The sequence below is a fragment of the Nanorana parkeri genome, unplaced genomic scaffold (assembly GCF_000935625.1).
Source record: "Nanorana parkeri isolate BGI_ZX_2015 unplaced genomic scaffold, ASM93562v1 scaffold513, whole genome shotgun sequence".
In the NCBI taxonomy this organism is placed as follows: domain Eukaryota; kingdom Metazoa; phylum Chordata; class Amphibia; order Anura; family Dicroglossidae; genus Nanorana; species Nanorana parkeri.
In genome coordinates this window covers 497,452-569,540 of record NW_017306781.1, presented here as the reverse complement: position 1 = coordinate 569,540, position 72,089 = coordinate 497,452, and the positions used below count along the sequence as shown (strand labels likewise).

Below are 72,089 nucleotides of genomic sequence, written 5' to 3'. Positions count from 1 at the left end.
TTTTATCTATAGAGAAAGGAAGGGAAGCACTGCATGTGCCAGTCTGTCAGAGAATAAAATAATTCTAACTGGCTAGAAAAACCTATTGAGACTTTGCCATCAGGGACTGAGAAAGGCAGACATACAATTGCCTCCAAATCAAACAGTTAAGAGAAGCTGCCATTGCTGAGGCAGATAAAGGGTCAGACAATACCTGATGCCTGACAGTTGCTGGCCTTTCAACTTCCTATCCTATCTTCTGCGTGTGCAGTATGGGAAGTCAAGTAGTTGGCAGGCAGTAGGGGTTCATGTCTTTGAGCATTTTTCCCCCACATTTGACATGCGTTTGGAACACATGTCACATGTAGGTCAGAAAAATCCCATTGACTTTAATGGAGCAGTGCACATAACATTTTCGATCCTGTGTATGCCCTGCTTTGCGTTGCGCTGCATTTCAATGGATGCAACATGTCCAATAAAGTACATCTGAACTGTAGATAGTGTAAGTCAAACACAGTCTGTTCTTGTTACTGCATTTTTCATTCAATCGCAGCTGCGTGTCTTTGAATGGAAAATGCAGTGTTTGACAAGACCACGCATTGACATGAACCCTAACGCTGCTGATGACCTCTGACCTTTGACACTCCAGCTAAAGTGTAAAACTCAGACAACAGACTTAAATGACAAAGCTAACACACCCGGGAAAAGGATCTTAACTTTAGCACAAGCGCCTGTAATTTAAAAACAAAATAATAGTTATTTACTATAATAAGGATCCTTATTCTGGTGTGTAAGCTTTGTGAAGTGAACCAAACATAGGTAAAGCTAAGGGATGGGAGTTATAAATCTTTCATTAGTAAGCCTGCATAATAAGAACCTGTGTTGACAGGTTTCGGGCTTGTGTTGATGGCATCACTCTTCTGAGATTATTCAGAATTCCTGTGACCTGAAGTTGATGACGTGCTTCGAGCAGGTTTTGCATTATACATGTATGGGAATACAAAACCCACTCGAATCGAACAAAAGCCTGTTGGCACGGGCCCGTACAATAATTAAAGCGGAACTACAACCTCCTCTACTTTACAGCCAATACAGATGCCATCTTAGCCTCTATCTGGATTGCAGTTGCCATGGTACTGCACATATGATCATCTATGACACCAGCTGTTTGAGGGCTTGAAAATTTGGTTGAAATCTGAAATAAGCGAACTGGCAGCATTGACATTTGGTGTGCCTTGCAACTAACTGTTTTGGGAGACAGTTATAGCAGAGCTAGGCCCACCAATTTGATGGCTCCCAAGCAGTTACTCTCAAAGTATGCCAAAGGTTGCCATTGTGATTACTTCAGCTCTAAACCAAACTTCAAACCCTCAAATGGCTGGTGTCATACAGTAGCTGATCACACGTGTAGCACCATGGCAACTGCTAAGATAGCACCTTCCTTGGATGTAAAGGATAGGAGGGTGTAGTTCTCCTTTAAGTTGGTGGGTTGAGTTCCACTTGAAAGCCTAGCTCTACTTATAATAACTCTGTCACTAGGATCAATAAGCAGAGATATGCACATACCTGACTGCTAAGCATAACCAGCACCAAACAGCATAACCTGTAATGAAATCCATAGCTGTAGAATGCAGGGGCCAGGTGCTCTGTACTCAGTGTTTTCATGTATGGAGGGGTACGCTGCTGTGACAGCCCTTAGTCAGAGCCTAGCAGAGGAAGAGAGCACTGGAAGTATTCCTCTGCTGACTCCTTGTTTATGGTAAATACATTGGGGGGAATTTATCAAAACTGGAGCAGTTGCTCATGGCAACCAATCAGCACGTCTCTTCAGTTTGCTCAGGTAAGATTTGAAAATGAGAGAAGCTGATTGGTTGCAGCGCAAATCTGCTCCAGATTTTGTCTGCTCCAGGTTTGATAAATTCCCCCATTGCATATATATTGAAGCTGGTAAAAGGCCAATAATGGCACATTAAGGGCCGGTATTTTTCAAAGACATTCAGGAAGTTTTCCCTCTTGTAATGCAGCCACAATAACCAGTTAGCTGCCGTCCGCTGACAGAGCTATCGGAAACTTCTTGTGTATAGTTACCAATTGATTTCATATCAGTACAAATAGTTGCGTCATATTGGGTTATGTATTGATCATCAGCAGAGGGGGTGTTACAAATGTTATCTGCCTATAAGCCCTAGTAATTGAAAGCCAGCCCTGAGTATTCATTTACCACGTGTATACACCCCATAGTCTACCTGTCAGTGTAGGCGACACAATTAATATATTATCAGCCTGCCAGTTTGCTAGGAATCTGTAATATTATGGCTTGGGGTATTGTATGCTATTTATATGTAACAATACAATGCTTTTAAAGGAAACCTGTCATGAGATAAACCCTTTGCTAAGCTCTCTCTAAGATCATTGTATAAGGCTTTTCTTCTTTCTTCATATCTCTATAGGTTGAACTTGATGGACATGTGTCTTTTCTTTAACCTGACTAAATATGTAACTATGTCTGCAATCATCTGAACAGCTAGGCAGCCAACATTTCCAGGAGGATGTCTGCAATGGCCCCACCTTTCTCCCATGACAGGTATATTGTAACACTGTAACTTGTCACTGGTTATGACTGTCACACAGAGACAAATGTGACAAAGATTTGATACTTGTGGGTCACCTCCAAATCCCAGTATAACATTGCAGTATACTGTAGATGGGTGCAGTTTTAGCACCTCACTTCTGTGCACATGATTACCACCCACCACCCCAAATAAAGAGCCATAGACATTCCTGTGTATCTGGAGTGATGTTAAAGGCCAGCACTGTCCTGTTAGGAACACTTGCTGGGACTTGTAGTTCATAGCAGTGCTCAGGTCTCCCATCATCACAATATACACACCTTCCTTCATGCAGCCATTACACATGCAGCTCCCTGGGGCACACAGAACACAGAACTCACAAGACAATGCCACAGCCTGCCCAGTCACATGCTGATTGTGTTTACTCCATCATCCCAGCAACGGTTGCCTAGCAACCTTTTATGATGTGTCTCGCCCAGAGTTCTCCGTCCAGCATAATGGAGGGTGTAGAGAGACTGATGGTTATCCCAGCACACACTTGTGATCTGGGAAAGCAGCACAATAAATACATATGCAAAACATCTCTACAATATATGGACATTTCCCCATGTTTTAGCCCCATGGCAGCGACATGATACATTACTAATGAGACCCTGGGCTGGACCCCAATATAATGATGTATATTAACAGTGTAAAATTAAATATAAAATTTCATCCCAGAGACGGATAATGTTTAAAAGTGAAAGCGACACTACACACACACGGGAAGAAACGGTGTAGGTTTCACCTTAATATTTCAGCCCTTTATCCATAGGGGGGGGGCATATCCTGGAATCCCCTTTTATGATAATGGGGGACCCAGATATCCACATACGCCCAGGAGAATAGGGGTACATTAATATAATATTCCTTACCCATTCCCACAGAGGTAAACACACACACACACACACCTTGAAAAAGTCCTTTACTTTAATAAAACACATAAAAAACACAATTTATTAATGTCACAAAGTCCAGTAATGTAATTCTCATAAATCACGATGACCCGTCCCCCGCCAACATTTACACACCACTACCCTGTCACTAAATGACAGATGCGGTAATGTTAATTGACAGGCGAGAATCCCAGGTAACGTCATTGACCAGAGTGGCCAGGAAAGAAGCTGTGCCTCATTAGCTTCACCAGAGCACAGAGATGAGATTCGGGGTCTAATAGACCTCTAAGGTCTCCTTAAAGCTGAACTTTACACAAAATCATCAATTTTTAATATACTCCTCAGTCACCACAAAGGATATAACCCCCTTTATGAGCACCAAATGCCTTTGTAAATCCATATATTACCTTGTAAAGGGGGCAGTGACATCACACTGTGTGTTGCACAGTGCAAAAAACAGAGCTGTAGAAAGGACCCAGCAGACCCCACCAACTAGAGTTTGCCTGCAAAAAACTGCAGAAGGGGTCGGATACAAGACCAGTCACCCTGCACAAGGAGAGGGAGAAGCAGTGACTGGTCTTCATTAGAGGAAGCTCCTACACGAAGCCAGAATTTGCACACTGGATTACTGCACAGGTGTGGAAGAGATACACTAGGTATACCAAGATTCGTCTAAAAATGCACATGCCTCTTGTATTTAGACAATATTTAGTTGGCCTCAGATTCAAAGAGAACCTGTCAATAACACTTTACTGTCATAAGGGGTAGCTGACGCTCTCCTCTCCACAGCATCCTCCCATAAAATGCAGGGATGCAACCGGTCAGGCAGGGGGGAAAAAAGAGGCATCAGTAGACCTGTCGCACCATGCGGGGAAACAAGGAATGAGGTAAGTATATCACCTTATTCATCATTCCCTAAACAAAACAACCAGGTTATCCTTGTAGTAGTGAGGTGGATACACTGAAAGGGTAAATCTTTTATTGCCCTGGACTGAAGATTATATTCTGTGGCCACTGAAGAAATGTTTGCCAAGTCAAGCATTAATGAACATTAAAAAAAACTACAAATTAAAAAAAGTGTGACCTGCCCTAGACATCCACTGGCGCTAGTCCCCAAATTTGCAACAAAGGAAATACAGGGCTGTTGTCAGCAGCAATGATTCCCTAATCTGCAACAGAAAATGAAGACAAAATAGAATGTGATGTGTAAGACATTTTTTTTTCTTTACTCCATTTTTTTGCTGGACCATCTGAAACCAGATGAAAAAAACAATCCAAACTTTTATAGCTGGGCAGGCAATGAAACATTGAGAGTATCAGGAGTTCCTGCAAAACATAGGAGATTCTCAGATGAGGACACAACCAGTATATGAAAGGGGTCCAGGAGGTGGCAGTACACACAGAGAAAAGACAAGAATTTTCACTGTGTAGCTGTTGGCTAAGTTGAAGAGAAAATTGTGGTGAATCCTGGAGGGAAAGTCAGTCATGTGTTCAAGGATATGCATGTGTAAAACCTTCTGATGTTCTCAGTGAGACATCTGCCTACGGCCACCTCTAAAAGACTTAAGTCTGTAATTCAACCTTGTAAGAAACCATGCAAAACTGAAGTTTGGGTGGAGCTGGCCTTTAATCCTTTACTTGCATATGATTTTTTTTCTAGATACAGAAGCCTGGTTTGCAGAAGGGCCAGAAGTGGGGTGAGCAGTCCCTCTATGATAAAATAAACACAATATTCAGCTTTACAAAATACGAGCTTGGGACAGCACTGGGAGTCTCTGGTTCGAATCCCAGACAGCTCACTATCTGCAAAGAGTTTGCATGTTCTCCCTGTGCTTGCGTGGGTTTCCTCCGGGTACTCCAGTTTCCTCCCACACTCCAAAGACATGCTGGAAGGTTAACTGGCTCCTGTCTAAATTGGCCTTAGATTGTAAGCTCCTTGAGGACAGGGACTGATGTGAATGTGCACTATGTGAAGCCCTGCTTAAATTGTCAGTGCTATATAAATGCATGTAATAAATAAATACTTAAAGGGTTGCCACCACTCTCTGCAGACCAGCATAGCCACATCAGTATAGGCCTACTGTTAACACCTTCCACCGGAGACAAAGTCCTTCTCTAACACACACACACACACACACTATTGCCAAAAGTATTGGGACACCCCTCCAAATCATTGGATTCAGGCGTTCCATTAAATTTCCTTGCTACTAAATATTCCACTGTCACCTATTAGTGGTATTATAATAAAGTGAAAGCAACTGGGAACAACAGCAACTCAGCCAGGAAGTGGTAGGCAAAATTAAAGAGTGGGGTCAGCACATGCTGAAGCGAACAGTGCGCAGAAGTCACCACCTGTCTGCAGAGTCAATAGCTACAGACCTCCAAACGTTGTGTGGCCTTTAGATTGGCACAACAACAGTGCGTAGAGAGCTTCATGAAATGGGTTTCCATGGCCGAGCAGCTGCATCCAAGCCTTACATCACCAAGCGCAATGCAAAGCGTCGGATGCAGTGGTGTAAAGCACGCCGCCACTTGTGCCAAGTGTAAAGTTTGGTGGAGGGGGATTATGGTTTGGGGTTGTTTTTCAGTGGTTGGGCTTGGCCCCTTAGTTCCAGTGAAGGGAACTCTTAAGGCATCAGCATACCAAGACATTTTGAACAATTTCATTCTCCCAACTTTGTGGGAACAGTTTGGGGATGGCTTATATATATATATATATACACACACACACACACACATATACACACATACACATACTGCTGATTTATTTATTGTCATCATGAAAACAGAGGTGGAGTTTTGCAGTGACCACCAATGTAAGAGGACCCTTCTTCACTGACCCGTTATGTAAGAGGACCATTTTCCACTGACCACCAGTGTAGGGGGACCCTTCTGCAGTGAACACCAGTGTAAGGCAACTCTTCTCCACTAACCACCAATGTAAGGGGACCCTTACATTACCACCAATGTAAGGGGGCCCTTCTTCACTGACCACCAATGTAAGGGGACCCTTCTACACTGACCACCAATGTAAGGGGACCCTTCTACACTGACCACCAATGTAAGGGGACCCTTCTACACTGACCACCAATGTAAGGGGACCCTTCTACACTGACCACCAATGTAAGGCCCTTCTACACTGACCACCAATGTAAGGGGACCCTTCTACATTATCCACCATTGTAATGGGGCCATTTTCCACTGGTTACCAATTTAAGACGATCCCTCTCCACTGACCACCAATGTAACGGGAACCCTTCTCCACTAACACCTACTGTAAAAGGGACCATTTTCCACTGACCACCAATATAAAAGGACCCTTCTTCACTGACCACCAGTGCATGGAGGCATTTCTCCTTGCCGACCACTGATATTAAGGGGCATTTCACTATACAAATACAGATGAAGCCTTTCCTCTCATCTGCGGAAAAATATACTATGGACTTTAAAATGTTTTTACTGGGAGCTCTGCTTTACTGGCTTCAATTAAGTTTGATATATGACCTTTCTGCAGGATGGAAGAGAATGATTTTGCTTACAAAATATTGGTACAATAATTTCTTTTTAATTCCCTCACATTATATGAAAGCCATGTGTATGTTATAAATAACAGGCAAAATGTTTGTGGTCTGTCTTCCAGTAATGGCAGCAGAATGAATTGTAAAAAAAAAAAAGTCATGCAGTTATAAACCATGGTACAGATTATTTGGTACAGTGAATGGTTAAAATAATGTAAACATTTAACTCCAAAAGCTGCTTTTAAATACTGTGGGGAGGCAGATCATGGCAATCAGGATGTATTTTATGAAGAAATAATTAATCTCTACTGAGGGTCAGGTATACATCACATCGTTTTACTTGTGTTGAGCACACTGTTGGTGCATGGATATGTCCTGAAGTTAAATGGTAGAATCAGTAAGAACCATAAAAGGCAAATGGTCTTCATAGACATTGTTAATACTATTGCACAAGAAAACTCATTCTTTTTTTATTCTTTAAATAAAGCCTATGGTAAAAGGATCTATAGTGCCTGAACTTAGTTTTGTAATAAGGATGAGTAGGGAACGGTTTAGTGCAACCAATAAACTGACCAACATTCTAATTGAGGCAGGGTGACCACTAGAAATGTTTATGTCATTGTAACTCTGAAGTCACATATACCTTTATACAGAAGATCACCTGATCGCCATCTATTTAAAATTGAATTTTCAGTTTTGGGTAGAATTTTCCTTTAAAAGAATTGCATCTTTACAATAGCACATGCAGCTTCCATAAACAGATCATATAGCTACAGGCCGCTGTGGTAAACACAGGTTATAGTAGGCATCTGCCGTCCAGAAATCGATTCCTTTCCAGCCGCACCATCCCTGCAGAAACAAACACAATTCATCAACATTTACATTATTCACAGCCAATAAATGTAGCAGAATCAGGTGGGGAAGTTCATCCATGGCTGACTGACTGCCTTGTAGTAGCGTGCATGCATGGTTTCTATGACTGCTTTAGAAGGTAACCCCCTGTAAAAAGGGGGGGGGGGGTGCGAGACCTCTATCAAAGTAGACTATTTAGCCAAGTATTCTACGAAGGTCCTCTAATTGGTGTCAGATCCCTACTCTTGCAGGCTTCCTCTTCTTCGCAAGACTGGTACCCTGAAGCAGATCTTTTTCGCTATGCCAACAGTCCCTGACCTCTGATGACATCACATATGAACCAGTGGCCCTGCATTGTACATGAGGATGCAGTGAGCCTGCCCAGATACCAGGAGCATCCGAGAGCGCCAGCTGCCAGAGCAGTGAGAAATAAGGTAAGTTTTGTGTTTATTCCTATCCAGCTAAGAAAGCTAGCATTTAACCCTTGCAGAGCAGGAAGGGATTATAAGGATTCATTTTCTGTACCCTGGAGATCAACCCAAGCATGTATCTAGTAAAGTGTTGGGAAACTCAACAAGCATACAAAAAAGTCAGTGAAATCGTACTTTTCCATGTGGACCATTCAATATCCAAGCAAGAGTTAATCAAGCATGGAAGCTGGCCTCCCACACTCACATGCTGATTAACTGCCTCCTGGCCGGCCGTAGTAGAAAAACGGCCGGCCCGGAGCTCTCTAGATCTGAGCGGGCGTCAGCAAACGCCCCCTCGGCGCGCGCGAGCGGATCCCAGTGGTGATTAAATACCACCAAAAGAAAGCTCTATCTGTCCCTAAAAAATGGTATAAAATTAATTTCAGTACAGCGTTGCATGACGGAATAAACGTCAGTCAAAGTACTGCAGCGCTGAACACTGAAAAATGGCCTGGCCAGGAAGGGGGTCTAAACACCTGGTCTTCAAGTGGTTAAAGCAGGCTGCTTGAGACCTAGTTATTTACTGTATGTGCACTTTTATCACAGGATAATTTATAAGAACCATAACAACATAAAACGCAAATTGAAAGGCTAAGGAGTGTCCACCATTGCAACTTTTTATCAGTAAGCTGATCATACCTGATTAGATTTCTCTCATTCACCCGAGGGCCAAAGGAGAGAAAATCAGTTGATTAGCCTTAATAGCATGAATGGAAGAATCTTCACTGCTGTCTAGTGTATTCAGTAGCCACAACACCCACAGCTGACGCAATACCTAAACAGTGATGTCATCCGATAAGATGTAGTCGCTGTGCACCCAATCATTTTCCACGTGGCTCAGTCAATTTTTAAATCTACTTGTGTGAAGCTCAGTGGTGCTGTCAGTGCCACCCACAGCTTGAGTTTTAGCCAATTCAGAAGCAGTTCTCTGGTATTTAAGCCATTTATGGCCAGTTTAAGTATTTGAAATGGGAGGTGCTTGATAACCTTGTTTGGTCTTTAAGGGGAATAGCCAGTGAACACTGTAGCATGTCTTTTAGCTTTATACTGGTCTAGAAGATGTGGCCACAAAACGGTATGGCTGAACTGAGAGGTGGGAGGAAGCATAGATAAGGAGAAAACTTTTTTAAATGCATAACGGTACCTTTTCCAGGATTGTCTGGAGATCTTCAGCTCCTTTGTAATGTGGATCGAGAATGAGGAATTTAATTTCGCCAGTGGACTCACTCCAGTTCACTCCAAGGATTGTATGAGCCAGAACACCTCCCCCTAATTGAAGCAAATAACTTTAAAAAGCAGCTACAGTGTTAAGAGTTCAAATAGATGCCTAAAGAATGAACATGAACCTAAACGTATAAAATATGATTATCTCTCAGCAAAACTGCACACATAGTATGTCCGTCTATAATCTAGTGTAGTCTTTAGTCTCAGTAATGGTTTACATTATAATTGAAATTGTAATCAAGTATTATAATTCACTTGTTTTTCTGAGCTGCTGCAATGTTCATGTATCACGCACTCACCAATCATTATTGGTGTTCCTTCAGTCTTGAAATGATTAACAAGTTCTCTCCCTTTAGATGCCAGCTCTGTGCCCTGGCTGCAGAAATAAAATAAAAGTTAGTGGTGCCATTACAGCAGCAATCATGGAACATATGGAATGGAGTTTGCACAGATATCATTTTCCATAAAGCAGCATGGGAAAATCAATCAGTTAACAAAAAGGTGTGATTTAATAAGACAGGCCTGCAAAATGCAGGAACCCATAACAACCAAGCAGAATTCATCTCTAAGACAAAGGTGGTTGACTCCATTTCTCCATGGCCTCCCATGGTGAATCTTTACAAATTGCGTTAGGTGCAGTCACTCACTGGCCTGGGGGCCAGGTAGAGATTTACTAATGATCTACCTTGTAGACCCAGCCTCCCTGCTACAACAGTGTGTACCCACTTCTGCTACCAAGCAGGACATTAAGAGCAGAGATTTATAAAACAGAACCACATGTGCGAAAGCAAACTGCATTTGCCCAACTACACAAAACCATGGGAGTAGCACAGAGTAAGGAGTAACAATCAGGGGTAATCATAGCAATCCAAACCTGAAGAAGCAAAATTCACCATGAAATGCGTTAACAAGTGTACACTGTTTATGGCATATTCTGTATTGATGGTGGTTACAATACGTACATGGACTTTGTATATGTACCTTATAAAGGGTTTTTTTAATGGATAATTTGTGCCAATTTAATATGGTTTGGTAATAACACTTTTAAAATGTTATATCGTTATTCATGTCTCCTCAGTAACACTGAGTCCATCTTTTCCCTTCTACAAAATTTTGCTTTATGTATGGGATGACAGCACTTGAGAGTGTGATATATCAGACGATCACTCCGGTGTTTGCTCTGCACAGAGGGATCGTTAAATATCATTGATATTGGTATTATTGATAATAGCGGTCATCAGCGGCTTGTGAGCCGCTGATGACAGCTATTAATTTAAAGGGGACAGTCTGCTGAACAGTTATACTATAAGCTGACCATCAGCTTATAGTAGAACTGTAAATGCCAGGTCCGTATGGCATACTGACCTGGCCAGCTGGAAGCACTTTTGTAGGTCCGTATGCCATACGTCCTTGGCAGCGAAAGGGTTAAAGGTATAGCATTCCACTGGCCTTGTAGCACTACTGTCCTAGGCTCAATTCCAAAAAGAAATCTACCAGTAGTGAGTAATCATGTTTGTGTTTAGAAATGATACATGCAGGTGCATGAAATTGCATGTACGCATTAAAAACAAACAAACATACTGGTACGCTGACTGGTTTCTGCCTAAATTCTTGGATAGCCACCATTTAAGATGAACACTCATGTAATTAAAGCTTGAGTAGAGACTGCTTATCTACTCCAACTAGAAAACTACTGAAAAGATATAGACAGATAATTAGGTTTTACTTTAAAACATGGATGAGTGAATTTACTGGTGTCAACTCGAAGATGTCTGGCTTGAACTGGGTGTGAAGAGGGTGCATTGTATCACACAGAGTCTTTCTTTTAAAGTGATGCTCGTGATAATATGTGCAATTGTGACAATGTGAGAGCTATTACTGCTGGGGACTGATGAGACTGGTTTACATTCTCTTCTAAGCGCAGAAGAATCTCTTTGTATATTGTAAATGACTAAAATAAATACATTCACCCTCATCTGGCAAGTTGTCTGGATTGCTTATAGTGCCAATTTATTTCCTTTTGTTTTTAGTCTGCCCTAGAAAAATGACAGCCGGGATATAACTACTTCACAGGACTACACAAACACGTCCCATTCTCCCATACTAGCTCATTAAAAGGTGGTTTCTACTGCTCACCTAACAAACATAATTTTTGATGTAATGCCAAACAGCTGGTTGAGTACGAGCTGAACCTCTATGGAGCCAATCCACTGCCTAGATCCAGCAAACGCTGCAGCTTTATCTCCAACATCCACCAGAGCCTTCAAAAGTATGAAAGTATAGGTCAGGGCAAAAACAATAAAACAAAACAAAAACACATGACGTACATATCTGCAATACATACATATACTATTTACTAATTTCTTGTTGTTTGGGTGACAACACACATATTTCTGTAGACTAAATGGTGTCCACAACATATTGTTCTGTAGTCCAAGATGAGAACTGGGAGGGCAAATCAGACTCCCTGCGATTACAAAGTTGGCATACCCAGCACTTCACTTCTGGATTTATGACATAATTAATGGTTTTTTTTGCATTATTGAACAGATATAGCAAAATACTTTCAATTTCAATTTAACAGACTAAAAGGGAGCAAGTAAGAGCAGATCAAATTTAGGGTTTACATACATTTGAATGACTAAAGCAAACACTACACATGCACATATGTCTGTTTTTACACAGCAGAAAGTCTGCTCATATTGCCCCCCTCCTTCTGATATACGCTATAGAGACAGTTATTAAAGTGTATTGAAGTGAACCAGTGTTTGTTTTATACATCCAGTCATATGCCTGAAAAATGCCCAATCTCCACAAGTTATGAATGGACAGGAGCACTTTTCTCTTCCAGTTTCAGATGGTGGCCTCTTCTTCTTGAGTAGTAAACAGTTTATTACCGATTATACCATCACCATCAAACAATTTGTACATTAAGATCATGTCCCCTCTCAGTCTCCTCTTTTCAAGAGCGAACAAGTTTATTGCATGCAGTCTTTCCTCATAGTTTAGGTCCTCTAAGCACTTTATTAGCTTTGTTGGACTTCCCTGGACAATCTCCAGCTCATGGAACCGCATATTCAAGATGTGGCCCAACCAATGTTTTGTACAGGGGGAGAATTATGGATTTCTATTTAAAAGACATTCCCTTTTTTATGCATGATAGAACCCTGCTCACCTTATGTGCTGCTGGCCGGCATTGCATGCTGCTACTAAGGCGGCTGACTACTAGGACTCCCAAATATTTTTCCACCTCTGATTCCCCCAGTGGAACGCCCATTATTGAGTAGCTTGCATGTGTATTTTTAATTCCAAAATGTGAAACCTTACACTTCTCAATATTAAACCTGCCAGATATATCTTCAATTCCTGAGTTTTCTGGATAGCAGGAGGGGAAGGCCCAAGACCAATCCTTACAGAAATAAAGGTTGAATATCATTGCCTAGAACTCTAGATCTAGTGATTGTTTCCATGTGAGATGAAGAGGTGTAAATTGGTCTGTTTGGTGTGTGAATAAGTAACTTGCCAGTTTTCTTAGTTTTTCTGTAAAATACACCCAACAACATCAGCTGGATTTCAGTGATCAATACATGCATATGCTTAACTCCTACTTATAGAAATGTTTAATGCAACAACTACCACATCTGCAACATTAAGTCAGAATAACCCTAATGTGTAATATCAACTTCCAACTTTAGATGATGCTCTGTAGTCATATAAATGCTAACCTGCTGAATCTCCCTGTGTGTCGGAATAGGCTTGTCTGTGTAACCTTGGTAAATAAACCAGGAGCAGATGGTCTGTAGAGAGCGGTAGGCACAGCCCCAACCACTGTCATCCATGTGATCTTGCATGTAGTGATGGTAACTGTATATTCCTTGAACCAAGGAGACCTACAAAGAAAACAGCATTAATAGGTTTTACTGCTGCATGTAAAGTGTGCTGTACATGAGATTTCAAAGAAAAAATATGCAACAGTATAGGGTTTGTTACTTTAGGTCTTTAATTGATTACTGCATTACACGGACTAATAGTCAATAGTAAATTAGTTGAGCACAATCAAGGACAGCATTCTTATGACAACATGTATTTAAGTGTCATTACTAATTAAACAAAGAAAAAAGAAATGATTTATGAAGGATGATGAAGGAAGCCACACAGTTTTGTGGTTTACAGCACTTAGACAAGCTGATGCTGACCATACCCTTTGGCATTTGTAGGCTATTTCAACCAATTTCAATAGCAGAAGCAACCAAAAGGATCAAAACGGCCTACCACCATCAGTTTCTATTCAAACTGTGAAATTGGCAAAAGCGTTGGCGATAAGTCTCTTGATTTGTTTAGACATTATTGCTATTGAAAGTTGGTTGACACTGGCTGGAAATTGGGCAGCACAAGGGCTCAATGCAATATGCTGCATTGTGCAACACCAAGCTGCTTTAATAATTAATTCTTGTTCCAGTAATGTGTTTGATAATGTCCTGCATGCTGCAGTTTAAGAACAGCTGCATGAAGTACCAGTCAAGTCAATTTCCACCTTAGCCCCCCCTCCCACGGACAAACTCTTAACAAGCAACAACTTACTTTACTGGAAATCTTTCATTTTCATGGAATAACTTGAATCTATAAAAATGCCCCTTGTTTTATTGATTCATAAGTATTGCTACAGATGGACAAGACAAAAACTATATAAACAGTTAAATAAAAAAACAAAACAATAAAGTACACACAAAAGGTGTATACACTTACTGTGCCTCCCTCTATAGAAGGATGATTAAGATATAAATGTGGATTCCGGAGATACCCATCCTTGTACACGTCATCGGGGAAATGATAGGCATTGGCTTTTCTAAAGTATGGTCTATCCAATGGAAGTTTGTATTCTGTGTGCAACATCTGGTAAAAGATATAAACGAAACATTGCAAAGACTGTATGCTGGTCATCAGGCTTTATTTCTACTTTCACATTTACTTATGAGGTATACTACTCCATTGTTGTAGTATCCTGCAAAGTATATGGACTGATCATCAAAGACCTTGTTGTCTCAAACAAGCTTTGTGACACCCTTCTGGATTTTGGCCAATCAACCAGTGCTTATGTTTAGGATAGTTATGATACAGCTCAGATTAAAAAAAAGTATACTTGGGCATTGAATGTAATGGGTACAGAGTGTTTGTAGTCACTGGGTGCCTTGTTTTACCATTGGAGAACATAATTGATGCAACACTGTTGCTAATATAAAGTCTCCCCCATACAAAGAAAACATTGAATACTCAATTCTCCTTCTTCCCATGCTGTCTGCAGCAGGGAAAAGATACTTAGGCCTTAAAGGAGAACTATGGGGTCAGTGTTTTTCCCCATAGTTCTCCTTAGGGTAACGGGAGGACACAAACTAGCGTCCTCCCGTTACCCTAAGCTCAGTATACCGCGAGCTACAGCTCGCGGTATACTGAGACGCCGCACCTGGAGCGGATCCCGACTTAGATGACTGGATCCGCCCAGCTGCGTGAGTGACAGCTGGCTCTGCCTATCTAGAGGCAGAGCCAGCTGTACCCGCCCCCTCCCCCGTCCGTTCCGCCAGTCAGCGCTGGCAGATCGGAGCGGGGAGAGGGGAATCCAGCCCCTCCCCCTGTCACGGCAGAGAGGCGTGACAGGATCGAGAGGTGATGGAACCCGGTATGTGTTCGCTCACCTCCCGATCTACTGAGCCGACCTGTGACAGTCTCATTGTCACAGGTCGGCTTAGAACTATGAGGTGAGTGGAAATCACTCATCTCATAGTTCTCCTTTAAGATCCTGCAGAATCCGACACTTCCTGGAGTGTCAATTTCATGGTCCTAGTGCACTGTGGTTCCTTTTGCTGACCCTTACATCACTAGAGGACACAATATTTGACATGGGCGGCCGCCTGGCCAAACCAATGAACACAGTGGAGGACCAGTGACCCCTGGAAGTTGAAGAATCTGCAGATATTCACACATTAGTACAGTACATTAGTATCTTAGTGGTGTGGCCAGAAGAAGAGTAGAGTGTTTAGTTTTTGAGTTGCTTTAAATCCTAACTGCACCCTTTTTTAAGAGATTGTTCTGTCACTTTGTCTCCTATTCTGCTGGACAACTGTCACCTGGTACACATAATACCTTTCTGTTGTCCTCCAGTTGGGACTCTGCTACTCCTGCTGGATAAACCACCGTCAGAAGGCAATTACTTTCTGGTAACATGAAGTGGAATGGTTCTGCCAAACAAATTGAAGTTCCTTTCATATATTTCAGCATGCACCTCTGCATGTCAGACAGCTGTTGTTTGAGCGCTTTCACTAGAATCCCACGAACACTGTTCAAAAGGAAAATAACATTGAAAAAGCAGTTGTAAGGACACATAGGGGGGAATTTATCAAAAGTGGAGCAGACAAAATCTGGAGCAGTTGCCCATGGCAACCAATCAGCTTCTCTCTTCAGTCAAGCTTTGAAAATGAAAGGTGAATGCTGATTGGTTGCAGTGCACAGCTGCTCCAGATTTTGCCTGCTCCAGGTTTTGATAAATTCCCTTCATAGTATATTGCATAATGACCAAACATCAGAAAAAGGCACTGTCACACAAACCGACCTACTATAATGTAGCAGCTATCAAAAAAGGAATATCAAAACAACTACAGTAGATCACACCTAGTGCAAGTCATATGCAACCAGACACAGCTGTTGGACCGGGTCATTGGGTCTTCCTCAGCTTTCTGTGTACAAATGCATCACATTGCCTGTATAAAATTATTATGTTATAGGACGCCATCTTACAGCTGAGCTCGGCCTTGGACAAACTTATTTGCCTTCATACTTACACAGAAAGTGAGCATCCTAGGTATATGAAAGCAGCCAACAATCAGACTCAGTCCTGAGGGCTGTGGATCATTCTTGTATGAACAAACACACCATCCCTCCCTCACCTAACATGGTATCTACCGCTCAGTTCATGTGGGATGACCCTCTTATCAGTTGTAAATCTTGCCATCAGCTTTTCTCTATGAAGAGACACAACTGTCCAAACTATGATAACAATTCATTCATTGTAATAGCAAAAAAAGAGAAAGAATCTGTTGAACACAGACCTCCCCCATTTGTCTTCTGCAGAAACAGATCTAGCTGTGTCAATGGGCAATGTCAAGCTCACACGATGATGACTCTGCTTGTTGTACGTTATTAGTGGAGTTTCAGCTTTAGAGGAGGTAGACAGCTCAAACATGATGTGGAGATTCACAACCTCCTGCTGTAAACAAATAGGAAAAAAAAAACAGCATTAATACATATACAGTACATTGGAATATTCATATTTATAAGTATCGGTCCACTCAAAGTGCTGTTTCAGTTAAACATTGGTTTAAACATGGCTTTCATATTTCTTTGCCACTCCAGTGGTGAGATGGACTTGCCACAATAGGTGGCTGTGTGCTCACTCAACGTAGAGCTTTAGGTCTGTGATAAATAAAGGAGAAGTACTGCACGGAGCTGGCAAAGGCGGGATAGTTGGAATGGGGATTTCTGCAATGAAAGGACGTATGTGTATTATATGTCTGGCTTCATCATGGGTGTCTACTCCGGGGCTGACTATTTAAATAAAAGCACAATCATTTTAACGAAGGTTCAGTATTAATGCTAATCTTGTCAAAATGCCCTGTTTTTTCCGCCCTCACCCTGCAGCGCCGTAAGGCGCCTGCCCTACTTGCCTTGCGCTAGTGCCGGGCCTGATGCTAAACCCTTTACAGGTTTTTGTCTCAATATCTATGACGCCTTCTTGAAGAACTGTCTGCATTGTCCCAAAACAACCAATCCAATTTAAGCTTTCATCCTTACGCTGTTTTCCAAGGCAGGTTTGGAGCCTTTTCGTTTCTGTGAGGCTAAAACAGACATTTTTTAAAGCTGAATTCCAGGCAGAGCTTAATACAAAGTGAAATGCATATATAGGAGTGATTTTACCTGCTAGCCGATTTGTATTTGTCAATCCTATTCTGAGATTTACACAGCTTTGCCACTCAGTGCGACCCTGCCTGGCAGGGCAGGAGACCTAATTTTACTTTGCTGCAGTTAGACAAGCTGTACAGCTGGATAGTGAAAGGAGACGTGGCAGACTGATGAGCTTATCTCTTTGGCACTCTGCTGTCTCCTTCTATGAGCATGCCCACAGTAAAGGTGCCCATACACTGGCCACATTTCGGCTGGTTTTTAATATACGGGCCGAAATTCGGCCAGTGTATGGGGCTGTCGGCTCCCTTTCAGCTGATCGAAGGAGCCAGCTGGAAAATGTTCTTATGATCAGAGCCGGCAGCAAATGAGCTGCCCGCTCTGATCGGGTATTCTGACAGGTGCCGGCGGCCCCGCAGCCCTAGAACAGGACTACAAAACACCTCCACCTTTCCTCTTCTCCCCAACATACTAGATGTTCTTTAATCATGTCATAGGGTGGCAACATTGCTTCTTCATAAATACAGTACTTCCTGATTATGTTGTTTGAGCAAAGAATGCAGAATGCACAGGACACGTCACATCACTGGATTTCTGGCAGGATTAACAGGTGTTTGTTTAAACTTAATGAACAAATATAAACAAACTCTTTCAATTATATATTTAACAGAACAAAAAGGGGAGGAAATAGGAAAATAAGATGATGATTTGGCTTGGCATGTACGTTAAGGTCTAAAAGGTACCTTTAAGGCATACCCAAAGTTAAGCTGGGCACACAACTATTGATTATCTGCAGATTTTCTGTGGTCAGATGGAAAAAGTGCAACAGATTCCTCCATCTACACTAAACTGTGTGGATGGAGGAATCTCCCACTGGGCCAAGCTTCAGTATCTCGCTAGCCGGCCCCACTGGCTCTCACAATAACTGAACAATGCCTGCATCCAATCAGAGTGTTCAGGTATTTTGACAGCCAGCAGGGCCTATCATCTTCTTTCCAGTAGTTTTGGTGCCCATCTTTGATCCAGCGCTGACTCCTCTCTCTTCCTGTCCCACGAAGTATGTGCGGGGGCAGACTGCCTGCATTGACTTACCCTGTGTCTCCCCTCCTCTCCCGGCTGAACATCCCTACTGCGCATGCGCCCGCCCAAAACTCTTCAGATCTTCGGACGGGAGCGTGCGGCGGAGACACAGGTAAGTTTTAACCTTTTAGTTAACTTTTTTAAAAATGTTTCTGCATATTTCGACTGCTTGCTAGCAATAGATACAGTATATGCAAAAAAACCAAAACAAGAGGGTTTAATTGTCCTTTAAGTTTGCTCTAAATTTATTAATTGCTATATAGATGTCCCAGTTAAGGGATGTCCATGTATTATTGTATTGCTTACAGACACTCCTTAACAGCTACGTGACGTGACGGTGTGGTTTCACACACATATGCAAATGTATGTATTCTGCTTTCCATCAAAATAAAAGTGGAGCAGAAAAAAAAACATGGCGTCTGCCATTGTTGACTTCCTCTACAAAATACTAGTTGTCTGGCTGTCATGCTGATCAATTAGCTTTAGCACCTGATGAGTCGATGACCCAGAAAAAGTATGCAGGTCAGGAGTTCTGACTTTGTCCTGAGTTCACTTGTTGCATGTTTGTTCTGGGTCAATGACTAGTAATGTTATAAAGACATCAATAACGGTAGCCTACATATTTATCTCGCTACAGGTTCCCTTTAAAATGATAGTCACAGTTTAGTCTGATTCATTTGCAGGCAGCAGGATTAAGTGCTATGAAAAATAATAATTTTATCATTCCCATATGTGTGAGTAACAAACTTATGGAGCAGCTCCCACATTCTGCTTCGGCAGTAAATTAACTAAACGGCATACCATTTTTTGTTGCTTTTTCTCCTTCCTTTTAGAGTTTTTGTGCCTAGTATCATCATCATCAGACCTGAGAAGAGTAGAGAAGAAGAGAATACATTTAGAATGATAAAACAGTATACATCCTCCAAAAAAAAAGTTATTCTCCATTTCTTACTGGATAAAATTCAAGATGTCTTTGCAGGGGGACTCGTCTGTCAGAGCGGAGGGTGACGTGCTGCCCCCAGCGTTGGGCCATATATACAATGAACTGTGTCTGACACTAAGCACCAGGGACTCCGACTGAAGTTTTTCAGAAAGACTGTTCAATTCTTGCACAAGTGCCTTCTTGCAGGATGAATCTATATTAACACAAGATAACAAATGAACACAATAATTAACTTACAGATGAGAAAATCTAATAAAACAGCATGCTTCTCCATAGAGTGAATGATAGAAAGAAGTATGTGTATACTTCTAAAGGGATGAGAAAGAATGAGGGAAAGTTCGATTGAATGAATATGTTTCTGCCACAAGAGATACTTGGGGTGCACTTTGTGATGCTCTCAGTATAATGCTAAAGGGAGGTCACTAGCCTCCGATAGAATATTTCTTAGATTGATTCCTTTATTGTTTGTAAGGATGACAAGCTGTAGGTACTTTTACCAAAAATTGTATATAGAAAAGCCACTAAATAAGATTGTTTATCCTGCACATATAGAAAAAGTTCTTAGATTGGGTCTCAGAAGCTAGAATACTAACACAGTCATCTTGCTGGTCTTATCTGCTCCGTACTTGCTCCTGGTGGGATCACAGAAATGTGGACAGCAAAACTACGTGGTTGACCGAGCAGCCTGTAGACATGAGATGACAGTCAACTGATCTGACCATTTTCAGCCAGTGTTGGTGATTATCTCATATCTATACTACAGACGACTGATCTAGGAGGAACATTGATTATGCAGATTACAAAATTGACCCAACCTCTAGTCTTCTCTGACAAGACCAGCAGAACCAGCAACTTCTACTTGGACCCTCATCTCCTTTTCCTCCCTCCTCCACTGACCAAAATCTGCGAGGTCACTTGAGCCAAGCTTGCAACTTTATGAATCGTTCTGCGACACTTAGAAAAATAGCTGCCCTGTGGTTAATCAGAGTATGTCTGCATATCCACCCGCCTGCCAAGGTTTATGGGAATAATCCTGATCTGGACTATTATAGTCAGATTGAGCAACATACCAATGACATCATACTTCACCAGACACCACTATCGAAAGATGTTGTGGGGAAAAATCAGATCAGCAGTGCTGGATATTTTTGTCACACTGACATTGCTTATCCCATGATAAGTTCCTGCCCTCACCTCACTAACATAAACACTCAACCTGCACGTAGACTTTAGTCCCGGCCAATCTGACTACCCTCAAGGCATGCACAGTACTCTGCTGACCTGTAAACTCATCTTAGATAAAAATCCTCTTCTATGGAGGGGAGAAGTTGGATCTAGCTATAGTTTATTACAGCGGGAACAATAACAAACAATCTGGGAAGCGTTTCTAACCCACATTCAGTCAATACTCAAATGCTTTTTGCTCAGTGTTCTCAAGGCATCCAGTAGGAGAGACCACTTGGATGAATTCATGAGCATACTGCTGCTCCTTCATTGTCCAATCACAGGAATCAGAACTAAAGCAGGAAGCAGAGCATCCTATATTTTTTCCTCTAGTAATCCATCAGGTGAGTGATTATTATTACAGCAATTTCCGATGGAGGAAGGTTATCATGCTGTACAGATGGAGGATGGCTGCCGCTAAAAAAAAACAAGGTAGGATATACACGTGATGCACAAAGTGGAAACCCTCAAATTAGTGTTTTCAACTGAAGTTTTAGGTTATACATACCATCAGCTGCTGGCGAGTCAAATGATACACTGAGACCACCTCTCGTTCTAAAAATGATTTCTGGAGCTTCAGAAACAACCTGAATAATTACAGAAGAAAGTTCTTTATTGCTTCAACGCTTAAACATGAGGCAACAAGAAAGGCCACTTTCACTCAGCTATACAGTAGTAATGTTATGGAACCGGGAAGAATGAACAAGAACATAGTCAGACTCAGTTGTGTAGTAACAAAAGTAAGGTTAGAATGACAGAAGGGAATTTTGACCACCGGTGTATGATCATGTGTAATTTTATGTTCAGGCGATCAGTCAAATCAATCTAAAAGAATGTAGAGTTTAAAAGATTCTCCTGCTGAAAATGTTAGTAGAGATGTAAACCCAGGTCAAACTTTTATAGAGTAATAAAGGTGAAAAGTGGGTGTGGTTAATTCAATTAAGAGGTGTGGCAAGAGTATGTAATGTGCAGCGTTTAGGCATACCGTCAACTGTTGGTGTCAGAGGTATGCAGTTTACCCCCGCATTGCTATCACTAGAATGAAAAGCGCCCCCTCACTTAGAGTCATTGGAATCTAAGAGCACCCCCCCCTCCCCAGTTGGTGCCAATAGAATAAAGAGTGCCCTACCTTGTTGGTGTCAGTGGAATGAAAGGTACCCCCTGGTTAGTGTCAGTCAGATGAAGAGTGCTGCCCATCGTTGGTGTCAGTACATTGAAGAATTCCCCCACCACTGGTGTCAGTGGGATGAAGAGTGCCCCCTGTTGTTGATGTCAGTTGGATCAAGAGTGTCCCCCCAACGATGTCAGTGGAGTACCTCCGTCATTGGTATCATTGGGGCGAAAAGTGCTCATTTGGTGCTAGTGATATGAACTGGCACCCCCTTGTTGGTGCCAGTGAAAATAAAGTGGCATTAAAGGCTCGTTTTTTTTTACAAATATCTACTGTTAGCAAGCAGCAGAGCATGCCTCAACATTTAAAATGCCTTTAATGTCACTGTAGGGATGCCCCATCTCCATGGTGTCAATGGGATGAATGTTATTGTTGGTGGGATTAAGAATGCCCCCTCTCACTGCTAGTGGAAGGAAGAGTGCCCCCCTGGTTAGTGCCTGTGGAATGCAGAGTGAACTCCCCCACTCCCCACTTGTTGGGGTTAAAGCTGAACCCTATATATATTTTAGGAATACCACGAGTACTGGTGGGATGAAAATAACCCCCCTCATTAGTATGACTGGAGCCCCCCAAATCAGCAGTTCTTTCTGCCCGCTGGTTATTGACTCCGGACCATTGAAGCCAGTGGGTCGGTGTGACAGCCAGGCAGCTATCCTGTGCAGAATGAGAAGGGAGTAATGCCGATCTCCAGGTTTTTTTTCAGTGGCGATATAACTCACCATGTTTGTCACTGTTCTCCGCTATACAAACCAGCAGCTGTTCTGCACACACCGCTTCCTCCTTCTTCCTCCAATCAGATAAACTCCACACATAGCACGTGTCACCTACCCGGCCCAGAGGTGACTATCGATCGTTTGATTGGTTGAACTTTCCCTAGCTCCTCCCAACTACTGACAACTTTACCACAAGAGAGCGTGAAACTACAAATCCCGGCATGCACTGCTCTCGTAGAAGCCAACCACAGAGGGACGCCACCAAGTTCGACCAACAAGGGGGTTATACATTCTCGTTTGCCATTTTATCACTGGAGTCGCTTAGGATACATTACAGATCTACAGAGACAGTTTCAATAAATCGTACTGTGATTGTTCCAAGTCTTGTTTAGAATAAGAAACGTTCGGTTAGTTTTGACATTCCGATTATGTGTAAGAAGCTCTCACTATAAAATTAGCGGTTCCGTTTACATGGCAACCACAGCTAACAGCAAAGAGCGGAGAGAGCACACCTGAAGAGGGAGCCAGAGGCAGCAGGTAGTGTCAGTGTTGGGGGGCAGGGATATATTGGGTGGGGAATCACATACAGAGGGCACAGCCTGACCCCCTCTGTCATTGAGACAAAGCTGACTACAGCAGTATTCAGGGATTACTATAGCAGTTGGACTCTCTGGACTTTTAATGATCTGCCTTCTTCTTCAGGCCAAGCAGCATTGTGAGAAAAGTCCAAATAAAAAGAAGAAATCACTGAACACTGCACCATCACATATATTGTCTCACATCAGGGCTGATACAATTTATCATTCTTATAATGGTTATAGTGATTCCTAATAGATCACTACAGCAGTAACCTGCCATGCCAGCTTGGGACAGCCTTTGTTAGCCACATTTCAAACAAACCTGAGCTTTGCCCATGCAGGAAGATGTATCAGGTTCACTTTAAAGTCTATGCAAAGCCTTCTTCTAAATTCTGGATAGAGTAGGGAAGGTGTCTCCATTGGGGAGATTCATCCCTTTGTCCTGCTGACTGTTGTCACTGAGAAAGAAAGTGAGTGGAAATCCAAAATGTTAGTGTTGTCCCAGGAACAAGCGGTAAGGGGAAATCTTCCAATGGGGACACCCGATCAAGGGGCGGCTGTCTACAAAGGGAATTCCCCTCACTTCTTTAAAAGCACTGCAAGGGTTAAGTGTTCGTTTTTGCCTAGGATAAAAGAAAAAGGTATGCTCGCCTAAACATTTGAGCTGGCCGGCTCTTAGACCGGTCCCTAGTGCCTCTCTCCCCCTCCACTGCAGCAGTCTAAGGATCCTCGAGTCAGCACATCCAACACACTGTATTGGATGTGAGGACGCCGAGAGACATACCATCTCTGGGGTGGAGGAGGAGACAGGCTGGAGGGAGCGCTGTGATAGCCGGTCGGCTCGGAGGTTCAGGTGTGTATATCTTTGTTATTTTTTACTCTGGGCAAAAACGAGCAGATAACCCTTGCTTGTGGTAGTCCCACTGCAAGGGTTCATATGTTTTCACTGGAGTTGCTCTTTAACTTCCTTTTGCATCTCAGGGACAGGAAGTGGAGGGATCTTTTCCCCATGGTATGTAACAGAGCGCAGAAGGAAATGAATATCATATGCATACAATAAAACGTACAGTGTATAAACCCTGTAAAGTGAATCTCCAGCTCAGACTTTTCTTTAGATTTTGATAGTTGGGAAGGGATAGAACCCCTGCTGGGATTTTATGGCTACCTGGGACTCTGTTAGAGCGTTAACCTTTCCCTACTCTATCCAAATATAAACAAGAACATTTCAGCTATATATACACTTGTATGTATGTTTGCGTTACCTTCACTCCCCCACTGCTCCATTCAGCCACTGGGAATAAGGAAACTGAGTTCTGTGTAAGCTCCGAGTCTCTCTAGTTAGAGCTTACACAGGGCTGAGGACTCTCTCACCGCCCCCAGGTGACAAAGCTAGGCCAATCACAAACCATCAGCACTGTCACTTGAGAGGAAGTAGAGTGAGTCACATGTTCCTCTATACCTGGAAGTACCTGGTATTTTCTTCACTTCTGCCAGCTGAACGGTGAAGTAGTGAAGGGATAGGTGGGTCTGTACTGCTGGCGAGGGGAAGAAGATGGCAGACCTGCATTGGTGATTACTTATCCGAAAGTCCGAAATTGCTATTTAGTCACGACCCAAGGCATTGCAGTAATACGCGTTCCAGTGCCGGCGATCAAACTGTGGGGTGGAGGTGCGTTTGGGGTGCCATTCAAATGAATGGCAATGCAACACTCCTCTCACACCAGAATATGTGGTAGGTGCGATTGCGTGGTATAGTGCATTAATCGCACAGAACTATGTGATAACACACTGTACTAGTGGGAATGTGTCCTCAAAAACACTGACAGACACACAACCACAGACACAATCTCACACACTCAGACATTCTCTCACATACACACTCCAAAAACATTTTAATTTGTTTTTTCCTTTTTTTTTTTAAGATGCACCTAGTCTGCCTACCTTACGAGAACTAGAGTCGATCCTCATCCTGGGGTCCAATGTGGGCTGCTGTGCTGTGACGGAGCTCCATCCATATGTGCATTGCTTGTACAGCTCCCTTGCACCCATGTAGATGTGCCAGCTGCCAGCATGAGACGTCACTCCGGTCCAGGCACCATACAGGACACACGAGGGAGCTGCAAGCAATGCATGTATGGATGGAGTTCCCTCGCGACCATACCACCAGCCTACTCCACCTCAAGCTGACACTCGGCACCAGGCAGCATATTTTGAGAGGCTGCTTGGCGTGAGAACTGACAGTACTGGGCTAGGGGTAGGCTGAGGAGCCTCTTCCCCTATTGCAGTGGAAGGCATGCGGCGACCCACTGAACATAGGGTTATGACCCACTTTTGGTTTGCAAATCACCGGTTGAGAACCATGGCTCTAGAGGGACCCTGGTTGAGAAAGAAGAAAAAAAGGTAATGGAGAAGTATTGGCAGAGTAAAATATATTCTCCCTGATGCTTAGAGCCAGCGTGAGAAGTACAAGTCCCGCTGTCACAGTGCCAGACAAAATTGAATAGATCCGCATAGGCATGCCACACACCCATGATTCAGGTAAGTGGGGGGGACTGCAGAATGGCAACCTCATCCATGGTACATCCTAAGGGCTCATTCAGAAAAATGTAAAATGACCTGATCCTGGAAGGGACAGGTGCTGCATGTAATTGCACGCAGCAGCCTGTTCTTCCCTATGATAGGACGCAGATGCACGCAATTACACATGGTCACACTCACATCTGTGCGGGTCTGGTTGACCGAACTTGGACACAAACAGTGTGCATCCAAGTGTGGGCACCCGGACCCTCATGGATGTGCGTGTGATGTGACCATGTCGTGTAATTGCAGCACTTCTAGGATCGGGTCATTTTGCGGACACGCATCCTGTATACACATGTACACCCATCTGAATAAGCCCTAATATGGGTGGAACATGGAACATGGTGTTTAGGTGGAATTAGCCTTTTAGCATAAATAACAGCACTGTGCAATGCAATAGACTGGGTCAGATTGTTGACCTTCCTTCCCTTAGTCTGAGTGCTTCTTTAGAGACTGGTAATATGAACTAATTTAGGTTCTTATACTAGCTGTAGTCATGATTTTTGTAATGAATACATAACTGGATTTAATGGTATTTTCTAACATTTGCCTGGAATTCTGCTATAAGTTGGCAACTCTCAGCAGTTTATCATTGGACATAAAACTTAAACTGACATTATGTAGATACCTCGGCATGCTCTCGTTACGCGATGACACCTACACTGGTTAGTTAGTGTCAATAATGCATAATCCTCTAGTGCCTAATAAATAATTCCTGTGTTTACACACATAGTACTTTCACTGATTTCTCGCGTGGTGGTGACAACATATAATTGAATGGTTTCTTCCAGGTTTTTTAAAAATGTATTTTTTCCACTTTAGTTCACAGCAAAGTGTGTCATATCTACATTGTGCAACAATGACGTCAGAGGGAAAATCCGATATGGATCGAATTGGTCTATTCCGTGAGATGGGCTACATCAGTATTGGGGACAAATATATCACTCCCGGCTCTAGTAAGTATTTTGCAGCAATGATTCCTCATCAGATCAAAGATAAGTAGAAAGCAGTTTAATGATGGATTCTTGAAGAAGGAAATGAATATCATATGCATACAATAAAATGTACAGTGTATAAACCCTGTAAAGTGAATCTCCAGCTCAGACTTTTCTTTAGGTTTTGATAGTTGGGAAGGGATAGAACCCCTGCTGGGATTTTATGGCTACCTGGGACTCTGTTAGAGCGTTTTCCCCTTATTGTCACGGAGGAAGTAAAGAGAAAATCTACAGTTGGGAAACCGTCAGCAATAAAAATCTGACAGGGGTTCAAGCTTTCCCTACTCTGTGGATGAAAAAGCATTTTTATTTGTTATTGCGCTCACAGACAAGATCTACACATCCCTTTTACCCTCTGACCAGCAATGTAAGGTCGTGCTGTGTTATAAGTATTCATGTGCAGAACCAATGCATGTTGTGTGTGTGTTATTCCAGAGCCATTTAATGAAGCAGCAAGTAAAAACAGGCAAATGTTTCCTGGTGGCTCCAAGACGATGGCTAATACCTTAGGAGGATACTTTGATGCTCAGTTCAAACGGACATTTGAAGGTGAAGCCTATTCAGATCCACTGAAACAAAGAAGGCAGTATCGTATTCAGCAGGCCAAGAAGAACTTGGGAAAATCATTCCTCCCATCGAATGGGGAAAAAAAGCCGTAAGTCCAACACTGTAGATCAGCCTTTGTCAACCAGGATGCCTCGAAATTTTCACACAACATGTGACCTTTCCATGATGTGGGTAGGCCGCGTGCTAGCACCGGAGAAGCGAATGCTGCTAATCCAGGGAGGGTGGGATACATTCAGAAAAGGATGAACATTTGCCTTCCACCCTCTGCCATGCTGCCTCAACTATGGCTCCTGATGTGAGGGTAGGACAGTGGGTTAAGGTGGCTCCTGATGTGAAAGAGGAACTGCGATGTGAAAAAGGGTGCTTCTGATGATGAGGGGGCTTCTGATGTAATGAGATCTCCTAATGTGAAGAGGGTGGCTTGTGATGTGAAAGGGGGACTCGCATGTGAAAGGAGGGGGCTCTGATCTGAACGGGAGCGCCTAGTGTGTGACCCTGAGGTGAAAGGAGGGGGCTCCTAATGCAAAGGGGCTTTTCCTGATGTAAAGGAGTACATGAAAGAGAGGATTCTGCTGTGAAAAAGGGCTCCTGATTTGAAGGTGGGATTTCAATGTGAAGGGGGAACCCCACTTTTTGTGTTTTTTGCATGGGGTCCCTTTTAAAATCCATTACATTTTAGACTGGGGGTGGCTCAAGATTTTACATATTTGTAAAAGGTGCTGTGACTGAAAGAATTTTGGCAAAATCTGTGCATTTGAATTATCAGGTCCATCCAGTCAAATTCTTCCATCGGTTTTATCCAATGTGGATTAGACACATTGAAAGCAGAATCTTCTACAGGTTGTATTTTTTTTTTCAAAAGACGCCCTATTAAAAGTTTGGATGATATGTGAAAGATGGGCACAATTTGTAACGCTAGCGGCAGAAATTCATACATGATGCAAAGTTAGGGAAAAGAAGGAATGTTAACAGACCAAATAAAATAAGTAGATATATCAAAGAAACTCAAACGAAATAAATAAGACAAATAAAAACCATTTATGTAGAACACAACTTGATGTGATTGTGTTCTGTAGCCAACAGAACATTGTTTTGCTGTGTCTCTGTGTCTGTATCATAGTTTTCCTAGTAAGCGTGCATGTAAATAATCTAATAATCGCACAATGTTTTGTTTTGGTTCTTTTTAGATCCGGCGTGGGTAGCTTTTATGGAACATTAAGTGGTCCAGTTCAAGCTTTTAGTGCAGAATTAAAACCCAGGAAGGCATATACTGCGCCAGGGAAGAACATCTATACCAACCCTTCCAAGCACGGCACAGGATATGGGTAAGGTAATACACACAGTGGTGCCAATTAACAAAGACAGGATAAAAGACAACTGGAGCAGTTTCCTATAGCAATTGAATTTAATCTCTAAGATAAAGCAGGGAATCTCATGTGGCTATCGGACACATAACTACTCTATTTGATCTTGTTGTAATCAGGCCCTGCATGTTTTACTGCCGGTTTCAATTTGTACTGTGCATTTTCATTAGTAATTGACTCTCCACAGATATGCAAACCTCACCATAGGTAAACCGTTCCTGTATGCTTCTGATGAATTTGACAGATCAAGAGACCTGATGAAGGTTAGTTTAATCCTGACATACAAATTTAACTATGTTCATTCCTTTACCTGTTACCTTCCTCCTGTTCTTTTGTCTTTTCTATTTGGAGCATTGCATCTTTGTCAAATAAAAGCTATTCCATCAAGTCATAGCTGAGCTGACAAAGCTGAGTAGTACCAGACAATCCTGGCCTCTAGAGCAGCACCCCAATAGCAGAATGCTATTGCTTCAAGGGGGTTGGTATGAGACTCCCCGATCTGCACATCAGTGGTGAAGAAGGTACATATTTTCCAAAGAAATTGTATACTCCCTGGAGTTCTTTGTATATGTTTTACCGACCAAAGGGTGCACTACACAGCCAGATATATAGCTCCTGTTCAAGAAATACATTCTACTTGTCATATCCACACCTTCAGCCTCCTCATTGCACAACCAGCATTATCACCTTTAGACCAGGTTCACAGCATTTTGCGGACCAGAACTGGAACGCAGTGCATTGCGTTTTTGCCACTATTTTACCTAGTTCCGGAACAGTTTGGGTTTTTTTTGCTTAAAATTTCAGATGCGTTCCAGTGCATTTGCATGTGTTTTTGATGCGTTCCAGACCAGAGAAATTGAGATGAGCAGTATTTTCTTTTTTTGTCTGGTCTGGAACAGACTGCGCTGGTGTGAACAAAGCCCAGAGATACCATAGGGATACATTGGGATGCTTTTTTGGTCCGGGAACAAACTGTTCTGGTCCGGACATGATGTGAACAAGCCCTCATTTAGAGAAAAGGGAGCAGAAGTTGTTTATGCTAAACTAGGACGCAACCAAGTGATCTTACTGACTATCGGAATCCATGTGTATCCTAAGAATGGTTAGCCAAACCTACAAACCCTTTGGCAGCCAAAACAGTAAACTTATAGGACAGGTTTTAAATTATGAACACCCTTAAAGCAGAGCTCCCAGCAAAAGGCTGTCCATTCACTAAAACAATTCCTATAAGAGACATATGCATACTTTTAAAAGGGATCTAGACTTCATGCTGCTGCAGAATCTAAAATTGTGTACATGGATATCACTATAGTCTATAGGAGCTGTGAGCTATACAATATCAGCCTATTAGCTTTCTTTTCTAGATTCCAACTCTAGCAGTGATGGTAGTTTTTGCTTTGTAGAAATGGTTTGATGCACTTTTTTTTTTTATACATTTCTAGATATAATCTGTGACTTTTGCACTTAAAGAGGAACTGAACTCTGGAAGCTGTTGCCAAAAAAAGGCAGTCACAGTGCAAAGTACTAGTCACCAGTATTGCCTGTGGTCTCGCTGCAACTGATTTTTTTCCTCATTACTGACTTACCTTGTTTTGTGTCTCTGTGTGGAGGTGGCCATCTTGGTAGAAGCAGGGGTTTGCTTCCTCATGTTGGAGACGCCAAACAAAAAACAGTGATCAAAACAGCAGTGGCATTTCCAAATCTCACTTCAAATCTCGGTCAGAGGCAGCATACCTTAAACTCATACTGCAGATATGTAGCTTTTAGGCCGTAGGCATAGTAATAGCTCAGCACCCTCGCATACCATGAAGAGCAATGCTATTTTTTAGGAGGAATTCCAGACAAAAGGTACATTTTAATGGCACTGCTTAGGCACTATTACCGTTTCTAAATTTTCTCCATAACATGACAACATTTCCCTTTCTCTGTCATTCATTGAGGGACACAGCTATGAAGAATTCTGAGAAGTAGGGTTATGCTGCTGCCTCCAGGAAAAATGGGACACCAGGAAAAATAAAATGAAAAGCTTTCCACTTTAAGGACATAACCCCGCCCACATCACATCTACCAGTTTTCAATTTGCAATAGCCAATAGTAAACTAGCATTGTACCCGCCCTCTGCTGCAGTTCCCCATCAGGGAGCTCGGCGGCATTCGGCTATTCACTCACTGCTGTTCTCCATCTGCACTTCGGGTCGGCCGAACATGCTGAGCATGTTCGGCCGACCCGAAGCCACACGAAGCAAGCCGATGTACGGCTGATTTCAGCCGATGTACGGCTGAAATTAGCCGTACCAGTCTGAAGTAAATAGCCGAACAGTGTTCGGCTCACTTCACTTCAGATCGGTCATTCACTCGGCTGCCCTCGGCAGCTTCGTGAATAGACCCCTTAGTGTCCTCAGGAGAATGGATGTGTCTTCTGCTTTATTATTTTAGTTAATATTGTTTCTTCATTGTATATTCTACTACCAAGAGCTGCTAGTTGATTCATACTGGATATTATTAAATCCTGGGAGTCTTTCTAGCTAGCCAAAAAAGGGAGAGATTCATGCCGGGTAAGTTAAATCCTGGAAGTTTCTCTAGTTGTCATAAAGCAGATAATTTCTGGTCTCAGTACTTATGCTTTGTCCTGCAGTGGATCTGTATGTGGGAGTATGTGCAGTCCATTTTCTGGTTTCCTCAGAGCAGTGTAGTGCGTTCCTATCAGCGGTGAAGGTGGACAGAATGGTGTCGACTCTGCTTCCTTATTTTCCTATTTGCCTTCAATTTCATATCACTCATTGGGGCGAACAGAGATATCCCATTTTTCACTATTACACAGCCATTCTTCAAATATTCTACTGTCTTCAGCAGGTGGTTGCTGTACCTTATATTTTTGTATGTGCATTTTACAGCCCCTGGGCCACATCTAGCACTTTGGCTGTCCCTGCCCACCCTGTGGTGCAGATGGAACTGGCTGACAGTGGATGCGCTGACCGGTGCATTCACTGCCAGCCATAGCTCAGCGCAGGCCCCCCTCCCATCCTAGCAACCAATGACATCACATGTCCATCTCTTCTGCGGTCACTGGTTGTTAGAATAGCCAGCGGTCCTAGCAACCAGTGACGTCAAATGTGTTCCCTGCCCCAGCATTACAGGTGGACGGAAGAGTATCATCTGTTTTCTCTAGAGGTGCACCAAAATGAAATTTTGAAACAGGAGAAATTTTTTTTCCTGATCGTTCCCTTTTACAATAAAAAAAGGAGTCTTTTGCTGCAGCCCCCGTTATGCGTGAACAGGAATCTTCTATACTGAGTGATCCTGTTCATTCATAACCTGTGGAGATAGTATGTTTACCATGTCCACAATCATGAATGGACAGGAGGTGATGTAGAGCACCTCCTGTTCATTCATAATTGGGTGACACAGTAAACATACTATAACCTCAATATATTTACACTCAGCGATCACTGATTGATGACAGCTTGTAACCGCTCTCCATCCTGACTTGCTGTTACAGGAGGCATAGCCGGCGGTGCAGGGCGGAGAGCTCGGTCGCATTTGACAGCTGCGTCCTCCCTTGCACCACCGGCGTGGCCTCCTGTGACAGCTTTTAGCTGTTTCCGCCCCCACACTGCTCTCCATCCTGATCTGTCACAGGCGGCTGATTGTTGCGGTGCAGGATGAGAGAGCTTGGTCTCCTTTGACAGCTGACTCCTCCCCCACACTGCTGGCTCAGGCATCTGGGACAGCTCACAGCTGTCTCCGCCCCCACACTACTCTCCATCCTGATGTGCCTGTCACGGGAGGCCGAGCGGGGCGGTGCGGGAGGAGAGCTCGGCCTCCTGTGACACACTCTCAGCATTCTCCTCCCTGCCCCTTTTGGCTTCCTGACAGTTTCTCTCCTCCTCACTGAGCACTGCGTCAGAGGGGACATATAGCGGGGAGGAAAAAAACGAGAGATGCACCACAATTTTGGCCACAAAATGGTACGTTCGGTATTTTGCTCAAAGTGCCATTTTCAGCTATGTTTCGGCAGCCGAACTTTAGGTGCATCCCTAGTTTTCTCCTACTACTAAAGTAGTAATCTAAGGTATGTTGGAACAATAATATAAAGTGGTACTCAAAAGGGGGCAAACCATATAAAGGGGCACTCTAATGAACACATTATCAAAACCATATAATTTACTGGAAACATTTGTGAAAAGGACACCGCTCACATCCATATGCCCAAACTCATCAGTCCCATCCAAAACGCCAGGTGCAGGCATTTTGCAGAGGCATGCCACAGCCGTCACCAGTAATCCAATGTATGAAAAGCAGCACTCAACAGCCAGGACCTCGATGTAAAAAAGTTTATTCCCAGGAATCTACAATGTTACAAGCATAAGAAGGTCCACAGGCTCTGACATGTTTCGCCAAAAAGGCTTAAACATAGAGACTGCAAAAAATCCAAAAAAGAACACATACAAAGGTTAACCAGTTTCCAAAACGTGTGGGCAATCAATACCCTCCCCGCAGAAAGCCTATTAACTCTTGCTATTCAAATTCCTCATGGATCTAATTATAACAAAATAGTAAAGTGCAACCTATGGGCCTGTGGATCTTGTCATGCTTGTAACATTGTAGATTCCTGGGATTAAACTTTTTTACATGGAGGTCCTCGCTGTTGAGTGTGGCTTTACATACTTTGGATTACATATAATTTACTGCTTTTTAGAAAGCGATAAAATTAAAGTGACATTAAACCCTCAGATTTTTTAACATAAAACAATACTGTAATGTGTACGTTACTGTAATCCATGGTAGTTTCCCTTCTATTTGCTGTTCTTCCTTTTAAATCTGTATCTGTTCTCATGCTGGGCAGAACTTCTGTTTTGCAGCTGGTGGGTGAAAGTAATCAAGCTGGCTACGCGTTTCGAAGAGCGTGTCTTCTTTTTCAAGCCACAGAGTGAAGGGGACGGATGGCGGGAGAAAGACCGGTTTTTGAACGTGAGGAGGTGGGAGGAGTTGTGAGAGGGGCGGGGAAATGGGGCGGAGATGGGGTGACGTGGAGGACGGCAAGTGTGAAGAGGTATACCTGCCGTCTTGATGCAGAACGAATGCTTTCAGGGAGGGGGGAAAAAATTACATACTGGCAGAATGTAACCATCACAATAAGGTGTGATGGTTCAATGGACCGTGTGAATTGGGAGCCGAGTGTGTGAACCTTAATAATGTCTGTCAGCACAGTGGAGATGGAGGGTTCCCTCCATCTCCATGGTTCCCTCCATCTCCACTGTGCTGACAGATCCCCTTGGACATCACACTCTCCCAGCACCAACTATTGCAACATCACCCTGCCCACCACCACCAGCAACCCTGGACCCCCAATTTATCCACACTTCGTCGCTGATAACGCGCTAGTACCCACAACCTGGTAAGTCTTTTTTCCATTATTCCTTTACCTTTCCTTGCTCAGTCACCACTTGGTAGTGCGCTTCTGTATTTTTTTGTCTTTTCTATCAGTAAAACGTTGGACACTCCAGTCCGCTGATTACAGTAAGGCACACATTACAGTATTGGTTTATGTTAAAAAATCTGAGGGTTTAATGTCACTTTAATATTGAGCAGAATTAAGTTCAGCCCTCCACAACAGTCCCAGTTTCTCTTGTGGCCCCATGAGAAAATTAATTGCCCACCCCAATGATAGGGACATGTCACTAAAACCTTATGGGAAGTTCTAACCATCCCTTACTACACCCAAAAGCAAAAATATTAAAAGAATGGCTGGAGATGGGCTTTAATTAATATGTTTCTTTGTGTAGGCTTCTGAGCTGTGATGTATACATAACTGTTCTCTTTGCTTTTTATTTCAGAGAGAGTTCGAGAGCCACAAATCAAAGCTAAAAGATGGTGCGTTCAGGTTAAACCTTTACCCAAATGATTATTTCGATGTAAATCCTTATCGGTCTGATAAACCTCTGCCACCACTGAAGAAAAAGACAGAGAAAAAGGAAGTTGTGAAAGTATTTAAGCCAAGTTCACCTGCTAAAGAAGTAGGTAAAATAAAGATGTCGTCCTGCAATGTTTATTTTTGATGTCAGAGTGAGATGCATTTACAAAATGTACAAGAAAGATTTTACACATAGGCATGCTTAAGTTGGCCAAGGACAGGCCCAAGTTTGGGATAAGGAAGATTTGACAAATATTCTTTATTGAAATGATTATAAGTAATCAACCAAATGCAGCATAGTTTGTTTTATATGATTGGTGATCTCAGGGTAATTGGTCATTCTTTAAGTTGCCCACACACCTTGCGATAATCGTATGATAATCGCGGGAAATCCCGCGATCGTACGATTATCGTAAGGTGTGTGGAAGCCGTGCGACCTCTACTACTGTAAGGTCGCACAACTTTTTTCTTAGGAACATGTTCGAAAACCCGCCGAGCATCGTACGATGTTCGGCAGGTGTATAGCATGTTCGTAAGATTAAAAGCCGGACGGGCCGGTGTGCACAAGTGCACACTGCCCGTTCGGCATTGCGGTCATCGGAAGCCCGCCCCTCATCGAGGCGCGGCTTGCTTTCATCGCAAGTACGATCTGCCTGCCCAAGATAGGCAGATCGTACGTTTTTTCAATTACCTTACAACCACCGCAAGACAAAAGTCTTGCGATGGTTGTAAGGTGTGTGCCCAGCTTTACAATTGATTTTGGTTTGAACAGTAGCATATGTTTTAGACTATGATTGCTCTGTATGCTAAACGATTGTTTATAATTATAACACCTGAAAAATAACTTTGATATCTTCCATTCTGTGAGCAATCGGTGATCATTTTGTACCCGAATTGTAGCCACATTATTTGTTCAAAATTCAAATAATAGTTTTTGATGCTTCTCAAATTTGGCCTACATCCCTTCTCAGGGCAGGTTCACACCGTTTTCCGGACCATGGTGTGAACCTGCCTGCAGTTCCAGTGCATTTCAGACCAGACAAAATGAGACGTGCAGTATTTTTCTGGTCTGGAATGGACTGCGCTGGTGTGAACAGAGGCCAGAAATAGCATAGGGATACATTAAGATGTATTTTGGGTCCAGAAAAAATCTGGTCTGGCCTGAAGATGATCAGGATGTGGTGTGAATGGGCCCCCACAAAATGCTGGTAAGACCAATTTCAAAATGTTGATTTGTTCTGAATTACTTGTGGAATTAGTTACATTTTCTGACAGATTATCTAGTAAACTTTGATAGGCAACATGCAGTCAGTGGTGGCTGTTAATAAATGACCTAGGATATATACAGTATAGTAGATTAGCTGCTTCAAGTGTTATTCTCACAAAGTCAAAACAGGGAAGTATAGCAGAATTACTGGTCCAATCTGTAAGCAAAATCGCACCTGGATCAGCCAGATCTATATCTCCAACACATGGACAGAGAGCAAAAGATTTTTGAAACAAAAACTAGCAATGTTCATCTGTGAAGATGAGTAAAGTCATTGCTTGAGAACAACTACAAAAACCAAATATACTACATAACACAAGATGTATTTACGCAAAAGCCATCCCTGTGCCATTCTAAACCAATAATGGGAAGCCTAGTAACAGCTGCACAGAAATTATGAGGGAACAGACTGACATCACTGCAGAGTTCATAAGCGCCAAAATACAGAATTCAAAGCTTTGGAAAAACCCAAAATAAACCTACTACCGCTAAGAGGGACAAACTAAGGCTTAATGATGGAAAAACCCAAGCATTCTTCCAAGCCACATCTGGTCTAACTTGGTCTAGTATATATGTCATGTATTACATTTTTATTTTCTATGTCATTGGCAGCCAGGTGGCATGAAAGCAGGAACTTTTGATCCTTACCCAACTCATTCCAATGATACTTATGGGAAAAGACTTCCCAAAAGTGCAACCGTGGTCAGAGGGGGAAAGACATTCCAGCCTCCAGCAGGACCCAAATCTTTCCCCGTGAAAAGTATAGTAGCATCACATGTTGACAGGTAAGTGCTATAGGAATGAAACACTAATTCAATGTATTCTGTGATTCTTCCAATTTTGAGAAAATAATGAGCAGCCTAATAACATTCAGCAATGACTGAGATACTTCTACCACCTGTCTCCTGCTCTTATTATCTCCTGGGATAATCCCCCCCCCCCTCGTAATCCTAAACTAACCGGTCAGATATCGCTGACTAGATCAGCTGGCCACTTGTCAAGAATCTTCCTGGTCGGTCTGCGCATACGCCCTACATTCCCATTCATTTCTTTGCATTTCTAAGTGTATTAAAGGAGAACTATAGGGTTAAGGCTTTTCCCCATAGTTCTCCTTAGGGTAACGGGAGGACACAAACTAGCATCCTCCCGTCACCCTAAGCTCAGTATACCTCGAGCTACAGCTCGCGGTATACTGAGACGCCACAGTATACCGCAAGCTACTGCTCGCGGTATACTGAGACGCCGCAGCTGAAGCGCATCCCGACAATTATGTCTGGATCCGCCCAGCTGCGTGAGTGGCAGCTGGCTCTGCCTATCAAGAGGCAGAGCCAGCTGTACCTGCCTCCTCCCCCGTCCGTACCACCAGTCAGCGTTGGAGGATTGGAGCGGGGAGGGGGGGAATCCAGCCCCTCCCCGTCACAGCAGGGAGCTGTGACAGGATGGAGAGGTGAGCGAACGCCGTTATGTGTTCGCTCACTTCTCGATCTACTGAGCCGGCCTGTGACGGTCTCATTGTCATAGGTCGGATAGAACTATGAGGTGAGTGAAAAGCACTCACCTCATAGTTCTCCTTTTAAGTTACACTTTAACATACCACATACAATTGTGTACTGGACTTCTCTGCAGAATACAATTCCATTAAAAAAGTCAGGCCATTGTTTTTGGTTTTGGATAAGGAATGGTTTTCTTTCAAGAGACTTACTGGTGCCACCCATAATACAACATGGGTACAGATCTATGCAGTACACATACAGACAGTGTTAAAACCCCGATAGAGGTTTCAACCTGTTTCTTTTCTATCCAAAACTATGTTTTGGCTAGATTTTTACTTTTAAACAATATAATCTAGTCTGGAACCTGTCCCAGTGAGAGCATACAGTGCCCCTGTGCAAGGGATTATAGGAGGCTGATATGAAGGTAGATTCAGGTATGCATGGTAGTTTAGTGTAAAAATATTTTAAAGATTTTTTTTTTTCATGAATACATAACTAGATAAAATTATGTTTTATACATGCTTCAGCTTTAAAGTGTTTGCTTCTATTCTATACCGATTATTTATATACATATATATTTTATAGTTGGGCAAGAGCAAATATAAAACATTGCATCTGAATATTCAGACAGCACTTGGAACTTCGGGCTTTTATTTACATGCTTTCCAGGTGTTCCTTAGCTCCTTTGTTAAAATATATATGTTTCACAGAGCTCAGTAGCTCAAGCTGCCATTTAAACACACAAGACAGTGAAGCAGAGCAGTGATATATGTCCCTCACTCTTTCTCTCTACAGACAGCTCCCTATATGAAGGTTTAATTAGAGACAGATTATCGAAAATGCGAGAACTTCTGTATCATGTATGCAGACTGTATTTTATATAAACAGGAAAACTATTCTCCTCTTTTATAAGTTTAGACAAACTTCAGGAAAATTGTTTTTTTTCTTTTAAATGTGTTGGGTAACAAGTGGGTTCTGCAACAGTAGAATTGCAGCTCTCCTACACTCAGGCCCAAATTGGAGGGGGTAGAGGGGGCCAGATTGGAGGGGGTAATTCCAATTTCTTAAATCCCTTTAAAAAAAATCCTGGAGGTCTGCTTTAACGAATAAAAGTGACCCCAAACGATGTATTTTATGTTCATTACAGAATATACACAAGTGTTCATATCAGTCTCTGACCCCCAAAGATGTTCCTATTACAGTCAAGCACACAATAATCACAACCTATTTTGTTCAAAAGCTAATTATACAGTCAGTATGTTTTTTGTGATAAAACCACACTGGCCACTGAGGCTCTCTTATTGGTCAGGGCATGGCAGCTGGACTGCTATACTCAGTTCTGCCTATAAAAGTCTAACTATGCCCTCGATTACCATTCATTAAAAAAATATGCATACAATTTAAGTATGCAATAGAATAAACATGTATGCTGCCTGAAGTTGCTGAAGACTTATTACATGTTATTTTTAATGTGGTTGATGTGTTTCCTGTTGCAGGCAGGCGGAGCCTATATCTCGATGGCTGTCCTGGAAGATTCCTGGAAACAGAGTTATCAGGTAATCAACTCATGTTTTTAGTACTTTCATATATGTTTACCTGTTTGGATTAATTATATATTTCTTTAAGGTCAATAAATACAATGAATTACAAGACTGTGAATCTAACATCATACTAAAAGCTGACAAGCTGGAACAGTGGAATTGAAAGCCAATATTCACTTGAGAATACCAAGACAATCATAATAGTCTCTTGTACAGTTTTTATTTTTCTAAATAAACCTTGCTAGTGGTAACAAATGTGCAAACCTTCTCCTTTATCTGATATAGTGTGTGTGTGTATGTGTGTGTGTGTGTATGTATGTGTAATATATATATATATATATAAACACACACACACACACACACACACAGTATCTCACAGAAGTGAGTACACCCCTCACATTTTTGTAAATATTTTATTATATCATTTCATGTGACGACACAGAACAAATGACACTTTGCTGCAATGTAAAGTAGTGAGTGTATAGCTTGTATATCAGTGTACATTTGCTGTCCCCTCCAAATAACTCAAGACACAGCCATTAATGTCTAAACTGCTGACAATAAAAGTGAGTACACCCCTAAGTGAAAATGTCCAAATTGTGTCCAAAGTATCAATATTTTGTGTGGCCACCATTATTTTCCAGCACTGCCTTAACCCTCTTGGGCATGGAGTTCACCAGAGCTTCACAGGTTGTCACTGGAGTCCTCTTTCACTCCTCCATGATGACATCACGGAGCTGGTGGATGTTAGAGACCTTGCGCTACCCCGCCTTCCATTTGAGGATGCCCCACAGATGCTCAATAGGGTTTAGGTCTGGAGACATGCTTGGCCAGTCCATCTACTGGCCAAGCATGGTACTGCACAGTATCATGGTTTAGATGGGTCTCCTAAAGATCATATACACCTAGATGATACCTTGCTTGTCAGGTCAAAACATGTAGATGTTTTAGATCAGTGGTTCTCAACCTGTGTAACCTCAGGACCCACATTTGTCCTTGGTCATCTAGTCGCGACCCAAGTTGCACTGCAATGGAATGCACGGCATTGCAGTACCGTCTATTGGACTGTGGGCAAGAGATGCCTTTGGGGGTGTCATTCAAGTTAATGGCAAAGCAAAACACCTTCCACACCAGAAAGTGCAGTAGGTGCAATTGCGTGGTACAGGGCATTAATCGCATGGGACTGTATGATTATCGCACTGTACTAGCGTAAACGGACCCTCGGGTAGCATATTTTGAATGGCTGTTGGGCGTGAAAACTGACAGTGATGTGCTAGGGGAAGGCTGAGGAGTTTTCCGACTGAATCCTGATCGGATGACCCTGTAGTTGGGGGTGTACATCAATGCAGGGAAACAAAACTGCTTGTTGTTCCAGAATGTTGATCGGTAGATGGAATCTCTCCATTGTTCATGTAGCCTGCACCAACAACATCTATGTACTTTATCAGTGTGCATTTTTCTGTCCCAAAGTTTGTGGAAATTGCCGAAGCTACAGTGGGGAAATCCCATGTTTTGATAAAGGACTGCTCAAACATATATTGCTCTGAAAAACTTATGGAAGAGAAAACATTTCATCAGGATTTTTGCAATCTCCACATTGAACATCCTTGAGTAAAGAATTTACTGGAAAATTTTAAGTTTCCAAACTTTGGAATGATCCCAGACTAGTTACAGAAGCTTTTGAGGCAACAGGTTGTTCCATCTGTAAGGTATCTTGCACCACATCAAGAAGAACTCGTATGGTATTTTTTAAATTGGGGGTAATAGCTGACTGATGTTACTCAGAAGCAGGCTCATCTATTAAGGATTTATAAGACTCCTCACCAGAGAGGACATCCGCAGCAAAGTGCTCAGAGGCTACAAGTGTACTAATGTCAGGTAAAGAATCTGGTGGGGAAGGTGGAGGTGTGTTTACAGCCTTTACATTCAGAGCCAGCAATCCTAGTGGTAACTTTTTCCATAAACTCCTGCAGTTCTAGAAAGCTTCACCCTGGCTAAGACAGAGACATACTTCAAGGAGCCTCATGGCTTACAACATTCTTTATTTATTAAAGAAAAGGTAAAAGATTAAAAAACGCAACAAGACATGCCAGAGCTTGGGAGACTGTCGGTTCCTGGCAGAGCGGAAGGCTACAGGCAAACTGCAGTAAAAGTCAAAAGTGTCAAAGACTGCACACACTAAGGGTTACTGCTCTGTGGCTGCATGTACAGTACCATAACAGGGAGATTAAAAAGTACTGTAGGCACATATTAAACATCCTGACCTTTTGCATAGGCATGTTCACAAAGAGTCATCAGAGACAGGACACAGTAGTGGCAAAGCCCTGGACCTGAAAAGCATTATGCGGCTAACATGGGAAAGTGCCACAAAAATAATCCAGTGCCTTAGGGGTTAGTTCACACCAGAAACTGCATCACAACTGCGTGCGTCTGCGCAGTTGCATTGCGATCCGTTTTTTTCCCCTGCATGTCCCTGGATGATGCCGCAATCAATTGTTTTTTTTTTATGCATTCCGCTGCGTTTTGTGCAGGTAAAATAGGACAAGCAGTACTTTTTCTGACTGCATCTGAACGGACTGCAATGGTGTGAATTAAGCACAAGAAAGCCCATAGGAAAGCATTGTGATGTATTTTGGCTGCAGCAGTCAAAATAAACGGACTGCATATGGTGTAAACTGGCCCTAAAGGTCACATTCCAGACAGGCTCCACATCTTTGGTTCAGCAGGGTCTGGGTACGGCAAAGATTAGCCAATCTGGACAGCTGCAGAAAGAGCCTCCACTTAGTCGCCAGTGGAGAAATCTTGAATAAAGCAAAAAAACATTCTAAAAAAAAAGAAAACCACTGAGCAAAATAATTTCTTAGCATTTACTTCAATGTGATCTCTTTTACATACGTATCTATATTTAAAAAAAAATTAAAAGTCTATACTTAGAATGACTGCATCAGTGAGCAAATGGGAAAAACAGTAGATGTAGTGACCTAATCACCATGCTAAAGTGATAGCAGCCGAATTAGGCTTCCAGTCATGGCAAGATGCAAGAGGGTGACAATAGGGTGACTGAGGTTAAGAAGGCATCAAATAAAGCAATTTCTGGAGCAGGGATATCATTAGTTGAGGGGCTTGCTGTGGTTGAGGGAGTTAAAAATACAGAGGTTGCAATTAAGGTCATCTCCATAGGAAGGAGATGTGGCAGTAAAGCTGGAGTCATTATCCATGGTGCCAATGTAGTTCTGTGGCTCATCAATTAACGTGGCAAATAAACATGGCAAATCACAACTTTTCTTTTAACTGAAGGAATACAATTTCATACTGTTGCTAAAAAAAGAAAAAGCTGTACGTTCACCTTTTCCTCAGCCCCACTTAGCTCCTAGACCGGTCCCTGCATTCTCTTCTCTCCCAGGCTCTGACAGTCTAAGAACTCATGACATCATCACATCTAATGCAACTGCCAAGGAACATTCTCCCACCAGAAAGGAGGGGGAGAGAGGTGAGTGGTCAGCGGCACAGGACTGACAATCAGGTGAGTATATGTTCTTTATTTTAGCCCCACTGCAAGGGTTAATTTGTTGATTTGCTGGAGTTCTTCTTTAATTGTTACTATGACTTTTTAAAACATTTTGAAAATTATAATATTTTTGCGATTAATAAATGCAGACTGCTACATTCTGTAGTAGATTTATGAAAAAAAAAAACCACATAAAAGACTTCGAGTTGTAAAGGGATTAAGTAAGTGAACATACTGTGCCATCAGACTTTGTCCTCCATATCCCAAGGACTTTTTTATTTCATTTGGGGTTAGTTATATTTGTTCCCTATCTTTTCACAATTGTATCACTATTCTATTTAATTTATGTTCTTAATATGAGAAACAACTGTTTATCAAACGTTTGATGTTCAAATGACAAGATAGTAAAGGTATTTTTAATTTTCTTTACACACGTATTACTTTAATGTAAGCATTTTTATTTAGCAGTATCTCTCTTGTCATAGGTCTTTCAAAATGTCTTATTCAGACAATGCAAACAAAATATTTAGTGTTTATTCAGTAGCTCCATCAGTCAAATGTTTTCCATACTCTGTGGCCCCCTTTGGTTTACAGGTGCTCTTATGTTCTCTGAAAATAAACAACCATGTAAGACAATAAGTATTCTGCAAAAAGAAATGTATAACACAAATTGTTTTTGAGTTACTGTAAATTGCCAATTTAAATTTTTTTTTTGCAATATTCAGAAAAATTGTGTCTTTGTTTTTACTGTAAAATACATTTCTTGTAGTTCACTAAGGGTCACACAAATTCAGAAACTGCCCAGTTATACTGCCATCTACAGGATGATTTGGACACTTGCAAACAAATTGTGGTCAGCTCAGTATGAGCGCTCCTAATCCAAGCATGCCTTAGTTTGGTGGAAAAGCAGTAGCAAGAGCAAGATTATAGACAGAGAAGTGGGATTAGTGTCCCTCAAAGAACTCCAAAAATGGATTTTACGGTGAGTACAAAAATCTAATATTCTTTCTTATTCATTGAGATAGAGTTAGTATTTGTGATAGAAGTAGTGGCTGCAAGGTAATCCCGCACAGCACAGACTACATCCAGGAAAAATCTTATTCTGATGAACTGGAGCTGAACAGAGGGGTGGCAGAACTATGTCCTGGTTGAGGCGAAAGGCCAAAACTACTTAAGGAAGGAAGAAAGTTTTTACCTCAACACCACCTTCTACCTGTATATAACCAAGAAGGATGAGGCTGCCAGCTCAGATACTCACCTAGCAGGGGTGATGACAACAAGAAACGCAACTTTATGAGTGAGAGTGGAAAGGGAAATATCCCTGATTGGTTCAAAGAGCAGTTTCTGAAGTGCAGAAAGAACCAGATTCAGATCCCACAGAGTCACAGGGAAGGACATAGGGGAATTCACATAGGAAAAACTCTGTACAAAAGTTTTGTTCCAAGAATGGGAAGCCAGAAATCTCTGCAACAAGATTGCAAGCACAGAGACCTGACCCTTAATGGTGCTAAGAGTCGACTGCTGGTCCAGGCCTGTCTGCCATTAATCTCACTGAGAATTTTCTGAGATGCAAGGTTCTTGCATCGCACCAAACGAAGTAAGACTTCCGTGTGAGATGGTAGACCTTGATGGAAGTAGAATTCCTAGCGTTTAGCATCGTGAGACTCACCTATTTAGAGATAACTCTATCTCTCAGAATTTAGGCTTCAACATAAAGTTCTGCCCAGGACAGGATCCGTGCTTCCTCTCTAGCTTCAGCAAGACTTTTGGTTCTTCGCTGATGGTTGGCACTGTCGTGGTCTTGTCCGACTGAACCGGATGACCCTCCAGTCAGGATGTCCATTGTTGTGGAGACAATCAAATTGATAGAAGTTCAAGGACATGAATAAGGAGACCAGATTCATTTGCAAGGTCTGGACAGTCAGGGCTACATTGTCCTCCAGCTTTTGTGCCAACTGTTCCCTAAGCAGGAGTTTGTGTGTGTAACCCACAATGAGAATGCCCTGGGTGCGCAGCAAGGTTAGCCTAGAAGCGAGCACTATGGTGAATACCTGAGAGTAGATAGGCTAAACGGCAGGCCCACAGCAACACGAAGGAATTGCTGATGCGCTAAAAAAATGACATGGAGGTATGGATTCTTAATGTCCAGAGGCCAGAAAGTTTCTCTGATAATAGAAGGCTATAACAGATCTAGTGGACTCCTTGTAGAATTTCTGGGCCCAAATAAAGACATTTAGGGTCTTGAGATCCATGATGGAGTGAATATCTAATTTTAGGTTTTGGGACTGTGAACAGGTTGAAGTAAAATCCATGGAACCGTTCTGCTACAAGAACTGGGGCAACGATATCCTGGAGATTTGCTAACGTGTGTGGTGACGCAGGCAGGTTTGGAGTAAGCAACTGATGAGAGAGGCTGGGCCCCTTTAAACTACTTCCTGCACCCAAGCAGGATGCAAGATGTTGGTTGCCCAATTGCCTGTATAGGCTAACAGATGTTTCGTCATTTTGGAAAGTGGGGAGGTAATGTTATTGCTATCACATAGGTGACTAACAAGTTCCCTATATGATCACACATTATATGTGATAGGTTTTCCTTAAGAAGAAATTCAGGGTTTGTAGACGTGATCAAGCAGCTGTAAATCACTTCTACCAAAAAGCAGACAGTTTGTTATTTGAAAATGCTATAGCAGGAGGGAGTGTGTTTAAAAGCTTGTGCTACTGCCAATGTAAGCCTTACGTTGGTGGCAGCGAAAGATTTAAAGGAAAAGGCATTTGCTTTATAATAAACCATGCACATTTTCTTATAGAATTCCCAAACAGTGTGTTATATTTTTGTTAAAAAAGAGAGATAATAGTAAACTCCCTGTAATTAAGTATTTGAAATGGAATTGGAAATTTAGTAGCTTCATTGTATCCACAGAAGACTCTATTACTGTTTGTATACACGTGTCAAGTGACACTTTTTCATGGTTAGATTTCTACTACTGCACTCCAATTCATCTGGTAACTGATTGAAAATTGATTTTTTTTCCTAGACATCTTTCCACCTACCTTCAGGAACTGGGTTCTACTTTCATCTGCCTTGCTCCTGAGGTGGTGATTTTCCCTTAATGTCTCGTTCCACTTGCAGTGTATCTCTTCTTTTTCTCTGGCGTAAGATAATGCCATTTTCTTTGAGGAATCTAACTTTTTTATGAGCTCTTCTTTTTCAGTAATAGCGGCTGATAAGTCTTTAAGAAGTGTCTTACTTTCCTCTTTCAATAGCTCTATTTCTTTAATCAGTAACTGCTTCTCAAAACTCAGATGGCTATTTTCATTCCGAATTTGTTTTCTTTGTTTAAGAAGTTCTTCACATTTGTCAGTCATGGCTTTTGCATGTTGATGATATGCCTCTGCATCTTTCTCTGCTTTAGATAGCTGTATATGAAGTAAGGTTCTGTCTGTTCTAAGCCTGTTGATTTGATTTCTGCACTGGAGATTTTCAGACCTTAAGAACTGGGTATTAATATGCAGTTGTCTTAAAGCTTTCTGAAGTGGTTTACTTTCAAGTTGGTCTGGGATTTTTACCTGATCTGACTCACTTAAACTTTTTAGGTCGATGTTAACTGTTTTGGACCCTGCTATGTCTTCATTCATGCTTTTAAACAACTTGTCAACATATTTCTTATTAGATGTGTTTTTATTATGTACTGTTTCTTCTAGTGTTGCTTCACGTTTCTTACATTTAGGACTAAAGTAAGTATGATCACAGCGTTGAATAAGGTCCGTAATGCATAGTGTGTCATCCTGTACAATGTCCTCAAATTCAAAAATTTTCATTGTGCTACTTAGCGGAACATTTTCATTAAAGGTGCTATTAGATATGCCTGAACTTCCAAAGTCTGCTTCTTCAGTCCTGTTCTTATGTTGACTATATGAATCTCGTTTCCTAAAGTCCCGAAGGTTGACTCTTCCACTTTGAAATGAAACATTTGATTCTTCCGGTTTGCAGTTGTTTGTTTTAGTGTATTGCACATTAAAGTTCTGTTGTGTGTCAGAATTCTGATCACTGTCCGAGGATAGTCCAAATGAATCCAGTGTACCTAAAAGCTGTGATGAAAGTTCAATTGACTTATGCAATAGAACATGTTTGCCTACACAAACTTCCTCTTCAATATTGTCAGTACGTTGCTTTTTGTCTCCTGTATGGATGATGTCATTAATCTGAAATTACATAAAATACATTGGAACAAAGTCATACAAGTGATGTCACATTTTCACTGCCAGCAATGGGGTTGATTTACTAAAGACAAATAGGCTGTTAACCTTGCAAGGGAACTTTCACTTAGCTTAGTGAATGTGGTTAGAATTTGCTTTGCGCAAAATACCCAATTACATGCAAGTATAATAATAAAAAAATAATCTTTTTCCTTACACATGATTGGATGATGGAAGTCAGCAGAGCTTCACCACATAAACTAAAGGACAAATTACCTTGCAATTACGTTTTAGTAAAGTAACCTTAATGCATTCAAATTTCTTTTAAGTTTCTCACAACATGGGGAAAACAAACTGTACACTTGGTAAACAATTACATTTAAATACTTTTGCCAAATAAATGTACTACAAAAGGACAAAATTAATGGAGAAATTCAATATATAAGAAAAAAACATTGTTATACTAATAAGAAACATTCAATCTCATGTTTTGCATCTTAATATCCAAGATATAAATTCCTTATTTAAATGCAATATTTAGCTAGCTAGATAAGAAATCATTAGAATCTACATTTCCTTTATTTTAACTTAGATTTTTTTTGTTTTGAGGAATGTGCACTTCCAAGCGCTGTTTCCCATTTGTGAACCTGCGTCTTAGCCATGGGAGGAGCAGATGTCTTTAGAGTCATGTGGCCAACGCAGCTCAGGAATTCTATACAGTGCAAATGTGCAGCAGGGCTGTGTAATGTCTGCTGGTGTAATGACGCTAGCACTGGACGGTACTGAGGCTGTAACTTTGTTAGGTGGGCAGGTCTCACTGAAAGAAAGTAGGCTGAACTTGTGTTGGGGAATTCTGAACATTATGTCTGTCAGGCTAAAAGCCAGGTGGTCATGGTCTTGTTTCCCTCCAATCTTGTATAGATTTTCTAAAACAGAATGTGTAGACATAAAAAAGGTATAGTTTATTATGTGTAAACAAGCGAGAGAGACTCTGGGTTATCTTGCTTGTTATGGCTAAATAACGAGGGTGTCTTCAGCAAATTCAAGGGCGTTTGGTAGTCTATGGCAACGCAACACACCTCCCACACCAGAATGCGCAGTAGGTGCGATTGCGTGCTACAGTGCGCTAGTCGCACGGTACTATGTGATTAACGCACTGTAGCAGTGTGAATGGGCCCTCAAAAACATTGACATACTGTACACACACAACCACAATCTCACACACACATACACACTCAAATTTTTTTTTATTTTTTTAAGGTCCACCCAGTTTATATATCTTACGAGAACTGAAGTGGATCCTCAGCCTGGGGTCCAGTGTGGGCTGCTGTGCTGTGACAGAGCTCCATCCATACGTGCATTGCTTGTACTGCTCCCTTGCGTGCCATGTAGAGGTGCCGGGAGCCAGAATGTGTCGTCACTCCGGTCCAGGCACCTCTACAGGACACGTAAGGGAGCTGTAAGCAATGCATGTATGGATGGAGCTCCCTCACGGCCATACCCCCATTCCACCTCACCTCAAGCTGACACTCGGTGCTGGGCGGCATATTTTGAATGGCTGCTTGCCGTGAGAACGAACATTGCTGCGCTGGGGGGAGGCAGAGGAGCCGCTCACCTAGGAAAGTGGAAGGCATGCGGTGGCCCACTGAACATGGGGTCGCGACCCACTTTTGGGTCACGACCCACCAGTTGAGAACCAAGGGTCTAGAGGGTTACATAGGGGAGATTAGTTGGTGCAAATGAGGTGTATGTAAAATGCTCATTACCATCTCTGCATACATGATTAAAATGGTAAAATATATCCTTGAAATGTTTACAATCTAACATTCTTTTTCCTGTTAAAGTGCCATGTATATACTTTCAATAGAAGATTATATTTCACTGCACAAAACAGTCGTCTAGGTTCTTCCACAACATCTGCTAACACACTGCGCATCGGCACATCAGCTTGGAGGCTAAATCAGGAGCCTCCATCCCAGGGTGATAAAGCTGCCCCTGCATAGGCAAACACTGAGATAGCATTGTCAACTTAGGAGTGGAAATTCAAGGGAAGAGTCCTACTGTTTAGTACAAATACTAAAGGTACACATACTGTAAAACAATGACTGGAGAGGAATAGCAACAGGCTAAGAACATGTAAAGCAGGGTAAGCTACCATACATTCAATTTTTTAATGTATGTTAGTATTTATATAAAAGGTGTATGCCTACTAAATAATAAATATGCCACTGTATAAGCTCTTCACTTTGCCAAAGGCTTAACTGTATGCAATCTGGTTACTTTATAACCTAAGTTATAACAAAGTTGTTCTTTTTCAATTGGGTTCCTAAAATAAACCTGGACAAAACATATTGAGTATATGATAAAATGTACTGCCAGGGTAATAACATGATCAGTAGATCCTGAAATAAAGGCAAACTTACATTTTGTAAAATTCACGATAAGACCCACCCCTCCTTCCTTCCTATTGGTCAGTGAGCCCACCAATTACTTGAAAGAACCAAAAGTGGCAGAAACTAAAAGTGGCAGAATTAGGTCGGATGTTAGAGAAGGGATCCATATGAGCAGTGTCAATTTAGACCAGCAGTGTCAATTTACAAGCATTAGACAACCGTCATGCCAGTGAACAACAGAATGCTGTAGCCAGATAGTTTAGTTTACATATTTGCATTCATAGTTGTACTGCTAATGGAAAGTTAAACTAAATTATTATTGTATTAACATCTGCACACACAAAACATGTTCATATTTACTGTTAATGTGTACTGATTCAGTGTGATCCCTGGCCCTGTCTTTCACAATTTAGCTTTACTATTCTTGGGCTGTAGAATGTTAACTTCACCTGCAAACACACTGTTGTAAGTCATCTCACAACAGATGGACTTAACACTGTCTTCAGGTTCGAAAAAATCTGTCTGCACACATATTTGAATGCACATGCATGAGATTAATGCAAATGCAACCTTTTTCAAACATAAGAGTTTGTCTGGAGAATTCACTACACTGCAGACTAGATTATATTTAACAAACTGTAGTGTAGTTTTAATGAGACGTATCAAGTAATTATGTCGACAAGACTATTGATCTTCCAGATACCACTGAAAATGGTTTCGTGCCACCACGGCTCATGGCACCGCTCGTGCTTCAAGTTGCTGACTCCTGTGTTAGAATATATAACTTCATCTATATACTGTAACTTCTTCAGATTTATTTATCATTTTGACGCGAGGTGTTCAGCCAAAAGTAAACTATGCATTTTTTTTGTCATATGCTCAATTTGTTACATCAAAAAGTATGCAAAATGTGAATTGTTTGTGACAGACCTACTTCAAGCTGAGGAAAGCTTCCCTTTTTTATGATAGATTGTTCAATAAGCTTCACAAACAAAACATTACATATTAGTTTGTTTGGTAAATTAACTTGACTTACCTCATTCTCTCCTTTTACTGCACTAATCCTTTGAGCTGTTAAAAGATTACTTCGAAAATGTTCAATTTCCTCAATGCTCTGATTTAAAATATTAGCAATTCCTGACTGAACCTGAAAAATTCAATTTTAAAACTCTTTATTAATTTCACCGCACAACACTGTATGATGAACCCAATTTGTAATTACTAAGACATTAAAAAAGGGTCCTTATAAAAATAGGTTGGTTTACCTGAAACATATTTTTTTATGTGTGGATGCTTGTAGGCTGAGAACTGGAGTGGATCCATAGCCTGGGATTCAGTGTGGGCTGCTGTGCTGTGATGGAGCTCTATCCAAATATGTATTGCTTGTACAGCTTCCTTGTGCACTCTGTAGAGGTGCCGGGAGCCAGAATGTGACATCACTCCTGCCCAGGCACGTCTAAAGAACACATGAGGGAGCTGCAAGCAATGCATGTATGGATGGGGCTCCCTCGTGGCCATTGCCCCACCTCACCTTAAGCTGACACTCAGCACTGGGCAGCATATTTTGAATGGCTGCTTGGTGCAAGAACTGACAGTGCTGGGCTAGGGGGGGCTGAGGAGCCTCTCGCCGAGAACAGTGGAAGGCATGCAGCGACCCACTTTTGGGTCACAACCCACCAGTTGAGAAACAAGGTTACAGTCCCCATTAGAACTAATATATATCCTTTGTCTACTGATCAAATTTTATTTTAAGTGTTTTACCGGGGTTTTTTTTCTCAAAAAGACCCACAGTTACACACACACACACACACATACAAAACAAAAAAGAAACAGTGTACATAATATAGAAGCAAGAGAACATCTCCCAAACCCAGAAATACTGTAGGTGGTGATAAGTTAACAGAGGAGCAGCAAGTTCAAAATGTGTCATAGATCAATTTGTAAAATTTAGGATAGCCCAGACAACCAAGAGGAGCACAGACACATCAAATGGACAGAAGATTCACTGAGAACACTGGAAGGTGCATATCAGTTTTACTGAAGAGATGTATATGCCAGGAGGAGCAAAGTGCTGCATTTATTTAGAAGAACCATTGAATCAATATGGGCATTAATGAGATGCACAGAGTTAACAATAATGAGCAGAATTCCAACCATCAAGACCAGAGCAAGGATTATTTACGGGAGGCCCCATGCATTTGGTAGGTAACTTTCTCAAAAGCAACAAGCCTGTCAAGTTCCAATATACAGGCTTCTACAGAGGTGGGGTATTAGAGATCCATTTGAGAACTACCATTGTGCCTGCTACAAATAGCGATCTTGAAAGGGCATTAGTAGTGTGTGTTTTCAAAGGATCCCAAGATGCAGGTAAGTGGAATGTCACTGAGTGAGGAGCCAGACAGGTTTATAATCAAAATGACTCTGCCAAATAGTGCACCAAATTTTTAACTTCCCTATCAGGTCCCGGACACCAGGGAGATAGCAAACCATTCTGTTATCAGTCTTCCCAATAATAGAATCTACTATTACCACCACCTGTCTAGGCCTTCCTAAATTAAACTTCTCATCACTAATCTTCTGCAGTGAGAGTTAGTAGTAATATCTAGAGTTGCCAGTTCTGGGTTTGCCAGCCGCACTTAACTTGTTAAATTTGCTTCAGTACTAAAGCAGACTGGGTTCCCTTTCTGAGTCCCTCTACCACTCCATCTACAGTAACTTAGCCCCATCCCTGACCATGCTGAGTCATTCCTCCTCTCATCACATCTACCAGATTAAATGTCTGCTAAGTCAGCAGCAGAGTCCTCTCAGGGTTTGAACTTCCCTCAGTGTTACTCCAGATTTCTGATGCAAGCTTCCAAAAGTCCAACATTCTCCAGATGTTTTCATCTTAGACTCGTTGTTCATGTTGTGCACATAAGAGGCACACTGATCAACTAAACAACCACTCATTATTCCAGCTATAGGACACCTCACCACTAGTGAGTCCAACTACCTGATTCACATCTGTATATGTGTCCCTTTCCCATAAGATTTATATGCTTTTTTTCCCATTAGACTGGAAGCTCTAAGGGACAGTGTTCTAACCAACAATGTATTTATTAGGGATGCTCCGATACCGATACAAGCATCGGTGTCAGCGGCGATACCGAGTATTTGCATGAGTACTAGTGCAAATACTCAGATACAAAAAACGAGTACCTGTGCCGTGTCCGCCATCTTCAAGGACCTGAAACAGCCGCACACAGGACCTCCATAGCGTCTTCAATGAAACAAGATGGCCGCGGACTCCTCCTCCAAGTCCTCAGTCATCTGCTCCATTCTGACCTCTTCTCCCGCTGATTGGCCGATTGACAGGCTTCCTCACCAGTCAGGAGTGGAAGGGGTTTTCCGTAGGTACCGGCCGGAAACAGTTTTTCTTGCCGTGAAGAGGCTTGGCAGGAAGGTATTAACTCAGACATAAAGTTGTTTAAAACCTTTAAAGATGTCTTCCACATCGCAAAAGCATCGGGATTTTGTGGCTGAGCCAATGGGAGAGAAGCCTGTTCACTGTGTTGCTGGTATTGGGGATGTACTAGGCCAGAGACTCACAGATAAAGGCTTTGATAAGTCTTATGTTCTATTAGGTCAGTTCCTCGTGCTGAAGAAGGATGAAGAGCTTTTTAAGGATTGTCAAAAACATACATGTGGAGCCAATGCAAAGCAGGGACGGGATTGCTCTGGTTGCCTTAAAGAATGGTGCGATGCCTTCCTGTAAACCTTTGTATGCCTTGGTTCCCTCTCTAACCCAGCTACTGAAGTTTTCCATTCATTTACATGTTACCACCAATCCTGAAAGTTCCAAACAAGAGTGTTTTATCTGGACATTTTGACAAATTCTATTGGGACTTCCCAATACAATTATTATTATTAAATGTTTTAAATAATAATAATATAAAGCTAGTTATACAGAATTGGATATAGCTGTGCCACACTATACAGTGTTCTGGAGTGTGGACATGTGCTCATCTATTTTCCCCACTATGGGGATACAAGCCTTAGTTAGCAATGGCATGATCTAAATATTCATTTCATTATTCAATATCTTTTTTTTTATATATTATAAATGTTATAATATAAAAAAAAGACATTGAATAATGAGATGAACTGAATATTTAGATCATGCCATTGCTAACTAAGGCTTGTATATATTGCTAACTAAGGCTTGTATCCCCCTAGTGGGGAAAATAGATGAGCACAAAAAGCAAGTGGTGCAGAGAGGAGAGCTCAGCCTCCTGTGACAGCTGTCATGATGGAGAGCGGTACAAACACTCAGCGATCAGTGATTGCTGAGTGTTTGTACATAACACCTAGTCCTCAATTATGAATGAATATTAAAAGTAAAGGTAAAAAAAAAAAAATATTTAATAAAAAATGAATTAATAAATAAAATTAAAAAAATATGAAAAAAATGAAATAAAAAACATTTTTTATTTCCGTTTTGTTTTTGAAATTTCTATTTCGGTGCACCTCTAATTTATACCATACCGTTAAGCACTATAGAATATGGCAACTCTATATTAATAAATGATAGTAATAAAGATACAAATAAATGCATTATTAAAAATCTTCTAAACATAGAAGAGGAACAGTTCTCACCACACTAACATCTTCCAGTGTTTGCTGCTGAAGATTACAAATGAACTGTAGTTGCTGTTGAAATGCCTGAAAATATCATCAATATATAGTTAATAAAACCTATGTGTTAATCTAAAAAATACAAAATGAATACGCTAAATGCTATGACATTATCTTTTGAAAATGTTTTACCAACCACAGCAGAGTTACACTTGCTACACATTTTCATCTGCTCCTTTGATCGATTGCAATGATGGCATTTTCCTTCAATGGGACACCCACATTTGTGGTTTACTTTAATTCAACACAAAATGTGATTAGAATTAAAATGTTGTTTTCTTATTGAAAAGGTTCACTCATTTTTTGGAAGATCCAAAAGATCATGTTTATTTATATTATCATATACGGACTAAGGATCAGTTGAGCATATTTTCTTTATTTTCGTCCCTAGATCAAAAGGAGCACCTACCCTTGCAGTGCAGGGGTAACTCCACTGCAAGTGTTAGTTTAAAAGAATCCTGGAGTACCTCTTTAATTTTAACGTAAGCGCCACATGTCCACCTACTGAAGTTTAAAACTGTAGCACTTCCAGCTCCCAGATTCTTCATGCGGAAGCAAATGGTCAAACAACGTCTGAACCATTAGCCCAGGTGCTGCAACTGATCGGAAGGCTCCAGTGTTTATTTTTAGGATCCCTCCGAAGCTCTGTAGAGTCTGTATTGTCTGCTGAATGTTGGACGCTGGAGCCTTAACTGACTACTCCCAGAGAAGGAGGTCATCTTAGTACCCAATTATGGGGATGGGACCAAAGTCTGGCCAGGATAGAGGCAAGCACCTAGGTAAAAACCCATGGTGCCAGAGACAGACCAAAGGGAAGAGCAATACATTGGAAATGCTAGGTGCCCACAGCAAAACACAGGTTGTGGCATTGGGCGGGAAAATTGGGGATGTGTATATATGCATCCTTGATGTCCGCCAAGGCCAGAATATTGCATGGGTAAAGGGAAGCGGTGACAAAGGGGGTGGTTTCTATAAGGAAGTTCTGGACCTGCAGGAACCTGTTGAAGATCTCCAGATATAAGATAGGGCACCCCCTGCCTCTTTGGGGACAGTGAGCAGGTTGGAATAGAATCTCTGAAACATTTCTGTCTCCAGAACGGGGACTATGACCCAATGAGAAAGGAGAATACCTGGGGCAGCAATGAGATCTGTTCACCTTTGAGGGGAGTTGGGCAGATTAGGTAACAGAAAACGAAGATGAGGCTGCGAGCAATACTCCAGTTTGTAGCCTTTTGCTATGACACAGGAATCGGGAATGTCCCTCCCCCAGAGTGGCAAGAAGGCTGTAGGAGTTTATCTCTCAGTGTCCTGTAATGTAGGTTTAAAGCTCACAAGATTTCTGGCAAAATCAACAGGTATTATTTGCACTTATCAAACAAATATAACAAATACTTTTAATGGTATATTTATCAGACCAAAAGGGAGCAAAGAACCATAGTTCTCAGGAATCTCAACTGAAAAGATAACCAGTAGCTCACAGCCATTCTAGTGTGTGTAGAACTATAAAGACTTAAAGGGGTAACTTTAAGTCTTACTATGGGGTAAGTGTTTTTCCCCATAGTTCTCCTAAGGGTCACAGGAGGACATAGACTAGCGTCCTCCCGTGACCCCAAGCTCAGTATATCGCGAGCTACAGCTCGCGGTATACTGAGAACGCCTCAGCCGGGACAGATCCAGACAATACTGTCGAGATCCACCCAGCTACGCGAGTGACAGCTGGCTCTGCCTATCTAGAAGCAGAGTCAGCTGTGCCCTCCTCCGTCGGTTCCGCCAGTCAGCGCTGGAGGATCACAGCGGGGAGGGGAGAATCCCTGCCGGGAGCCGTGAGTGACAGTCACGGCTCTGCAGGGAGATGATCGAAAAGTGAGCGAGCGACGAAAAGTGAGCGAGCTTCCCGATCTATTTCACGTTAGCTCGAACTATGAGGATGAGTGAAAATCACTCACCTCATAGTTCTCCTTTAATGTATGAAAGGGGTCATCTTAGAAATGTCCTAGACAGTTGTAGAGAGTCTGACAACATGTAGTTCTGCTTTAGTATGGATCACAACACAAAATATGTACCTCTAAGGTGACTTGAGAGCTTCTCTCTATATCCTGCACAATTTGAAAGACATTCCCTGTAAAGAAAATAAATGTAGTTATCTTGTAAAATATTCCAAATGTGGATTACTACAAGGGTAATCTTGGTAAACTACACAGGTACAAACTATATAGAAGTATAAGTGAAGAAAGTTATATCTATATACACACATAACTAAGCCGGCAGAATCTCAGTGATAGCTGTGTACTTGAATTCCATACATGAATCCAGAGCATGCACCGAGCCTGCTGATGTGCTACATTGCATTATTAAGAAGAGGAAAAGCAATCAGACAGGTAAGAAAAACTTGTCCATTCGTTACTGTTTCCCACTGATAAGCCAGCACAAAGGGTGTCTGCAGCACTCTGAGGGAAGGGTTAAGATTGCTCAATATGGATAGGGTGCCACTTAAATTCAGGGATATAGCCTGGATGTGCTTTCACAGGAATCTCTATGTTGGGTGTATTTGAAACACCGCAGTGAGGCCGAACGTGGTTGTCCTCGAGAGGAGTGTGCGGGTGTGGTGGGGACCATGGACCATTTTCTGCTTCATTGCCTTTTTAACATAGAGATATATACAGAGGTGGGGCAGGCCCTTGGTGCTCCTTTCCTCTCTAGGCTGACTTATGTTGAGTGGGTGTACGGAGCATTCAATGCTGGAGGGATTTTTTGTTTGGATACACTTTTTTGAGTCAGCCTAGTGGTCCGTTATTTCACGTGGACTGCACGGTGTCAGGTCTCCATTCGGCATAAAATCCTTCCTGTCCAGGTGGTGGTGAGTGACATTCTGCATGCGGTGGGGAAGATTCGGGTGTTCTGCCCTAACATTGACTAGTCGCTGACGGCCACAATTCGCTCGTTCAGACCCGGATTTTCGGCTGACAGTCCAGTCTTTAAACACTTTAACAACAGCTGCTCTTGAACATTTAACGAATTCTGCTGTTTTGCTGATACTCGCTCCATGTCTCCGAGCGCCAACAATCATCCCACGTTCAAAGGCTGTTAAATGGTGTTGTTTACCCATATCTTCAGAAAGAAATCACTTCTACTGTCGTGGTAAACAACCTGCTTCCCTATTTATAATGGTCTGGCCCTCTAGCAACTTCAGCGCCAAATTATAGCTAAATTGCCTACAAACGTCAGGTGATCATAATAATCTGGCCACTCAGTGTATATGTATAGAACATGGAGGTATACTTTATATTTTGATTTCTGTTCAGTTAATATTATGTTTTGTTACTTTTGTATAAAAGTTGCTTGATTCTTTTAATAAAAAGATTTGCAGCATACTGATCTTTAGACTAAACACAAATGTTCACCCAAGCCTCCTGTTTCTTTTTGGGACCAGCTAACGACTCTACGCTCTATGACCATTAGAGGAAGAGCTCATTAAAACACTTGTAGCAAAATGTATTTTTCTCTAAAATTGTGATGGGAATACATGGCCTGCTAAAAACTTTGAGGTCTCTTTTTACAACTGTCCTTTCCTAAACTTACATTTCGTAGAGCAAGGAAATATAAAGAACATCTGTCATGAGGGAATTATATGGGCTGCCATGCCCGACCTCTCCTTTTCAGAATGCTAGCTGCCTGGCTGTCATAGAAATGAGGAATCCCCTCCTGTGTGACACATATTGGCTGCATGCTTGTGACTAGTCTGTTACTGAAAAGTAATAAAATCCGATACAGCAGACAGAAAGTATTTTCAGAGACAGCCCATCAATGGCAGCCCTATATTGTTCTCACGACAAGTGTCATTTAACAAGATGATCTTTATATTTTATTTTTGGTATGGGCATACAAACATATTAACCCCTTCATGGCCAGTGAAGTACCTAGTACATCACTGGCATCGGGCCCGTTTAAACAGACTCCCGTCGGCTTTTTAGCCCCTGGGACTCTGTTTACATTTGTAAAGCTGACTGTCGGCTTTACAACAGAAGCGATTCTGGCGGCTCCGCTGTCTTTTGGACCCCCAGTATCACCTTAAAGAGAACCTGTCACTGCCAATCTGCTATCACATGGGGGGCTTATGAGCCCCCCTATGTGATAGCAATTAAAGTAAAGTGAAAAAAATATAAGTTTTAAAAATAACATAAAATTAATTAATTTTTGAAGTACCCCGCCCCTGCGCGTCTTCACGCAACGGGTGCGCCTACGTGTAAAAACGATGATCGCGCTACACGTGTTGGGTATCACCGGAGTGTACGCCGGAGTGAGAGCAATAATTTAGGGCCAATATTTAAGCGTATCTCTAAACTGATGATCTGTAGGGGCTTTTAAAGCGTTGTCCATGGACTTTTCGGGGTACTGAATTCTGCATAACATTCACGGACGCATACAATTTTTAATCTGGGCAAATTGGGGATCTATTTACTCATCCTAACCTCATCTTTTATATTTTATTTTAAATGGGTATTTTTATTGTGTTTTGGGGCATTTAAGTGCATTTTTTACTACATTTTGGGGTTTGATAAAGAGTTGCGCTAATATGTTGCAGCATCAAAATTTGCAACTGCACCCATTTTATTCTATAGGGTCTTGGCTTTCAGAAAATATATAATGTTTGGGGGTTTGAAGTCATTTTCAGGCCTAAAATGTGGAATATGACATGGGTGCAAAAAACAAAAAAGGCCTGTCATGAAGGGGTTAAAACTAGGTGCAGCTTTTAGACATGCCCTATACCTGTCCTAGATTCTGAGGTACTGTTCCATTATTTGTATAGAATCTCACCAGTTGTTGTCCCGCTATAGAAGTGAATGGTCGGTCACCAGGTCAAGCTGTCTGCCATAGAAGGAAATGGATGGCTGCCAGGCCAGGATGACTGCGGGTTCTTATATTTCTAGGATCTCCCACCTACAATGAGAACATTTTTCCTCCTATGGAGGCCAGGGCATTTCTATCGTGCCTGTTATATTATACTCCAGGCTCATTATATTTTTCTTTGTGGTTCCCCAGCTGGTTTAAAGCATAAATAAGCAATACTCACTTTCTACGCAGAGCTTTCTTTTCTTTCTGCCACTAGATGGCCTCAGTCTTCCGAGTGATATGACAACCAGTGCAGGGTGTCATGGACCCGCCCCCTGAAGGGGGCATCAGCACCGAGCACAGCACTTACAACGACAAGAGCAGTGCTGACACCATCAAGGGCCTCCCATTGCCAGGAGAATAGGGGAAGAGAACCTGGCCCATTATGTGAACGGCCTAAACACTACCGTACCAGGCAAGTATATTAGGGAACAATCATGGAAAAGAGTGTGTGTGTGTGTGGGGGGGGGGGAATCAGCTGAGAACGCTGTGTGGAGTTGGGCTTTAAAGCTGAAGCTTACCTAAAAATGTATTGGTTATACAGCTCCAGGGACATAGGATATGCTTCATAAGGGGTGAGTTATGTTGTAGTGGACTGATGGTTCCTCTAGAGACCCTCCCATCAGTGATGCCGGATCTTCTTCACAGTGTTGAACTTCCGGTGTTGCATGGGTTAACTGCCTTGGCTGTAACAGTGAAGGAATTGTGACAGTGGACCTGTCCTTCCGCTCCCCTCCATTCACTGCATCCTATTCACAGAATGCAAGCGTAATGTGAATGGAGGAGGGCAGATGAATGACAGGAACCCCTCCTCCACTCATGGAGGAGGGAAGCGGAAGGAGAGGTCCACTGTCACAGCTGAGACAGTTAACCCATGCAACACCGGAAGTTCAGCACTGTGAAGAGGATATGGCATCAGTGAAGGAAGGATTTCTACAGGGACCATCATCCAGCAGGACATGAGACACACTTCATTAGAGGTAAGTTATGTCCCTGCTGCTGGATAAAAAAACAAAATGGCTTGAAGCTAGAAATGTTATTAACCCTTGCAGTGGGGTTGGCTTGTTTTTTCCTAGGGTAAAAAAAGAAAGGTTATACTCACCTGATCCTCTTAACTGGCAGCCTCCAGCCTGTCTCCTCCTCTGCAGTGATGGTATGTCTCTTGGCATGTCCTGTACACTGTATTGGACGTGATGACTCACAGAACCTTAGACTGCTGCAGCAGAGAGACGCTCCAAAGACGGCTCTATGAGGATCGGGTTAGTATAACTTTTATTTTTATTATTCTAGGCAAGAACAATGAAAACCCACTACAAAGGTTAATAACATATCTGCCCGGAGTTCTTCTTTAACACCCCCAATATTCAGTACAATACAGATACAGCTCTTCTTCCGCAAGCATCACGTCATCCCATCATCAGGGTATTCCTGTATCTCAAATGTTGGGAACACTTTTATCCTCCAATAATAATGATAAAGATCACAGCGTTGTGTGGTGTCAGCAGATAACATTACATCAGCTGTGACAGGCTGTGACATGGGTGGAAGTGCCTGTTCTTGCTGGTTACTCTTAGTGACGTCATGAATGTGCTCCCCTTACCTGCTCCCGGCTCCTCCATGATCAGCTCTTCAACCAATTCGTTACTAACCGCTTCCCCTAACAAAGTGACCCCCTTTATCTGCTGGAGGAGGCGGGAATCGCAGAATACCACGTGATATGGGTCACTAGTTGTCTCCCGGTAATGGATCTTTGGGAGACCCGCCCAACAGGCGCTCGATCTAGTAACTGTGGAAGGGGAAGGACTAGCGGAAGACCACGTGACAGGGAGCGCTAGTTGTCTCTGGGCATTACATTACATACAGGAGGTATGCATTGTGGACGGGGAAGGACTCGCGGGGTACCACGTGACATGGAGCGTTGGTGATAGTATCTGAGGAGATCCGCCCAGTAGGTGCTACGTGTAGTTAGCGAGGAGCGGACATATTATCCGGTGTCAGGGGGAAGAAGAACGCTGTTATTGTTTTATTCATTGTACTATCCATACACTTATATTTGAGGGAGCTTTGCTGAACAGCTGCTCAAAGATGTTATCAGAATGTATATACCGATATAAGGAGAGCTGGCAGCATAGGGCCCAGGAACAAGGAGGGAAATTTTCCAAAATTAGAGTAGACAGAATCTGAAGCAGTTGCCCATGGCAACATATCAGCTTCTGTCTTTCATTTTCAAAGCTTAACTGAACAAAGTGAAATGAAAAGCTGATTGGTTGCCATGGGCAACTGCTCCAGATTCTGTCTGCCGTATTTTTGATAAATTCCTCCCAGATTCCTAGAATGTAGTCATTAGACCTACACTGAGGTAAACACTGAGATGGTTTCATTCTGCTCTGCTGCAACTGACTAAATTTTTTGGGGGGTGGGGGCTTATATGATGTGAGGTGGGTGCATAGCATTGTGATATTTTTTACTATTTGCGTGTACAGGGCTGGATTTCCATTCCGAGCACCTGTCGGCAAGAATGGAAATCTGTTTAGCCCGAGCCAGCGCCCTTACCTGCTGAAAGACCCGCCGCCTTTCACATATGCAGAGAAGGACCCCAGCGTCGCATAAGGCCCCATTCACACTGAGCGACATGAAAATCGTGCGATATTGCGCGACGAGCGATAACGGCGACGTGTCGCGCGACTTCTTCCTATTGGGCTGTATGCAATCAGGAGCAAAATCGCTCTAAAAAAGGGTCATGTAGGAGCGACAAGCTACAAGCGATATTGAGCGACGAGATGTGAACAGCTCCATTGAAATGTATTGGTGAAGCTACATAGAGCGATATCGCGCGGAAATATGAGCGATATCGCTGCAAAAATCGCGCGATAAATCGCTCAATGTGAACGGGGCCTAAGGTCAGTGTTTTTCCCCATAGCTCTCCTTGGGGTAACGGGAGGACACAAACTAGCGTCCTCCCGTCACCCTAAGCTCAGTATATAGGGAGCTACAGCTCGCGGTATACTGAGACGCCGCACCTGGAGCGGATCCCGACTTAGACCCCATTCACACTGAGCGACATGGAAATCGCGCGACTTTGAGCGACGTGTCGCGCGACATCGCGCAACATCTTCCTATTGGGCTGTATGCAATCAGGAGCAATATCGCTCAGAATCGCTCTAAAAAAGGGTCATGTAGGAGCGACAAGCTACCAGCGACGAGCTACAAGCGATATTGAGCGACGAGATGTGAACAGCTACATTGAAATGTATTGGTGAAGCTACATAGAGCAATATCGCGCCGAAATATGAGCGATATCGCTGCAAAAATCGCTCAGTGTGAATGGGGCCTTAGACGACGGGATCCGCCCAGCTGCGTGAGTGACAGCTGGCTCTGCCTATCTAGAAGCAGAGCCAGCTGTACCCGCCTCCTCCCTCGTCCGTTCCGCCAGTCAGCGCTGGCAGATCGGAGCGGGGAGAGGGGAATCCAGCCCCTCCCCCTGTCACGGCAGAGAGCCGTGACAGGATCGAGAGGCGAGTGAACCCGGTATGTGTTCCCTTAGAACTATGAGGTGAGTGGAAAACACTCACCTCATAGTTCTCCTTTAATGCCTGTCTGTAACAGACAGGTGTTTTACAGGGCAGCCTTACGCAGCACCGGGGTTCCTGTTGGTGTCGCTGGTCATTTTGTGCAGCCTCCTTGCTATTCCCAGTATAGTGTCTTATCACAACACTGGGAATTAGGCAGAGTAGTTACCTGCATGGAACCCCTCTATGGAGGGCACCTGTAGGCCCTTGCCTACTCTGCCTAATTGTAAAGCCGTCCCTGTGCGTGTAGTTGTTAAAGAGCAATTTTAGACAACATGGAAACCCCAACCAGTGAGTTAATATTACATTCCAGCAAACTGCAGCTGTGCTAAAATAAGAATGTTTACTCAGATTCCTTTACCCTAAATTGTCTAAAACCCACAGCAGGCAAAGCACACACAGACCACCTTTCATGCCGCTAGAGTGTACTTATGAAGCTTGCGCTGAGTAGCGTCCTCTATTTTTGCTTTCTGTGTCATTAACCGCTTGAAGTTCTCCTTGGGGTAACGGGAGGACACAAACTAGCGTCCTCCCGTCACCCTAAGCTCAGTATATAGGGAGCTACAGCTCGCGGTATACTGAGACGCCGCACCTGGAGCGGATCCCGACTTAGACCCCATTCACACTGAGCGACATGGAAATCGCGCGACTTTGAGCGACGTGTCGCGCGACATCGCGCAACATCTTCCTATTGGGCTGTATGCAATCAGGAGCAATATCGCTCAGAATCGCTCTAAAAAAGGGTCATGTAGGAGCGACAAGCTACCAGCGACGAGCTACAAGCGATATTGAGCGACGAGATGTGAACAGCTACATTGAAATGTATTGGTGAAGCTACATAGAGCAATATCGCGCCGAAATATGAGCGATATCGCTGCAAAAATCGCTCAGTGTGAATGGGGCCTTAGACGACGGGATCCGCCCAGCTGCGTGAGTGACAGCTGGCTCTGCCTATCTAGAAGCAGAGCCAGCTGTACCCGCCTCCTCCCTCGTCCGTTCCGCCAGTCAGCGCTGGCAGATCGGAGCGGGGAGAGGGGAATCCAGCCCCTCCCCCTGTCACGGCAGAGAGCCGTGACAGGATCGAGAGGCGAGTGAACCCGGTATGTGTTCCCTTAGAACTATGAGGTGAGTGGAAAACACTCACCTCATAGTTCTCCTTTAATGCCTGTCTGTAACAGACAGGTGTTTTACAGGGCAGCCTTACGCAGCACCGGGGTTCCTGTTGGTGTCGCTGGTCATTTTGTGCAGCCTCCTTGCTATTCCCAGTATAGTGTCTTATCACAACACTGGGAATTAGGCAGAGTAGTTACCTGCATGGAACCCCTCTATGGAGGGCACCTGTAGGCCCTTGCCTACTCTGCCTAATTGTAAAGCCGTCCCTGTGCGTGTAGTTGTTAAAGAGCAATTTTAGACAACATGGAAACCCCAACCAGTGAGTTAATATTACATTCCAGCAAACTGCAGCTGTGCTAAAATAAGAATGTTTACTCAGATTCCTTTACCCTAAATTGTCTAAAACCCACAGCAGGCAAAGCACACACAGACCACCTTTCATGCCGCTAGAGTGTACTTATGAAGCTTGCGCTGAGTAGCGTCCTCTATTTTTGCTTTCTGTGTCATTAACCGCTTGAAGACCAGGTATTTACACCCCCTTCCTGGCCAGGCCATTTTTCAGTATTCAGCTCTGCGGTACTTTGACTGACATTTATTCCGTCATGCAACGCTGTACTGAAATGAATTTTATACAATTTTTTGGGGACACATAGAGCTTTCTTTTGGTGGTATTTAATCCCACCATTTTTTACTATATTAAGGAAAAATTATTGAACATTTTGGGGAAAAAGTCCCCCCCCCATTATATTAGGAAATATTTATTCTTACCCATATTTTGGTAAAATATAAAAGACGGGGTCACGTCAGGTAAATAGACACCAAACATGTCAAGCCTTAAAATCGCAAAAACTACAATACCCAAAATTGACCATAGGCGACGCTTTAAAAGCTTTTACAGCTCATCAGTTTAGTGCTATCAGTGATTGATGGCCCTAGAACTATTGCTCTCATTCCGTCGTTCGCGACAATATGTAACATGTGCGGCGTAATCGTCGTTTTCGCACGTATGCACACCCGACGCCTGTTTGCATGCGTGTATGTATGGGGGGACTTTTTAAAAAAATTAAAAAACATTTAATTCTTTTTTATTTGTAACTTTACATTTTTGGGGGGGAAACTTATTTTTTTCTTCCACTTAACTTTAGTGCTCATTTTTGTGTAAGTGCTAAAAGAAAAAAAGTTATACTCATCTGAATTGCAAAGTCGACCGCCTACATTTCTGGTCACTGAAGCCTCTCTCCTCCTACTCTGCAGCATTAGAATGTTGCTCAGCGTCCTCATGTCTATACATTCTGTATAGCACATGATGATTTATGGGACCTTAGACCGCTGAGGGAGATAGATGCCCCAGGGACCGGTCTTAGAGCAAGCCGGCTCCTAGGATCAGGTGAATAACTTTTTTTTTTTTTACCACATAGACAAAAATGAGCACCTAACCCTTGATGTCCGGAGATAGCCCTGCAAAGGTGAAGAAACATAATGCCTAGAGATCTGCTTTAACCCTTTCGCTGCCAAGGACGTACGGCATACGGAGGTACAAAAGTGCTCCTGGCTGGCCAGCTCAGTATGCCGTACAGACCTGGCATTTACAGTTCTACTATAAGCTTTAGCGACCATGAGCTTATAGTAGAACTGTTCAGCAGACTGTCCCCTTCAAATTAATAGCTGTCATCAGCGGCTCACAAGCCGCTGATGACTGCTATCAGCAAAAATACCGGGCGCCCCCCCCGGCACTGCTGCTGCCGGCATCTGGAGTCTCTCATCCCTCCCTGGAGCCACCCCAGGGAGGGATGAGAGACTCCATGGATCCGTAATAAAATCACCGGCGGGAGGGGCGGGGGAGCAAGCGGCGGCTGGCCGCAATTCAGGATGGCCGAGCGGCATAGTGATCGGAGCCGCTGTCATCCTGTCAGTTTTTGGATGACAGCGGCTCTGTGTAGCGTGGCCGAGCGGGGGATCGTTATCATTGATATTTAACAATCCCTCTGTTTACAGCAAACACCGGAGTGATCGTCTGATCACTCCGTTGTTTGTAAATAACTGGGCACACATAGTACTATGTGTCCCCAGTTATGAATGAACAGGCTGCGATCTACATCACAGCCTGTTCATTCAAGAATTTATGAATGGGGACTAGCACTCACTACAGAGGCTCCTCCCCATTCAGAAACTAATGATAGTAAAATATTTTTACTATCATTAGTTTGTGAATGAATGAGAAGCCTCTGTACTGAGGCTTCTCATTCATTGAGTGCTGGGGCTGCAGAAAAAGAAATTGAGGACTTATGTCCTCAATTTCTTTTTCTATTTCAAAAGGGAAATGTCAGGGGTCTATTTAGACCCCAGATATTTCACCGCAGCCCCCCCACAGTAAAAAAAAAAAAAAATATTAAATAAATAGAAAATGTAAAAAAAAATATATATTTTTTTAAATAAATAAAATAAAAACATGTGTACAAAAAAAACTAATAAAAAAAGCACAACCCCTCCCTCCCCCCACATAACATACACATATTGAGGTGTACGCCATGCACATGCGCTGCAGTGCGTTGTTAGAACGCATCGCAGTGCATGATTTTTTTAATGTATTTTTTTCTTTAAAAAATAATAAATTAACTGTGGCAGCGCATGGCAAAGCTTTGTGACGCATTGCCATGCGTTGTGATCTTTGTGTTGCAATAAATATACGCCTGTATCATTTTATCACAACACAAACACAGCGTGAAAACAATTTTTTAACATAAGTCGCTTATTTAGTTTTGCGTGCCGTAATTTTTTTACCTTTTCGCAAAAAGGCGCAATTAAAAATTTGCAAATATTTGTTACTTATTAACTCAATACAGTTTTATCTTTTGTCAGAAAATATTTTTTTTTGTGCACAGATATTGATTTTGGTGTGTTTTAACAATTGAATTGTGTATTTTTATCGGTTTAATATTAATTTGAGAAACATTTGCGCAATTATCGCAGGGCCTACAAATTTAGTATCACCATCTTTTTATTCTACCGGGCCTGCGCTTTCAGAAAATATATGGTTTGGGGGGTCTTTTACAAACGCTAGCAACACAGCAGTTGAAAATCAAATCAATAGGAAAAAAATTGCAAAAATGGCGTGGCCAGCTGATTTGAAAAATGTTCCGGAGGGCTTGGCAGCGAAAGGGTTAGAGATCAACAACTCCACAGCACTGGCATATATTAATCACTAGGGAGGTACGAGTCTTCTTCTGGAAGTTACGCTGCTCCTAGAATGGGTGTAAATACACCTTCCGATTATCGTACAAAACTTTTTGTCCGATGATGGAACTGTCGTACGGCGGGCCCGACTTGCCCCGATTATCGCAAGGTTCAATCAGCGGTAGTTAAAAAAACACCTGGAAGAAATTCCGGTAATCGTTTGCGCATGAGCAGTGTTTATCGTACGACTTTTGGACGTACGGAAACGCCACCAACCTTTGCGAAAATCGTACAATCGACTGATATTTTCCGAACATGCAGGAAAGACAGAACTGGCGGTTGCACACTACCCATACACCTTATGATTGTCATACGAAAAGTCGATCGCATACGATAATTGTAAGGTGTATGGGCAGCCTCAAGGGAAGCTTAAAGACTTGATGGCTTTTTACACTCCGGGTCCTCAGAATATCAGGGTAGATTCACGCAGCTGGACTTTTGTGGACCCATAAAAATGGTTGCCGAATATGTTGCCTAGATAAGACCTTTAAAAAATGGGGTGTTCCTTTTGTTTTTCTCAATAGGGGTCAATCTGAGACTTTTGTATAATACTATAAAGGTGTAGGTATCACCTCTGACTTCCCTAACAGGAACACAATGGGTTTTAAACAATAGAGACGTCAAGTTTCCTAAAGCCCTTCTTAAAATTAACCTACAAAGAAAGATACCTTCAATGCAAGCACTCCTAAATGGAATCTCCCTTTTGGTCCCCCAAGCACTCATACCGTGTTTCCCTGAAAATAAGACACTGTCTTATATTTTTTTGTGGCTCAAAAAAACACACTAGGTCTTATTTTCGGGGTAGGTCTTATTTTATTTTTTTAATATATAACAATCCAAAGTTAATGCAAATCTAAATTAAATAATCCAAAATGGCAAAGTTAAGAATAGGGTGATCAGGGCAATCTGGGGTGCCGTACCTTTCCAAAAGCAATTTGGTAACCAGAATGAGCGAAGCGCGCTTTCACTATCGATTCCTCACAGGCGGACTGCATTTGGTATCACTCCGCCTGTGACAGGAGCCGGCGCTATAGAGGAAACATTGGCTTATGTGGCTCTGCTGCCGCCTCACTTCCTCTAGCGCTGCCTTTGTTGGCACTGCTGATTCTCTCCCGCGGCTCTTCAAGTTCCCCTTTATGCCACCACCGGCCCTGGGAATGGTCACAACTAGGTCTTATTTTCGGGGTAGGTCTTATATTTTAGCAATTCCCAAAAGTTCTACTAGGTCTTAAATTTCGGGGTAGGTCTTATTTTCGGGGAAACAGGGTATCAGATCAGATCCTTTTGAACCTCCTCTGTGAAATCTGACCTTAAATACATACCATGAACAGAGCTGTTCATGGTATGTATTTGGCCTGAAGAGTCCCAGAACTTCTGGCTCTTAGTTCCAGAGAACCATTTTGTATAATTTCCCAGACAAAGTTGTAATTACCGTTCAGAAATAAAGGACACCAAACCAAAAGATGAAAGAGTGTGTTTTGCTTCATAGATTTATGAACAATTAAAGGAACACCTCTTTCACCTTTGTGGTTTGGCCCCCTTTATTTCTGAACATTGAGTCACTTTGATTACCCCACAGGGGTGGCCTGTCTTGTAATTTTATTTATCCTGAAGCTGGTCACCAACAGCTCGAAGTCTGGCCGATTCCTGCTGAACTGGCTGGGGGTGGTTCAACAACAGTTGATTTTTTTTTTTTAAGGAGCCAGGTGAAAAATGATCATCCAAACAGTGTCTACATCCAATCTGCAGGCCCTATTGGGGCATTCTGAAAGCAGCAGGCACCAGCTGTCAGAATACAATAACCCAGCAGGGGAATTTTGTCCATTTGCTCTGTTTAGTGCGCATGGAGGAATCGGACAGATTTCTGTTGTTTAGCCCGCAGGCTGAACACAATAAATCTAAGCGTGTATGGCCAGATTAACACAGATATTACTTTAAAGTTTATTTTTGCATTTTTGTTTAGCAGTATCTCTCTCATATAGGCCTTTCAGTATCCCTTAGTCAGACAATGCAAGCTATAGATTTAATGTTTATTCAGCAGCTCCATCAGATGTTTTTCATACTCCACGGCCTCCTTTCGTTTACAAGTTTTCTTGTGGTTTCTGAAAAAAAACAAACAAACATGTAAGACATTAAGTATTCTGCCACAAAGAAATGGATAACAATTGTTTTTGAGTTACTTTAAATGGCCATTTTTTTTAATACTCAGAAAAATAAGATTTTTGTGGTAGCTGTAAAATGTTTTTCTTGAAGTCCACTGAGGAACACAGGAGTTCTGAAATAATTGGGTTATATGCTGCTGCCTACAGGAGTTTTGGACACTGGCAAACAGAAACACAATGTTAAAGGCCATTCCCCGTAAAGCTCTTCTCTACCCAGCATGCCTCAGTTTTGTGAGAAAGCAGTACATCATTAAGTGAGACCTGACCTCTGTCAATCTGTGAGGTCAGTGGGTCTGTTGAGTGTTTTGGTTATCATTAGAAATTGGATTGCACGAGGATTGGTGTTTATATGTTAAGAACAGAGGATATCATCTGCATTTTTTATTATTGTTAAGCAGTACAAAGGTCCAAAAAACAGGTGGGGGTTAAACTTGTGCCCTTTTATGGACATCAAGAAAAATATTTTATGGTTAGAGAAAATAAGATTTTTGTGCTATCATCCATTGAGAGACACATACATTCTGAAACTACTGTGATATCCTATAGTAGTTCAATGGAGGGGTGGACAACAGCCACTGATGGATCTAAGATAAAACAAGGAGCTGTCTGCAACAACCAGAAGGATCAATATCTGCATTTGACCAGAGGAGGTGGTGTTCCCTTCAGGACAGAGCAAATACTAATGACCCAGAAGAGGTCACAGAGAATCGACCTGAGGTTAAATCTAGGTACAAGACTCACCGTCAAAGGGTATGTCTTCTTTAAAGGACACTAGACCTGCACCAGCAGAAGCTGAGAGGCAAAGGAACTGCCAACAGGTAGATCAATATAACTACCCAAATATGGAGAACGAACTAACAAGGTTAAAGTGACATTAAAACCCCCAGATTTTTTAAATCCTTCTCTCTTCTCATGCTTATGGAGAACTTCCGTTTGCAGCTGAGTGCCTCTTCCTGTAGTGCTGGCTCAGGTTGTGAACCTTCACACAGACACCATGTATCCATTTCAGAGACAAGGCAGTCTGCTGCAAAACAGAAGTTCTGCCCAGCATGAGAAGAGATACAGATTTAAAAGGAAGAGCAGCAAAGAGAAGGGAAACAACCATGGGTTACAGTAACGTACACATTACAGTATTGTTTTATGTTAAAAAATCTGAGGGTTTAATGTCACTTTAACACCGGGAGGTTTCCTAGCTTCAAAACTGATTTGTAAGGGAAAAAGTGCACAGCAAGTCCACAAGGAAAGACACAAGGCCCAAGCCTTACACTTCCGACCCTAGGCATTAGGGAAAGAAGGCTCCAAGAAGAAATTGGGATTCCTAGAACAGCCATCTAATCTCATCAGAGATAACCAATACAGAGAAATGACTAGAAAAGTACCCCAAAGGGGATGGTCAAGGACCTAGGAGTTGGACACAAAGAACGGAGAACTATTTAAGTCAGTGATATTGACAAACAACAGGGTAAAAAAAAGGTGCAAGTAGTATCTCCCACAGAAATAGGAGAGGGAGGACAACCACCCCATACTGGTACAGTAACTCCAGAGAAAACAATAGGATGGGCAGACTTGACCACAAGGCCCCTGGTAATGTCACTGGAACCTCAAAGGGAATTTAAAAAATCTGATTCAGGACATGGGATTACAAGTCCTCTGACTTGCCCCAATTCAGCAAAGTAGAGGAAGGAGGGGCCAGAACCTTAGCCAAAGAGCTATCACAATCACATTATTATAGACAGGAGCAGGGAAGATATTTTGAAAAACTGACTACAACTGATCCGATCTCAGGAAGACGCTCGGCCATGCATTATACCCTATGGGAAGTGCCTGCAGCAAGGTCGTAGTGTGAACTGTCATCTCTCAATCAAAGGGAACACAGAGTCCTCCAGTGAGGGTTTCTTCCTGCCATACAGGAGAAGCACACCCAGGTACACAAACCTCTGTCTGCAGAATGGAGTCTATGGGTTGAAGAGGCCCTGAAGGCAAAGTAATGCCTCTAAGCAGAACTGTGCAGTTGAGAATAACATCCAGCTCACTCACTCCATCACAGAGAGAGTTCCTAAGCCATTCCAGAGGTGAAGGTCCTACATCACCAAGGTGATGTCCAGCTGAGTCCAGGTCAAGAGACCTATGTCCAGCAGGAACCTTTGAAGAAGCAGGAACCTACTGCTCCAAGGAACCTACACCATTCCCAGGAATGAGCTCACCCCTTTGACAGATGTTCTCCTAAGATGGGGGAAGGAACCACACCATTAACACTAAGACTGAAAGTACAAAATCAGGAACCACTTGGTCCTTATGGACCATCTAAATGTCTAGGCACAGTAGGCACCATCTGAACATTTAAGTAAGAATTGTGGGCAGTATATGCATATGAAGTGTTAGTAACAGTTTGAGAAATAATTGTACTGGAATTCTATCAGCTACTTATTACAACTACAACAAATTAAGATAGTTCCTTTATATGGAAACGTGCACATGTCCTTAAATGAGAACTATGGGGTGTTTTTCTCCAGTTCTCTTTAGGGTCACGGGAGGACATATACTAACCTCCTCCCGTGACCCAAAGCTCAGTATATAGTGAGCTATTGCCCACGTTATACTGAGAGCGCCGCAGCCAAATCCCGACAATACTGTCGAGATTCACCCAGCTGCGTGAGTGACAGCCGGCTCTGCTTATCTAGAGGCAGAGCCAGCCGTGCCTGCCCCCTCCCGGTCCTTCACTCAGCACTGGAGAATCTGAGAGGGGAGGAATCCCTGCTGGGAGCCGTGACTGACAGTTACCGCTCAATGCAGGGAGACGATCGGGAAGTGAACGTAATGGCGGCATGTTTCTGCTCACTCCCCGATCAATAGAGCCGACGTGTGACAGCTTCTTTGTCACAGGTTAGCTCTAACTATGAGGATGAGTGGAAATCACCCATATCATAGTTCTCCTTTAAAGGCTCCACAGGGAGTGCAATATCTTCTTTTAAGAAGATGCTAATGGTAAACTCCTTATAAACTGAATAATTATTATTGCTATCATGTTTTTGTAAGTTTAGTATCTTAATGGTTTCCAAATGAGCCTTCCAATTCCATCTGTATAAGTTTACTCTTATGTTTAAGAACAACAATATCAGGAATTAGGCTACAAAATCCTAACTCGATGATACAGAACCCCTCATAGGCTCCACCAGATGTTCCGGGAACTGCCGGACATATGTTGGCGGTGTGGATCCTCCCCTGCGGATATGCTCCATATATTTTGGTCATGTTCGAAATTAAATTGACTTCCTTCTGGACACAGGTACGTCTGATTGCCCAGAAATTCACGGACCACATCATCCCAAGTGACCCGGCATTCTTTCTCCTCCATCATAACCATTTTATGCCTAAGGGTTATTCCCGATCTGTGCTTATACATTTGCTAAACGCAGCGCGCG

The 72,089-nt window shown here is 42.5% G+C and overlaps 4 protein-coding genes across 4 annotated transcripts in view; 2 read left to right on the top strand and 2 right to left on the bottom strand.

The window, feature by feature from the left end:
* Positions 1-2,881, bottom strand: part of LRP2BP (LRP2 binding protein) — a 17,681-nt gene extending 14,800 nt beyond the window's left edge. The window contains exon 1 of the mRNA XM_018561295.1: positions 2,870-2,881. The gene's annotated coding sequence lies outside the window, so the exon portion shown is untranslated. The remainder of the gene's footprint in view (positions 1-2,869) is intronic.
* A 4,735-nt stretch (positions 2,882-7,616) lies between these two features.
* Positions 7,617-21,942, bottom strand: UFSP2 (UFM1 specific peptidase 2). The gene is made up of 13 exons (XM_018561280.1): positions 21,904-21,942; positions 21,254-21,332; positions 19,531-19,714; positions 19,380-19,443; positions 16,649-16,806; positions 15,687-15,879; positions 14,295-14,441; positions 13,274-13,438; positions 11,685-11,809; positions 9,848-9,924; positions 9,469-9,593; positions 7,743-7,851; positions 7,617-7,644 (listed from the first exon to the last, which is right to left on the bottom strand). The coding sequence occupies exons 1-12, from the start codon at positions 21,940-21,942 to the stop codon at positions 7,765-7,767; spliced, it is 1,443 nt and encodes a 480-aa protein (XP_018416782.1). The 3' UTR covers positions 7,617-7,644; positions 7,743-7,764.
* A 4,684-nt stretch (positions 21,943-26,626) lies between these two features.
* CUNH4orf47 (chromosome unknown C4orf47 homolog) lies at positions 26,627-39,158 on the top strand. Its single transcript, XM_018561291.1, has 7 exons — positions 26,627-26,743; positions 27,218-27,437; positions 28,537-28,674; positions 28,901-28,976; positions 34,550-34,729; positions 36,506-36,678; positions 39,013-39,158. The coding sequence occupies exons 1-7, from the start codon at positions 26,647-26,649 to the stop codon at positions 39,059-39,061; spliced, it is 933 nt and encodes a 310-aa protein (XP_018416793.1). The 5' UTR covers positions 26,627-26,646; the 3' UTR covers positions 39,062-39,158.
* A 13,251-nt stretch (positions 39,159-52,409) lies between these two features.
* Positions 52,410-52,935, top strand: LOC108790929 (barrier-to-autointegration factor B-like). The gene has a single exon (XM_018561293.1). It carries the CDS (start codon positions 52,507-52,509, stop codon positions 52,777-52,779), a length of 273 nt encoding a protein of 90 aa, XP_018416795.1. The 5' UTR covers positions 52,410-52,506; the 3' UTR covers positions 52,780-52,935.
* Positions 52,936-72,089: the final 19,154 nt, after the last annotated feature.

Coding starts and splice junctions, on each gene's coding strand:
- UFSP2 (XM_018561280.1), bottom strand. CDS start 21,942: ATGGGCAGCACTCTTCATCTGACTGACACTAACCAGGGG. Junction 13,439..14,294: donor CTTCTATAGAGGGAGGCACA/GTAAGTGTATAC, acceptor TTTTCTTTGTAG/GTCTCCTTGGTTCAAGGAAT. Junction 11,810..13,273: donor CACACAGGGAGATTCAGCAG/GTTAGCATTTAT, acceptor ATACTTTTGAAG/GCTCTGGTGGATGTTGGAGA.
- CUNH4orf47 (XM_018561291.1), top strand. CDS start 26,647: ATGACGTCAGAGGGAAAATCCGATATGGATCGAATTGGTCTATTCCGT. Junction 34,730..36,505: donor CAAGTTCACCTGCTAAAGAA/GTAGGTAAAATA, acceptor TGTCATTGGCAG/CCAGGTGGCATGAAAGCAGG. Junction 36,679..39,012: donor GTAGCATCACATGTTGACAG/GTAAGTGCTATA, acceptor TATTTCTTTAAG/GTCAATAAATACAATGAATT.
- LOC108790929 (XM_018561293.1), top strand. CDS start 52,507: ATGTCTTCCACATCGCAAAAGCATCGGGATTTTGTGGCTGAGCCAATG.